Source organism: Odocoileus virginianus, chromosome 2, assembly GCF_023699985.2.
Source record: "Odocoileus virginianus isolate 20LAN1187 ecotype Illinois chromosome 2, Ovbor_1.2, whole genome shotgun sequence".
NCBI classification, from domain to species: domain Eukaryota; kingdom Metazoa; phylum Chordata; class Mammalia; order Artiodactyla; family Cervidae; genus Odocoileus; species Odocoileus virginianus.
In genome coordinates this window covers 99,248,325-99,308,077 of record NC_069675.1, presented here as the reverse complement: position 1 = coordinate 99,308,077, position 59,753 = coordinate 99,248,325, and the positions used below count along the sequence as shown (strand labels likewise).

Below are 59,753 nucleotides of genomic sequence, written 5' to 3'. Positions count from 1 at the left end.
GGGCACCGAGTGAGGCAGTGCATGCACGGGACCTTTTGAAGGAGGTCGCCATCATCTTCATCACCTCCACCATAGTTGGCCTCAGGTCAAACAACAGGGAGGGAACACAGCCCTCTATCAACAGGAACCTGGATTAAAGATTTACTGAGCATGGCCCCAGCCATCAGACCAAGACCCAGTTTTCCCCTCAGTCAGTCTCTCCGATCAGGAAGCTTCCATAAGCCTCTTATCCTTATCCATCAGAGGGCAGATGGAATGAAAACCACAGTCACAGAAAAGTAACCAAACTGATCACATGGACCACAGCCTTGTCTAACTCAATGAAACTATGAGCCATGCCTTGTAGGGCCACCCAAGACAGATGGGTCATGGTGGAGAGTTCTGATAGAACGTGGTCCACTGGAGAAGGGAATAGCAAACTACTTCAGGATTCTTGCCTTAAGAACCCCATGAACAGTATGAAAAGGCAAACAGAAAGCACACTGAAAGATAAAACTCCTCAGGTCAGGAGGTGCCCAGTACGCTACTGGAGATCAGTGAAGAAATAACTCCAGAAAGAATGGAGAGACGGAGCCAAAGCAAAAACAACACCCAGCTATGGACGTGACTGGTGATGGAAGTAAAGTCTGATGCTGTAAAGAGCAATATTGTATAGGAACCTGGAATGTTAGGTCCATGAATCAAGGTAAATTGGAAGTGGTCAAACAGGAGATGGCAAGAGTGAATGTCAACATTTTAGGAATCAGCAAACTAAAATGGACTGGAATGGGTGAATTTAACTCAGATGACCATTGTATCTACTACTGTGGGCAGGAATTGCTTAGAAGAAGTGAAGTAGCCCTCAGAGTCCACAAGAGTCTGAAATGCAGTACTTGGTGCAAAAATCTCAGAAACGGCAGAGTGATCTGTTTGTTTCCAAGGCAAACCATTCAATATCAGTAATCCAAGTCTGTGCCCCGAAGAGTAATGCTGAAGAAGCTGAAGTTGAACAGTTCTGTGAAGACCTACAAGACCTTCTAGAACTAATACCCAAAAAAGATGTTCTTTTCATTATAGGGGACTGGACTGCAAAAGTAGGAAGTGAAGAAACACCTGCAGTAACAGGCAAATTTGGCCTTGGAGTACAGAATGAAGCAGGGCAAAGGCCAATAGAGTTTTGCCAAGAGACGCACTGGTCATAGCAAACACCCTCTTCCAACAACACAGGAGAAGACTCTACACATAGACATCACCAGATGGTCAATACTGAAATCAGATTGTTTCTATTCTTTGCAGCCAAAGATGGAGAAGCTCTATTCGGTCAGCAAAAACAAGACCAAGAGTTGACTGTGGCTCAGATCATGAACTCCTTATTGCCAAATTCAGATTAAATTGAAGAAAGTAGGGGAAACCACCAGACCATTCAGGTATGACCTAAATCAAATCCCTTACGATTATACAGTGGAAGTGACAAATAGATTGAAGGGATTAGATCTGATAGACAGAATGCCTGAAGAACTATGAACGGAGATTCGTGACACTGTACAGGAGTCAGTGATCAAGACCATCCCCAAGAAAAAGAAATGCAAAAAAGGCAAAATGGTTGTCTGAGGAGGCCGTACAAATACTGAGAAGAAAAGAGAAGCTAAAGGCAAAGGAGAAAAGGAAAGATATTCCCATTTGAGTGCAGAGTTCCAAAGAATAGCCAGAAGAGGTAAGAAAGCCTTCCTCAGTGACCAATGCGGAGAAATAGAGGAAAACAATAGAATGGGAAAGACTAGAGATCTCTTCAAGAAAATTAGAGATACTAAGGGAACATTTCATGTAAAGATGGGCATAATAAAGAACAGAAATGGTGTGGACCCAACAGAAGCAGAAGATATTAAGAAGAGGTGGCAAGAATACCCAGAAGAACTATAGAAAAAAGATCCAGATAACCACGATGGTGTGATCACTCACTTAGAGCCGACGTCCTGGAGTGAGAAGTCAAGTGGGCCTTAGAAAGCATCACTATGAACAAAGCTAGCAGAGGTGATGGACTTCCAGCTGAGCTATTTCAAATCCTGAAAGAGGATGCTGTGAAAGTGCTGCACTCAATATGCCAGCAAATTTGGAAAACAGCAGTGGCCAGAGGACTGGAAAAGGTCAGTTTTCATTCCAATCCCAAAGAAAGGTAATGCCAAAGAATGTTCAAACTACCACACAATTGCACTCATCTCACACGCTAGCAAAGTAATGCTCAAAATTCTCAAAGCTAGGCTTCAACAGTACATAAACTGACAAGTTCCAGATGTTCAAGCTGGTTTTAGAAAAGGCAGAGGAACCAGAGATCAAATTGTCAACATCCATTGGATCATAGAAAAAGCAAGAGAATTTCAGAAAAACATATATTTCTGCTTCATTGACTACGCTAAAGCCTTTAACTCTGTGGGTCACAACAAACTGTGGAAAATTCTGAAAGAGATGGAAATATCAGACCACCTGACCTGCCTCCTGAGAAATCTGTATGCACCTCAGGAAGCAACAGTTAGAACTGGATATGGAACAACAGACTGTTTCCAAATTGGGAAAGGAGTACGTCAAGGCTGCATATTGTCACCCTGCTTATTTAACTTATATGCAGAGTACATCTTGTGAAATGCCAGGCTGGATGAAGCACAAGCTGGAATCCAGATTGCTGGGAGAAATATCAATAATCTCATATATGCAGATGACACCACCCTTATGGCAGAAAGAGAAAAGGAACTAAAGAGCCTCTTGATGAAAGTGAGAGAAGAGAGTAAAAAAGTTGGCTTCAAGCTCAACATTCAGAAAACTAAGATCATGGCATCTGGTCCCATCACTTCACAGCAAATACATGGGGAAACAGTGAGAGACTTTGTTTTGGGGGCTTCAAAATCACTGCAGATGGTGACTGCAGCCATGAAATCAAAAGACTCTTGCTCCTTGGAAGTAAAGCTATGACCAACCTAGACAGGATATTCAAAAGCAGAGACATTACTTTGCCAACAAAGGTCTGTCTACTCAAAGCTATGGTTTTTCCAGTAGTCATGTATGGATGTGAGAGTTGGACTATAAAGAGAGCTGAGCACTGAAGAATTGATGCTTTTAACTGTGGTGTTGGAGAAGACTCTTGAGAGTCCCTTGGATTGCATGGAGATCCAACCAGTCCATCCTAAAGGAAATCAGTCCTGAATATTAGTTGGAAGGACTGATGCTAAAACTGAAACTCCACCTGTTGCAAAGAACTGACTCACTAGAAAAGACCCTGATGTTGGGAAAGATTGAAGGCAGGAGGAGAAGGAGACAATAGAGGATGAGATGGTTGGATGGCATCACCGACTCGATGGACATGAGTTTGAGTAAGTTCTGGGAGTTGGTGATGGACAGGAAGGCCTGGCGGGCTACAGTCCATGGAGCTGCAAAGAGTCAGACACAACTGAGCGACTGAACTGAACTGATGCTGTACTTATGGAGATCATTTTGAAATGCATAGAAATTCCAAATCATTATGTTGTGTAATAGGAACTAATTGTGTTGGATGTCAATTATACGTCAAAAACAAAGAGGCTAATAGAAAAAGAGATCAGACTTGTGTTTGCCGAAGGAAGAGGGTGGAGGGAGGGGGGAGTTGGAGGAAGGCATTGAAAAGGTGCAGACTTCCAGTTCTAAGATAAATACTGGGGATCTGATGCACAACATAATAAATACAATTAACACGGCTTTATGTTATATATGAAAATTGTTACGAGTAAACCCTAATAGTTCTCATCACAAGCAACAATATTTTCTACTTCTTTAATATTGCATTTAAAAAATAAATAGATAAAAATAATATTGTATTTATATAAGATGATGGATGTTCAGGAAACTTACTGTGATGATCAGTTCATTATGCTACACATCTTGGACTTACACAGTGCTGTGTGTCAATTATATCTCCATAAAACTGGAAGAGAAAATAAAAAACACCCCAAAATAGATTCATAAAGAAATATGTAGATGCAAGTTATTAAAATATGGATGCAAATTCAAGAAAGATCAGGAACAAAAGGAAATGGCCTCTGGGGGCTGGGGAGCTTGGGGATGGAGAAAGTTTGGAGCAGAATCTATTATTGCTTCTTAACATTGTGAACCTGTTATAGGCATTTCCCTTATTTTTAAAAAATCGAACAAATAGCTAGGTGCAGGGGCCACTGCAGACACACCAGCTGTCGGAGAGCTTGTGTCCAGCCAGGGGGAGGAGAGAGAGCAAGGCTCGGGTGGGAGATGGGAGGCGAGAGGAGGGGTCACTGGCTGGAGTGGAGGGTCCCTGCAGATCTCGTGGAGGAGACAAGACAGGGAGTCATGTCGAGCCTGGGGTGCACCAGGAGACGGGATCGCAGCACAGATGAAGGCAACTGGGGGGTGCAGGGACCAGGGCCAGGCCTGTGAGCAGGCCCTGAGGCTCCTTGGAGGGTGGGCGCCTGTGCTTGTGCTGAAGCCACGTGGTCCAAGCGGGTGATTCCACCCACAGCGCTCCTGGAGGCAGGGACGGAGGAGGCAGACATCTGGGGGGCACCTAGCTTATGATGGGGGGGGGGGGTTGAGGCCACTGTGCTAGGTGGAGACTGCGGTGCTGGGGAGAGAGAGGGCTGGGGCTCCTTACCCTCCTTTCTTCACCAGGCCTCCGGACCTGGTACCTCCGAAAGCATCTGCCGCGCAGCTGGCCACAACCCCAGCCACCTAGTACATGAACCTTTATGCAACATCTTGTTGGGGACACGGTGTCAAAATGCGTGCCAGACTGCCCTCGGGGCTCGCATTCTGCAGGGGACAGGAAGCACTGTTCAGTGGTGTGGACAGGCCTTCCCTGGGGCAGTGCCCGATGCTCGCAGGCCTGGGGAGTCCGGGAGAACCCGGGGGGGGGCCGTGCCTAAGCCGGGCCTGGAGAACTAGTCGGAGGGGAGGGATGCTGGGGAAGGTGTGCGGGTTGGGGAGAGATGAAGGATTGCTGGGGGGCCACAGGGAGTTGGCTCTGGTGGGCTTCAGGCAGCAGGGGAGCCAAGGTGGGCAGGTGGGGCACGCAGGGGGCGCATTGGATCTGTGGGCCTGTGTTCAAAGCTTTTCCCTCTAAGGTGACCTGGCCGCACAGGTGCTGGGTGGCTTAGGGGTGCGGGGAGCAAGGAGAGAATGTTGTTTATTCGGCCGAGAAGGAAATGGTCCTGGGTATCGAGAATCTGGAGATAAGGTGCCAGGAGCCCCAGCCCGGGGAGATTGAATTGACCAGACCAGCTCAGGGCAAGGCTGGGGCCAGCCGCGGAGAGCACGGCCACAGAGCCCCAGGGCAGGGGCCCTGCAGGCTGGGCACAGAGGCAGAAAAGACCCGTGGGGTGCCCCCTTTGGTAAGGCAGGGCGGAAGGAAGTTTGAGGAAAGAGCCGGAGGGGTAGGGAGGTTGTAGCCTGGCCAGATGGGCTGCTTGCCAGCCGGGCTTGAGCAACATCACCTTTATTTTTCCTTAATTTCCCTTGAGTCAGGCTCTGCCCCACCTGAGTGCTTAGCATTTGGAACTTTGACCCAATTTGAGTCATTACCCCATGAGCGCACCCGGCTCCTCTCTCTCCTGGTGGCGTGGTGACCCTGCTCCTTCGGCCAATGGGGCCACACGGCCGTCCTCGGCCCTGACCTCAGGCTGGGCCTGCAGGGGTCCCGTGCTCTGTTCCCAGGCCTCGATCGCAGTGTCCAGCCCCATGGGTACTCTTGCACGTGCCCCCAGAAGATGTCTGGCCATCCCAGGCTTGGCGAGCACTGGAGACCCTCCCCCTGCCTCTCCCCACGGCCCCCGCCAGACCCATCAAAGCCCAAACTTCTCCTGGTAAGAAGTACCCGGTCACAAGAACTGGGAGATGTGGTTGTTGGAAAAGCAAATATCCTTATTTATCCATCACGAGCCTGTGGTAGAAAATACAACACGGTCGATTTTTTAAAAAGTGTTAAGAGGAAGTTCACATACAACATTAATAGTTTTAAAGTGTGTGATCCAGCGGTGCCTAGTCCATTCACGATCCTATGGAGCCATCTGAATTTTGTTCAGAACATTTTCATCGTGCCCTAAAAAGTCCAGGACCCAGCGAACAGTCACTCCCCACTCCCTCCTCCTCATCCCCCTGCCAACCACCAGTCTGGGTTCATCTCTACAGATTCCCCTCTTCTGGATACTTCTTATAACGGAATTATGTGATCTGGGCCTTTGCGTCTTGTTTCTTTAACTGATCACATTATTTTGAGGTCCATCCAGGAGGTGGCATGTATCAATACTTCATTCTTTTTTACGGCTGAACAACATTCCATAGTGTGAACAGACCACACTGTGTTTAATCATTCATCTGTTGATGGACATTGGGGTTCTTTCTACCTTTTGGCTATTGTGAACAGTGTTGCTATGAACGTTTGGGTGCGTGTACTTATTTTTGTATCTGTTTTCAATTCCTTTTGGTCTATACCCAGGAGTGGAATTGCAGGGTCATAGAATAATTCTATGTTTACATTTGGGGGAACTGGCAACTGCACCATTTTACATTCCCACGCAAAGCGTGAGGGTTCCAATTTCTCCACACCCTCACATCGCTTGTCATTTTCCTTTTTTTTTCGTTTGGTGTGAAGGGCTGTCTCATTGTAACTTTGATGTGTATGAGCGTCCTTGATGGCGAGTGGGGCTGAGCGTCTCTTTGTGTGTTTATTGGCGATGTGCATTTTGAGAAACGTCCATTTTGAAATTGAGTGTTGTTTGTTGCATCCTAAAGTTTCCTTATACATTCTGGATGCTGGATTCTTACCAGATATACAATTTGCAAACATCCCCCCCCTTCATCCTGTGGTTGCTTTTCCTCTCTCAATAGTGTTCTTTGATGCACAAAAGTTTAAAATTCAGATAAAGCCCAACTTACTTTTTTTAAATTTTGTTTCTTATGCTTCTGGAGTCATATCTAAGAGTCCATCACTGAATCCAAGTCAAGAAACCTCTGTTTTCCCCTAAGAGCATTTATTTACAAGCTCTTATATTTAGGTTCACAAAAATTAACTAAAAATGGATTTAACTTTTTTGTACATGGTATGAGGTAAAGGTGACAGTTGATTTTCATTCAACTCTTTAAAATTTTTTTTATTGAAATATAATTGATTTACAATGTGTTAGTTTCAGGTATCTTTAGGATTCAGTATATATATGTTAGATTCTTTTCTATTATAGGTTACTACAAGATATTGAGTCAAGTTCCCTGTGATATACAGTAAGTCCTTGTTGGTTCTGTTTTATATACAGTAGTATGTATATGTTAGTCTCAGACTTCTAATTTATCCCTCTCCCATCCTTTCCCCTTTGGTAACCATAAATTTATTTTCTATGTTTGTGAGTCTATTTCTGCTTTGTAAAGAAGTTCATCTGTATCATTTTTTTAGATTCCACATATAAGTGAGATCATATGATATTTGTCCTTCTCTGACTTACTTCACTGAGTATGATCACCTCTGGGTCCATCTACATTGCTGCAAATGGCACGATTTCATTCTCGTCCTGCGGCTCTCCCAGCCCCAGCTCGGCAAAGGCGAGGACCTGCCCATGGGATGCGGGTGGAAGGACCCTCTCCTCCTTCTCCAGTGGCAAAGGCGAGGACCTGCCCATGGGATGCGGGTGGAAGGACCCTCTCCTCCTTCCCCAGTGGCAAAGGCGAGGACCTGCCCATGGGAAGCGGGTGGAAGGACCCTCTCCTCCTTCCCCAGTGGCAAAGGCGAGGACCTGCCCATGGGAAGCTGGTGGAAGGACCCTCTCCTCCTTCTCCAGTGGCAAAGGCGAGGACCTGCCCATGGGAAGCGGGTGGAAGGACCCTCTCCTCCTTCCCCAGTGGCAAAGGCGAGGACCTGCCCATGGGATGCGGGTGGAAGGACCCTCTCCTCCTTCCCCAGTGGCCAGCACCCAGAGATGGAAGCTCGAGAGGAGAGAGCATCCAGGTCGTAGGCTGAGCCCGTGAGCCCCTGCTCAGGAGGCTGCTCCCCATCCAGCCTGGTTCCCTCGTCCCCCTCCCTCGGCTGGGGGTTGGGGGGGGACCAGCCCACGAAGCGTGAGCTGGGGGAGGGGGGCAGAGAGAGGGATGCCGTCTCCTCTGCCGCTCTCTGAGCTGGTGAGCTGGGCCGTGTTGGACTTCTGAATGAGGCCCATCGGCCTGAGGTTCCCGCTCCCCAGATGGACCTCCCCAGAAGATACGGGAGACAACTTCACTGAAGCTCCTCTTTACCCCCGAATGCTGGAATTCTCTGGGACCAGAAGCTTCCCTCCAGAGAGAATGACAGGGCCCAGCGAGTGTCCAGGTCTCCGGTCTGTTCAGCGGTCAGGCAGGTGAGGCAGGTGTTTGAGGAAAGCAGTCCGCAGGGGGGAGAGACGGCCCAGGGGGTGGGTGGGGGGAGAGAGGGGCAAGCAGGGGTCTACCACCCGCCCCCCTCACCGGGCTTGAGGGCCAGAGCGCGGGGCAGGGCTTGGCCCCGCGAGCAGGCAGAGCGGCCCACTGGGCCCCTCTGTGATCCGAGGTGTGGGCAAGACACTGCCCCCGAACTGTGGGGGGCAGCCGGCTTTGGGCATCCAGTCAACAAGTCTGGTTTGCGGTGGGACTGACCCGGCTGGCGGCCCTGGGCAGATCTGGGCGAACAGGTGAGCTGCTGAGGCTCCTCCCACCCCAGACAGACGGACAGGATTGGCCCTGGGGAAGGGGCTGGTCCTAAGTCCTCAGCTCTGGCTCTGAGCCTGAGGTCAGAGCTGCCTCCAGCTTCTGCTGTGCAGACCTCAGCCTCCCATCCCCGGCCTCTGCCTCCAGGCACCTGGCTTGCAGGTCCTCTCGGGAGCCATGGATCCCAGAGGTGAGTGGGGAGGGCCAAGGGCTCCACGAGCGGGGCTGTGGGCACCTCAGATCTGACCATCTGGCCCAGCGTGCCCAGCGGGGTTAGAGCCGGTGGTCCTGAACCGGGAGACGGGCGCAGAGAAGGCCTTGCATGTGTGGTGGGTGGTCGCCGGCAAGAATGGTGATGGCTCCCAGTGAAGTAGGTCTTCCCTGGCGGCTCAGACGGTAAAAAACCCACCTGCCACGCAGGAGACCGGGGTTCCATCCCTGGGTAGGAAAGATCCCCTAGAGAAGGAAATGGTACCCACTCCAGTATTCTTGCCTGGGGAATTCCATGGACAGAGGAGCCTGGATGTGCCCAGGGTGCTGGAGGGTGGAGGGCAGACCCTTGAGAGCAGCTGTCCTGATTCGACGGCCAGGTCTCCCCCAGGTAGAAGCACCCCCAGTAGCCGCATCTCTGGAACTCTCTCTCTTTCCTCCACTTGTCTGGGCCCTAGAGGAGGCAGCAGGTGGTCAGGACTTCCTTCTGCCGTGAAGACTGCCTGGTCAAAGCCCCTCCCTGGTCAAAGTCTCTCCCAGTGGCAGTGTGGGAAGTTGGAACCCAGGACATCTGGGGAGTGGGGGGTTGGTGGGGGTGGGGACAGAGCAGGAAGCAGGGAGGGAGGGAGGGAAGGAGGAACTGGTCAAGGGGCAAAGAGGCTGCGTCCTGGACGGCAGAACCCAGCCCACCCCGAACCCCATCCACCGTCAACCAAGGTCACCCGTGAGGCTGGGGGTGGAGAGGCAGAGGGGAGCGGACCAGAGCGGGCGGCGGAGGAGGAAAGGGCCGCGCGCCACTAGGGTGCTCCGCGCCTCCGGGGTCGGGGGTGGAGGCTCAGCCTGGCCCCCTCCCGCCCCACCTTGTGGCTTCCGGGCAACCACTCCTCTCCCTGGGGGAACCGCCTGCTCTCACCCCCACCCTCCCAGCCCCTGTGACTGCCCATGCAAAACCCAGGCTCTGCGGGCAAGTGGACTGCGGGCACCTGGACTCCTCAGGACCCCCGCACGGGGGCATTCGTGTGCCCCCCTCACAGAGCCCAGCTCAGCGCACGCCCGCAGTGCAAGGCGGGGTGGCGGGGCGCTGGTGCGCGGCCCGAGCTCCAGCCGGGGCAGGGAGCGGGGGGGGGGGGGGGGGGGGGGGGGGGGGGGGCACCCTGCGGCCGGGGGCCGCTCCTGGGGGTGGGCCAGGACACCAGGACCTGACTCCTCTGTGTGTGTGTCCCGGGCCGGCCCAGGCACTGTTCTTGCACCTCATCTGGGGCCCGTTAGCAATGAACCTGCCAAAGCGGCAGTCTGAGGCATGAATGGGAAAAGCGGCCCTGCGGTCCCCTTCTCCCAGGGATCAGCCAGGGCTGCGGTCAAATCCCAGCCCCTGGACTCTCCCCTTACGTGACCGGTGGAGAAAGGTAAGGAGGAACCCGGGGGGCTCTGGGCTTTCCAAACACCTAGGAAGTCTCGCCTGCCCTCCCGGGCACCCGCCAACCCAGAGCAGGAGGAGGCGGCCCTGGTAGGAAGCTGGGAGGGTGGGAGAGGCGACCGGCACCAACCTGGATCTCTCGCTCTGCGCCCTCCTGGCTCCAGGGACGGGAGTGGGGGGACCGGCCGTAGCGGGTGCCTGCCACCACCCACCACCGGCGAGGAGGCGGCGGAGGGAGACGGACGCCCGCCGTCCTTCAGGGGGTCATGGGAGCAGGACCCAGCCCTCTGCCTGCCCACGGGAGCCCCTGGGTGCCGGGGGGCGCACATCTCTCGGAAGACCAGGGTGCACGGCAGGCTCTTTTTTCTGACAGTTGACACAGAAGTTCTCTTTCATTGACGGAGGGAGGCAGATTGACTTGGCTCGGGCTGGGTCTCAGGGCAGGGCTCCCGGAAGAAATGCTTTCCCCAAACAGGCTGGGAAGGACATGCTGGGTGTTCCCGGCTCAACTGGTTCAAGTTTGAACTGGTTCCCTAAAACCGCGTGTCCTCTGAGTCTGCTCTTCATGACCAAAGCAGAGAGGCGCTTGTGAGGGCGGTGCGTGGGAGCCAGGGGCCCGGGGCTCTTGGCCTTTCCCAGCCAACAGAAACTGACCAGAGGCCGGACAGCAGAGACTGGCCAGAGGCCAGAGGGGCAGTTTAGGCAAGGTTTTACTGGGGCTCTGCCACAGCAGAGGGCAGGGAGAAGTAACAGGTTCCTCTGCTTGCTCGCTTACTGGGGGGGGCAGGCTTGTTCCTTATGCGGGGTGAGAGTAGGGCTTGTCCAGGCAGGGGGCTGCAGCGGTGCTCTGCCCACCCCTCAGGTGCTATTGTGAGCGGGCACATGCGGGCCACCCTGCTTTTGTTCTCAATCCCCTGCTTCTGTTCCTGGCTTTTCCCACGTGATAACTAAGGGTTGGGTGGTGGTGTTTTTTTTTTTATCTTTTGTCCAGAATTTACCCCAACTGTACATGCATGGAGTTATTTTTAGTGCCATAGAGTTTCTTTGTGTTTTGTTGCTGGGGGAGAGGTGTGTCCAGGTGCAAGTATTGCCGAAAAGGGTCCAGAGTCCCAGCCTGTCTCACGTCCCACTGAGAGACTCCACCCTTATCTTTAAGGGGTAGGGCACTGACGGTCTCTTCTGAAACTTCTTCCTGCGTGTCTTCCCTGAGGCCCTGGGTTTCCCTAGAGGTGTAGAGGTCCCTTGCTGACTGTTCCAAGGACAGTAGGGACCTGAACCACCCTCCACGGGAATGGGTTGAACTCCTTGAGTCATCATGAGCCTTACTTCAAACTTTGGAGTCTAGTAGACACAAACTTAATCAAAAGGTTAAACAAACAAGGGCTAGAAAGAAGAACAACAATAGTCACTAAAGGGCCTAGACAGGGAAGGAATCAGGTGAACTTTGAGAGGGCTCCCTTGACGGTTGACCAGTCAGTGAATGACGTCACCCCTGCCATGAAGTCATTCTGCTTGGGTGTATATTTTTGTTTATATCAGGATTAAAATTGAACATGTTTTTCTACTTTTAGAATGGGAGATCTGGCCCTGTTAGTTCCAGTCTCCTTCTTGGACTGAAAGGTCACAGGTGTTTGACGCTTGGGAAGACGAGGGAGCACTAGAGGAAATATGGCACGAATCGACGTTGACTGAAAAGAGAAGGGTCATGGAAACATGGAAACCTCCTGACGGAAAGCTTCTTATACCTTGCAGGGTCCAGGAGAGCAAACAAGCAGAGCAGTTTTCATTTCCCCACCTGTACTGAGTAACAGGGTTGGCGACTGATTGTCTGCTGAGGCCAAATGGCTTTCCCAGTGTTGGTTTCTCCCTGGTATGGGCCTCAGAGCTGTTTTCTTCGCCTCCCAATCTGCCCTGCTGTTCCCTTGGATAAATTGAGAATTTTCATTTTGCTGCACATGGCTTAGGCCTAAAATAGCCTGTTTTCAATCTGGAGATAGCTGTCTACTTCCAGGGTTTATAACACATCTCAGATATTTGACTTGTTTTGAGAGTTGTGCCTTCATTTGGGAGAACTTGTAACCCAGGTCTCAAGGAAATTAAGGACTTCAGTGGTATTCTGATCTGAGGCCTCCATGGTGGGATTACATATTAATATGCTGTCTACATAGTGTAGAATAGCCTCTTCTTTTAGGTGTGTTTCCCTCAGTTCTCTTCCTAGGGCCTGGGCAAACAAGTGTGGCTGCCTTGAAAACCCTGAGGCTGTGCTGTCCAGGTATATTGTTGCATTGGACTCCACTGGGGGTTAGTTCACTCAAAGGCAAACAGATCCTGAGAGGAGGCAGAAATGGGACTCAGACGAGGGCACTCCTGAGGGCAAGCACAGCAAACCGCTTGGCTTCTCCAGGAATCTGGACTAACACAAGGACTGGCCACGAGGGGACTCACAGGGACCCCCACCTTGGGTGCAGTTCTAAGGCCCTGTGTTATTCGACATTCCCCCATTGACTCCACAACTGGCAGAATTAGGATACTGCGTGGGGTTTTCCTGGTGGCTCAGACAGAGAAGAATCTGCCTGCGATGCAGGAGACCCCAGTTCAATACCTGGGTTGGGAAGACCCCCTGGAGAAGGGAGTGGCTACCCACTCCAGCATTCTTGCCTGGAGAATTCCATGGACAGAGGAGCCTGGCGGGCTACCGTCCGCGGAGTCGCAGAGTCAGACGCAACTGAGAGACTAACACTTGTTCACTGTGGAGACTGATCCGGGGTACTAGGAGGCCATGTTTTAAGAATTTATCTGTGAAGGGTTGCAAACTTTCTTTGCTCCCAACTTTATGTCTTGTTAGGATAAGTGGCTTCTGGCTTAAGGTTAATTTTTACAGGTTGGATATTTATAGACTTCCCGAGGATTCTTTCACCCCAAACTTCAGGGCATAGGACCTTGCTCTTCCGAGTGATCTTTCTCATTCAGAGTCAAGGACAGCGGCTGCCTGGGGCCTCCTAATTGTCACACGGCTGACAGCGAGCCATATTATGGCCTCTGCCCAGTAGTGGCGAGAACTTTCCTGGGGGCTCAGACGGCAAAGTGTCTGCCTACAATGTGGGAGACCCAGGTTCGATCCCTGGGTCGGGAAGATCCTCTGGAAAAGGAAATGGCAACCCACTCCAGTGCTCTTGCCTGGAGAATCCCGTGGACGGAGGAGCCTGGTGGGCTACAGTCGATGGGGTCGCAGAGAGCCGGACACGACTGAGCGAGTAAACTTCCCAGTAGTGGGGCAGGAAACTCAGGCACAGCTACAAAGGTGTGTGTTCAACTGGCAAGTGAGAGGCCGGGGGAAGTAACAGCTTCAAGGTTTTCCATCAACAGCCGTTACTGTGCAGGTTTTAGAGGAAAGAGGTCCAGAGGGAGAAATCAGGACAGAGTAAGTGGCTCCCGTATCGATTTAAAAGTCAGTCTTCTTACCCGCCACGTCAAGGACTACCCAGGGCTTCTTGATGGAGATAGATAGCTCACTGAGGGGCAGTCACCAGAATCCCCAAGCAGCCTTAGTCATCCAGCACAGCTGTCTCGGGAGTGGGAGCCCCCTTCCCCTTTGGGACTGGGGATAGTTCCACCTCCAGTGACCTTATGCAGACTGGGCATGGACCAGGGGCTTCTTTTTGACACTTTTGGCCCAGTGGCTGGTTGACTTATATTTGAAGCATTCCCCCCTGCTGGTTTTACCTCCAGGAGGATGGTTAAACTTCTGTGGCCCCTTTGGGTTGTCCTGAAGTTTGCAAGGCATAGCTAACAGCCATGGTCATCAGTTTAGCTTGAGCCCTGGCCAGCCTGTTTGCACATCAGTTTCTCTCTTCCTCCTCGGTTTGATCTGGATTATTAAATACCCCAGAGGTCTCCTCTAGGAGTTGGGGCATCGGGGTCTGTGGGCCGAATTGTAACTTTTGGAGTTTCTGCCTGCTATGAGGGGCAGAATGGCTGATTAAATGTTGTCCCAGCAGGGACTGACCCTCAGGAATGGATGGATCGAGGTCAGTAGGTTTTTTTGGAAACCACAAGCCATCCCTGAAAGAGGGCTGGATTTTCTTTTTTCTTCTTGGGTTGCTCCTTTAACCTGTTCAGAGTTAACTGGCTTCTAGATACACTTGCTCACCCCTTCTAACACACGCTGCAGTGTGCCCCCTGGCTTCTTGTTCCCTCCTGGGAATTGTAACAGCCTCGGGATTCCCGATTTGAGACTGCGTCTCCGCCCATAACAAATCGTTCGGGTCGGTGCCTGGTCCGTGTGCCCGTGGGCTGCTGCCCAGATTCTCTGTTTTCTCTCGAGGGCACAACAAGTAGATAAGACTATCTGGACACTCTTCCAAGTTAAAGGCCAGAGTTAGGGCCTGTTTCTTCTGACTTAGAAGAGGATCCTTCCATGTTGATTAACCTGCAACTAAGAGCGCTTCTAGAAATGAAACCCACCCTGGAGACATTTACTGGGAGGCTATTGCCAGAAGAGCGTCGGGGTGTCCTCTGAATCCCCTTCTTACCTAATGAGACCTGGGGCATCGCCTGCTCTCCTTGGGTTCCCTAGTGGTTCAGACAGTAAAGAGTCTGCCCTCAACGCGGGAGGCCCGGGCTCTATTCCTGGGTCAGGAGGATCCCCTGGAGAAGGAAATGGCAACCTGCTCCAGTACCCTTGCCTGGAAAAGCCCATGGATGGAGGAGCCTGGCGGGCTACAGTCCATGGGGTCCCAAAGAGTCGGACACAATAGAGTGACTAACACTTTCACTTTCTTTCACTCCTGGTTTAGGCATTTAGTCCTAAACAGGGACTCCACTGGTCTCATGCAAGCCAGGCAGGCGGTCACCCTGGCCTGGATCTGAGCCCTGACATTGCCGTGAGTTCTACATGACTTTGGGCAAAGCTGTTCCTTCTATGCAAAGTTCCTCCCTGGTTGGGGCTCCTGTAGTGAATTCCTGTGGGACGATGACGCCCACACTCTCCTCTGCAGAGTCCTCTGTTTCCTCCCCTCCCCTGAGCACTAAGAAAAGAGGAGCACTGTTTCCAAGGAGGAAGTTCAGGGTGGCCTAGGAGACACCCGAGGCCCTTTGAATTGTTGTCGTTGTTCAGTCACTAAGTCGTTTCTGACTTCTTGATCCCATGGATGGCAGCCTGCCAGGCCTCCCTGTCCCTCACCACCTCCTGGAGCTTGCTCAAACTCTTTTCCATCGAGTCGGTGATGCCATCCAACCATCTCATCCTCTGTCGTCCCCTTCTCCTCTTGTCCTCAATCTTGCCTAGCATCGAGGTCTTTTCCAATGAGTCGGCTCCAAAGTATTGGAGCATCAGTCCTTCCAATGAACATTCAGGATTGCTTTCCTTTAGGATTGACTGGTTTGATCTTGCTTTGAATATTTGAAATTAAAAATCCCTGGCTTAAGTCACTTCCTTGGTTAGTGGTTGATAAAGTGTTCTCTGTTCATTTCACTCGGCCTGTCAGCAGCAGCCCCGGGACCTTTGGATGTGGTTTGGCGGTGTCAGGGCACACAGATTTCAAGAGGCTGTCAGGGAGTGCAGCCTTCTCGACCCCTCCCTGCTCATCCCCACACCCTCTCCCTTCGCGACCCCTCCCTGCTCATCCCCACACCCTCTCCCTTCACGACCCCTCCCTGCTCATCCCCACACCCTCTCCCTTCGAGACCCCTCCCTGCTCATCCCCACACCCTCTCCCTTCGAGACCCCTCCCTGCTCATCCCCACACCCTCTCCCTTCGCGACCCCTCCCTGCTCATCCCCACACCCTCTCCCTTCGAGACCCCTCCCTGCTCATCCCCACACCCTCTCCCTTCGCGACCCCTCCCTGCTCATCCCCACACCCTCTCCCTTCGCGACCCCTCCCTGCTCATCCGCACACCCTCTCCCTTCGCGACCCCTCCCTGCTCATCCCCACACCCTCTCCCTTCGAGACCCCTCCCTGCTCATCCCCACACCCTCTCCCTTCGAGACCCCTCCCTGCTCATCCCCACACCCTCTCCCTTCGCGACCCCTCCCTGCTCATCCCCACACCCTCTCCCTTCGAGACCCCTCCCTGCTCATCCCCACACCCTCTCCCTTCGCGACCCCTCCCTGCTCATCCCCACACCCTCTCCCTTCGCGACCCCTCCCTGCTCATCCGCACACCCTCTCCCTTCGCGACCCCTCCCTGCTCATCCCCACACCCTCTCCCTTCGCGACCCCTCCCTGCTCATCCCCACACCCTCTCCCTTCGCGACCCCTCCCTGCTCATCCCCACACCCTCTCCCTTCGAGACCCCTCCCTGCTCACCCCCACACCCTCTCCCTTCGCGACCCCTCCCTGCTCATCCCCACACCCTCTCCCTTCGAGACCCCTCCCTGCTCACCCCACACCCTCTCCCTTCGCGACCCCTCCCTGCTCACTCCCCACACCCTCTCCCTTCGAGACCCCTCCCTGCTCACCCCCACACCCTCTCCCTTCGCGACCCCTCCCTGCTCATCCCCACACCCTCTCCCTTCGAGACCCCTCCCTGCTCACCCCCACACCCTCTCCCTTCGCGACCCCTCCCTGCTCACCCCCACACCCTCTCCCTTCGCGACCCCTCCCTGCTCATCCCCACACCCTCTCCCTTCGCGACCCCTTCCCTGCTCCATCCCCACACTCTCTCCCTCCCTGGACCTGTGACCCAGGACACACACCGTGGCACCTTGCTTGTCGTGCCCAAGTGCCATGTCCAGTCCAACCCTGGGGCCTGGCGGCCCAGCTTCCAGTCTCCCTGGATCCTCCAACGCGAGGAGTTTTCCATGATCTCTTTCATCATCCTGTCTCTCCCTCCTCTCTCTGGTCCAGCTCACCTCGCTGCTCCTGCCCTCCTGGGGCTCACTTACCATCCTGAGCCGCTATCCCTACGCCTTTGCGGGGGTACAGGAGAGCTCCTTGCACTTTGCCTCCAAACAGTCTTTTGAGGTTCACCTGTGCAGCCCGCTCCATTTCAGAGGTGGGTGAGGAGTCAAGGGGCTCAGAAGTCAGCTGGGAAGCGCCGGGAACCCAGACCAGCCTCAAGATCTGAGCCACGGGGCAGCTGCTATACGCGGTGTGGTCCAAGAAGACTCCATCCAGATGTGTGTGCCGAACGCCATCGAGCGAGGGGGCGAGAGGAGAGTCAGGACACGTGTACTGATGCCCCCCGCCATCCCACATGGGGCTGGGGGAGCTGCCAACGGGGGTCCTCAGGTGGGGGTGTGGCTTTGCTGCGTGGAGCCCACCGTCAGCCCACCCGGGCCGAGCGGAGTTAAGTACATTATGCAGCTATCACCACCGTCTCCAGAACGTTTCATCTTCCCAAGTGGAAACTCTGTGCTCCATCCCAGCCCCAGCCCCTGACCCCCACCACCTACTTTCTGTCTCTAAGGATTTGACTCCTCTAGGGACCTCAGAGAAGTGGAAAACTACAGCATTTGCCCATGGTGACTGGCTTACTCCCCTTGGCATGATGCCCTTGAAGTCCATCCATGTTGTGTCTCATGAAAGGCAAAGTGTTAGATGCTCAGTCATGTCCGACTCTTTGCCACCCCACACTATAGCCCATCAGGCTCCTCTGTCCATGGAATTTTCCAGGCAAGAATACTGGAGTGGGTTGCCATTTCCATCTCCAGGGCATCTTCCCAACCCTGGGATTGAACCTGGGTCCCCTGCATTGCGGGCAGATTCTTTACCCTCTGAGGCACCAGGGAAGGCCCTGTTGCATCTCATGACTAGCCTTTTTAAGGCTGACTCACACTCCACAGTAATGATGCCCCACAATTTCTTTATCCATCATCCATCAATGGATGTTGGGGTGCTTCTTCTTTTTGGCTCTTGTGAATAATTCTGCTGTGAACACCGGCGTCCAAATATATGTTTGAGTCTCTACTTTTACCTCTTTTTGGGTATATGCCCCTGAGCAGAATTGCTGGATGATAAAGAATGATGTTTGACTTTTTTGAAGAACTGCCGTACCTTTTCCCTCGTGGCCAGGAATACATCTTGAAGTTGGAGCTGACACAGTGTGACGGTGAGCTGAATTCAGGGAAAGGAAGTGTTAACGATGCCTCGGCGTTTTTTTGCTTTGTCTTAGGGCCGCCAACCAGGGCTCGTACTTGGCGCCAGCAGTGATAGCTCCAAGTCTTAACCACTGGATGGTTGGGGAATTTCCAGCCTCAGATTTTTTTTTTATGTTTACTTATTTATTTTTGGCTGTGTTGAGTCTTAGTTGTGACACACAGGGTCTTCCTTGTGGCCTGCAGGACCTTTTGTTGTGGTGCGCAGGCTTCTCTCTAGTTGGGACTCATGGGTTTCACTGCCCTGTAGCATGTGGGGTCTTGTGCTTCCCTGGGGCTCAGTGGTAAAGAATCTTCCTGCCAATGCAGGAGACGTGGGTTTAATCCCTCGATCGGGAAGACCTCTTGCAGAAGGAAATGGCAATGCACTCCAGTATTCTTGCCTGGGAAATCCCATGGACAGAGGAGCCTGGAGGGCTACGGTCCATGGGGTTGCAGGAGAGTCAGACACAACTTAGCGACTAAGCAGCAATGATGTCCTCTGGGACCTTAGTTCTGCAGCCATGGATTGAACCCCGTCCCCTGCATCGGAAAGTGGATTCTTAACCCCTAGACCACCAGGGAAGTCTCAGCCTCGGACCTTTAGGTGCATGGTGATGCCCTATCCTCAGACAGGAAGAGGGCCCCCTTGGAGGTGTGGTCGTGGTGACCTACATCCTGTTTGGCCATGATAAAACTGATGTGCCCTCCGTGGGGATGACCATTCCAGTTTCCTGGCCTGCAGGTCCACAAGAGGTGAAGGCTGCAGATGTGACCAGAGGGTCAGCAGCATAGATACGGTATCTGATGCCCCAGTTCAAGCTAGGAGCCCCCGGGTGGTGAGTGCGGGTGCAGGAGGGGGCCCAGGACCACGCCTGGAGCCTCCAGTTCTCATGCTACATCAGGAGGAAGAGCCAAGGGAGATAGCCCGAAGAGTTCAACTGCTGCTGCCGCGCTAACTGAGACAAGCACAGAGACCGCGGATTCGGGTGCTGAGACGCTTGGGGGCTCCGCGCAGGGAAGCTGCAGCGAGGCGCAGGGTGAGAGGCTGGCTAGTGAGGGTTAAGAAGGCTCTGGAGAAGGGTTGGAGGGCTCAGGTATAGAGGATTTTCTTTTCCAAGATTTTCTCTAAAGGGATGCTCGGACAAAAAGGGAGGGGCGCTGGAGGCAGACAAGTCGCAAGAACGTGAGTGATGCACAGACGTCACTTTCTGCCGCACTCCTGCTTTGGTCACGGCCATTGTTCTGCTCACCTGGTCCCGCACACACCTTATCGCCAGGGCACGGCCAATAGCCCATTGCTCGCCCGGTGGGTGAGAACTGGAGTCTCAAACAATCTCTATCTGCCCGCCCTTCCTATCATGAGGTTGAATGCCTTTCAACATGCACTGTCATCTCACACACTTTGCCCTTAAGAAAAATTCAACAATTGTTCATAGGAGGTATTATTAAGGGACTTAAGGTTTTTCTGTGACATGAGTTGTAAACATTTTTTCCCTGTTTTGGTTTCTTTTGACTTTGTCTGTAGTTCTTTTTAACCATGCATAGCACTTTGTTGGGTCATATTTATTTGCCTCCATTTAGGACTATTAAGAAAATCTTTTGTCAAACTTAGGCTTTTCTCCTCTCCAAGATTTAAAAAGAGACATGTTATTCTGGTTTATTTACATATTTATTTAATGTCATATTATACATTTGGAGAAGGAGATGGCAACCCACTCCAGTATTCTTGCCTGGAGAATCCCACAGACAAGGAAGCCTGGCCGGCTGCAGTCCATAGGGTTGCAAGGAGTTGGACACGGCTGAGCGACTAACACATTGTACATTACCTGGTTCAAAGTAAAAATGATTCTTCAGGAGATAAACTGCGTGTCAAGCCCACTGGTCACTGCCAATACTGCTGCCCCGCTCTTTATTCACAACCTTTTTATTTACTTCTGCTGCTGCCTTTTGGGTTTTTTAAAAAATGTAAATGTAAATGAATATGATTATATGTCCTTTCCACCCTCTTTTCTCACACAATGGGTAGAATATTACTTGTACTGTTCTGTACTTTGCTTGAAACATGACTCTTAAATTCCAACAGCATTTTTTTTTAATGGATGTATAGTACGCGTTATTGGACTCACCAAAGTCAATTTAATCAGCACACCCCCGCCAACCCTGCCACAGATGAACCCTTGGGTTGTTACCGGTCTTTTGCTCTCACATACAAAGCCTACCAGTCATTCTACTTGTGTGTAGCTTCCTCTGCCCTGCAGATGCTCCGCAGTGAATCTGCAAGGTCCGATGCTGAGTCTGCCTCTGGGTAGATACTGTCCGATCGTCCTTCGTTTTGGGTTCTAGCCTCTTCTACTCTCTACAGAGGTGTTTCTCTCTAACCACCCCCCCCCCACTCCCCAACTGTGACACTGTGAAGGGAAATCTTTTAGAAGACCTTACTGAGTCAGGTTAAGCTTTGGAAGGCCACAATCATTGATGTCCAAGGTTTGTTTGCACCCCAAGGATCAGTTTCTGCCCTCTTAGGGGTGATATGCCTCCTCGCCCGCTCTGGCTCGTTCCCCGCCTTAAGAAACCTCCACCCCAAGGCGTGGGCAGGCGCGGTCCACACAGTCCACTCCCTCCCTCCGCAGAGCATTGCTGGCCTTATCACCATCTGATGGTGAGAAACGAGATCTCCCTGTGGATTCATTGTTTTTATTTTTAAAACAGCTTCAGGAGTAATTGACATATAATTGAGGGTTCGATCCCTGCGTCGGGAAGATCCCCCGGAGAAGGAAATGGCAACCCACTCCAGCATTCTTGCCTGGAGAATTCTGTAGACAGAAGAACCTGGTGGGCTACAGTCCATGGGGTCCCAAAGAGTCGGACATGACTTAGCGACTAAAAGCCAGCAACAACAAGCTACACGGATTCAAAGTGTGCTGTTGGATAAATGTTAACATTTGTGTACCTCCATGAAGCTATCACCACAGTCAGGATAACAAATCTGTCACCCTCAAAGCTTCCTCTTGCCCTTGTGTGACCCACCCCACCTTCCCCACCCCTGCCACAGAAGGCAGACACCCCTTTCTGTCCCTATAGACTACTGTGCATTTTCCAGAATTTCATATAAAGGAAACTACATAATGACTCCTTTTCATCTGGCCTCTCATTATTTTGCAAATCCTCAAGGCAGATCTGTGTATCCAATTCATTCTTTCTGCTATGGTGCGGGCACACCTCAATTTGCTTATCCTTTCCTCTGTTGATGGACATTTGAATTCTTAGCTATGACAAATAAACCTGCTATACCAGTCCTGCGAATCTTCATGTGGACACTCTTTCATTTCTCCTGAAAAGGCTGGGTTATCTGGTAGGAAATGCCTAACTGTTTTTCAGAGTGGTTATGTAATACTACAACCCCCCCACACAAGCATATGAGAATTTCTTAAAAAAATTGGTTTTAAATTTATTTATGTTTAATTGAAGGATAATTGCTTTCCAGTATTGTGTCGGTTCCTGCCACACGCCAACACGAATCAACCACAGGTATACGCTTGCCCCCTCCCTCTTGAACCTCTCTCCCATCTCCTACCCTCTAGGTTATCACAGAGAGTTTCGGTTGCTTCATATCCTCACCATCGTTTGGTATTATTGACCTTTTACATTCTAATGGATATATAACAGTATCTTACTGTGGTGTTATTTTATACTTGAAAATGATTTCTTTTTAATTTTAATTAATTTATTTTTTGGCCTCACCACATGGTTGGTGGGATCTTAGTTCCCCGATAGGGATTGAACCAGCACCCTTGGCAGTGAAAGTGCAGAGTCCCAGCCACTGGGCCATCAGGGAATTTTCTTTTACTGTGATTTTAATGGACATTTCTCTGATGATGAATGAGGAACATTTTTCATAAACTTTTTTTTGCCATCTCTATATCTTCTTTAATGAAGTCAAGTGTGTTCAGATCATACATATATGTATTGGGTTGGCCAAAGGTTTTTCTGTAAGATTTTACTGCAAAACCTGAATTTAAAAAAAAACCTGAATGAGCTTTCTGGCTAACCCTATATATAGAATTGATGCCTTCAAACTGTGGTACTGGAGAAGACTCCTGAGAGTCTCTTGGACTGCAAGGAGATCAAAACCATCAATCTTAAGGGAAATCAACCCTGAATACTCATTGGAAGGACTGATGCTGAAGTTGAAACTCCAGTGTTTTGGTCATCTGATGTGAAAAGCTGGCTCATTAGAAAAGTCCTCAATCCTGGGAAAGATTGAGGGCAGAAGGAAGAGGGTGTCAGAGGATGAGATGGCTGGATGGCACCACCAAGGCAATGGACATGAACTTGGGAAAACTTTGGGAGATGGTGAGGGACAGGGAGGCCTGGTGTGCTGCAGTCCTTGGGGTCACAAAGAGTTGGACATGACTCGGGGACTGAACAGCAACAATATAAATAATATGTGTGTGTTTTCATACAATTGGGTTTTATACGCAGCTCCTTTATCAGATATATGACTTGGAAATAATTTTTTCCTGGCTGATTTGTCTTTTTTAGTCTCCTAACTGTCGTTAACAGAGCAGAAGTTACTCATTTTGATTAAATCCAATTTATGAATTTCTCTTTTCTGGATATGGCTTTTGGTGTTGTATCTAAGAAAGCCTTACCTAATCCAAGGCCATAAAAGTTGTATTGTTTTTTTCTAAATGTTTTATAGTTTCAGCCCTTATAGCTTTGTCTATGATCCATTGCAGTTAATGTTTGTATGTGGAATGAAGTTCATTATTTCTGTGTACAGATTGCCAATCTGTACACAGAAAATAAAGTCTGTCACTGCTTCCACTTTTTCCCCTCCTTTTTGCCATGAGGTGGTGGGACCACATGCCAAGATCTTAGTTTTTTGAATGTTGAGTTTCAAGCTAGTTTCCACTCTCCTCTATCATCCTCATCAAGAGGCTTTTTAGCTTCTCTTTGCTTTCTGCCATTAGAGTGGTATGATCTGCATATCTGAGGTTGTTGATAATAACAATTGATTTTTGTATATTGACCTTGTATCCTGCAGTTTTGCTAAACTCACCTGCTCACTTGTTAGTTCTAACAGGTTTTTTTTTTTTAAATAGATTCCATCAGATTTTCTACAGAGATGAACATGTAGTATGGGAATAAGGACAGATCTGCTTTTTCCTGTCCAATCTGGATGCATTTCTTTTCTTTTTCTTTTTTTAAAAGCAGCTTTATAGAGGTAAAGTAGACATGTAACAAACTACACATTAATTTAGAAAGTATAGAATTTAACAACTTTTGATGTGTACACCTGCAAAACCCATCATGACAATTATGAAAATTAATGTAACTCTCACCCCCAAAGAGCCCTGTGCCCATTTGCAACTTCTCTCTGCCTTGCTCTCCCCACCACCACCCCCAGGCAACCGCTGTTCTGGTTTCTGGCACTACAGATAGATTTGCATTTCCTAGAATCACATGTAAGTGGAATCTTCCAGGAAGTACTTGCTTCTATCTGGATTTTTCCACGCAACATGATTTGTTTTAAACTATGACTGTAAGCTGAATTAATATAGTCCTCTCAGACACACAAGACGGAACAGAAGACTCTCAAGTACAACAAAATGTTCCTATCCACTTGATAATCTTGTCCATCCATTAAATCAAACCCAAATTGGGCATATCAAGTTCCCTTAAGCATTTAAAATGTGGGACACATAAAGTTTATACAAAATTATATAATACAGTGTTACCAAATTCATTGTAAACTTGTATAAGCTCAAGTTTTTGTTTTATTTTTAATTTTCATTTTTTTATTGACATATAGTTGATTTACAATATTGTGCTGCTTCAGGTGTATAGGAAAGTGATTCGGTATTTTATATATATACATATATATATATTCTTTTTCAGATTCCTTTTCCTTATCGGTTATTATATAATATTGAGTAAATGTCTCTGTGCTATACAACCAGTTCTTGTTGGTTATCTATCTTATATATAATAGTGTATATATGTTAATCCCAAACTCCTAATTTATCCCTCTCTCCCCTTTTTCCTTTTGATAACCATCAGCTTGTTTTCTGTCTGTGGATCTATTTCTACTCATTTGTACCTTTTTTTTTTAAGATTCCACATATAAGTGATACCGTATGATATTTGTCTTTTTCTGTCCAGCTTACTTCACTTAGTATGATAATCTCTAGGTATCCACGTTTCGGCAAGTGGCATTACTTCACTCCTTTTTATGGTTGAGTAACGCTCCACTGTATATATTGATTTTTACACACCACACCTTCTTTTTCCACTCATCTCTTGATGGTCATTTAGGTTGCTTCCGTGTCTTGGCTATATGTGTGTGACTAGAATTTTCATCTTCATACCATTTTCATCTTCATACCTAGTCAAAGGAAACAGAGGTGTCTATCCTTGACCAAATGCAGTTCTTTGGTGAATGTTTCTGGACTGCACCCAATGTACATAGTTTTCTTAGTCCAACACTTGGGAGCCCCCCAGGCCGCTGCAACATGAGACTTGGGCCTCTGAGCCCCAGCAGTGTGGTGGCCATGAGTGGGGGCTTATTCAGGATGCTGTCGTTCAGTCACACAGTTGTGCCCGACTCTTTGCAACCCCATGGACTGCAGCACGCCAGCGTGGGGCTTGCTAAACCCACAGCCTCCAGCCAAGGTTTTATCAGCACACGTGAGGCAACTTCCTTCAAACGTGCAGTTCCCTGGAGTGCAGCGTCCTTGCAGGGTCTCCCAGGCCTGACTGTTTCTGTTGCAGGTAACCCTGGTGCGCGCTCCTACTGCACCGGGGGGTTCGGGTGTTTAGGAGGCTGGGAATCCCCTCGGCAAGCTGGACGCGCGACCTTTGTCCCTCACAGTCCTGGGTCTCGTCACACACCCTGCTGGTCAGTGCATGCCATTGCACCCCCTTCTCCGGAGTGTGCCAGTGGTCCTGGCCCCCTGGGGGCTGCCAATGAGCAGGGGCGCCCGGGCAGGTGCCCAGGGGCTGCAGGGCGAGGCTCAGTGGAATTACGGCTCCAGGAGAGGGTCCAGCCCACCTTCCCTGCGAGCGGGAAGGAGGGAGAGGCCGTCCCCGGCCAGTGCCCGACTTCGGCCTCGACAGGCACCGGGTGACCCAGGCCTCCTCTTCACAGAGATCCGGGGGAAGAGCACCAAGTCCTGGCTGGGTCTGATCCTGCTCTTCGCCGTGCTTCTGGGCTTCTACAGGTAAGGAGGAGGGGACGGCCCGGGCCCTGCGGAGGTGGGGACGTATGACCCGAGTGACCAGAGCAGCTGTGATGACGTCAGAATTCCCACTGTGCTGATGTCGTCGGGGCAGGGCTGAGACGCCGGCTCCCCGCCAGCACCTTGCCCTGCTGCCAGGGGATTTACAGGTGTTACTATAACTGGGTGACGGGCTCATCCGGGAGGTGAGTGTAAGCGTGACTGTGGATGGGGAGGGCTTCAGAAGGCAGTGCTTACGGCTTTTTAGAAACACCAATTACATCCACATACGGGGCTCACAGGGCTTCCCCGGTGGCACTCATGGTATAGAACCTGCCTCCCAAAGCAGGAGACGTGAGAAGTGCAGTTTCGACCCCTGGGTTGGGAAGATCCGCTGGAGGAGGGCATGGCAAGCCACTCCAGTACTCTTGCCTGGAGAACCCCATGGGCAGAGGAGCCTGGAGGGCTGCAGTCCACGTGGTCACAAAGAGCCGGACAAGACTGAGTGACTGAGCACACAGGCGTGCACGGGGCTCGCATCGCAATTTGCACAGATTTATGGAGAAGAGACGACACCGTTTCACTGCATTGTAATACGCTCTGTTATGTTTTAAAACAAACCTGGCAGCTGCCAAACTGTATTCCCTTCAAAGAAGCTAGTCGTACTCTCTCAGTTCTCCAGCTCTTATTCCACAAGAGGGTGCAATTAACCCTAGACTCAGCTGTGCAGTGGGTGCCAGATGTTTATTTACTATTTCAGACTGCAGACTGCATATGTATTGAGTTGTTAGTTGTTAGAGCTATACGCTTTGTCACTGATGACTTTTGCAAAGAAATGTGTTAGAAAGAGCCTCCATTTGTGGGGTATGTATTCTGTGTGATGCTTGAGGGGAACACATGGTGGGTGTTCTAGACTCTCTCCCCAACCTGTAAGATAATCATTATTGTTGTTGTTTATTCAGTCATGCCCAACGCCTTTGTGACCCCATGGACTGTAGCCCACCAGCCTCCCTATTCCATGGGATTTCCCAGGCAAGAATATTGCAGTGGGTTGCCATTCCCTTCTCCAGGGGATCTTCCTGACCCAGGGATCAAACCCGAGTCTCCTGCATTGGCAGGCGGATTCTTTACCACTTAGCCACCAAGAAAGCCCAAGACAGGCATTACTATTCCCATTTTATACCCCAGGAAAGGAGGCTCCAGAGGTGAAGGAATGAGACCAAGGTCATAAGGTAAGAAGTGGCAAGGCCAGGGTGCCAGCCCCTCCCCCAGATTCCAAGCCAGGGTCTCCAGGTCCCTCAGGGAAAGTGTCCTCTAGGATGAGCATCCCGTCTCAGGGCTGATGGCCTCGGCATTGCAGGCTTTGGAAAACGGAGCGCACACGCAGTGGGACACGCCCACACGTTCGCCTCTGTGAGCGTTTGCTGAGCACCTGCTTTGAGCCTGGTGGTTTGGAGGGCACTGGGATGCCAGTGTCCGTGGGACGGCTCCCCGTTCTGAAGGATGTCAGGTCTGTTAGGAGCAGTAGACAGGTGCCAGGCAGTTACGGGTGACCAGCTGCCACAGGAGTGAGTACAGGATTTCCTGGCGCGCCTGGGAGGGAGCCCACTCCTCCTTGGTCTGCCAGCATTGGACTTACTGGGGCTTCCTGGAGCAAGTCTTGTCTGAGCAACAAAACAAGCTCATCACATACACATCTGGTGCAGGGTCAGGAACAGTGTGACATTCCTTGCGTGCGGGCTGTTGGCATGCACAGGGCCTCTCCTGAATTGCTGCAGCGCCCCCCTGGGCACCCATCTCCGTCTCAGAGCTGCCTCTGTCATGCTGTGGATCTCGGGGCCGTGCTGGTCCCACATCACGACTGGCAGGTGACCAAGTCTCCATCTGATCTTCCTTCAGCAGGAGCGCTCAGTTCTCTGCAAGCAGCCTGTCCCTATATCTGATTCTTAGAACAAGCACTCAGTTCAGTCGCTCAGTCGTGTCCGACTCTCTGTGACCCCACAAACTGCAGCATGCCAGGCCTCCCTGTCCATCACCAACTCCTGGAGTTCACCCAAACTCATGTCCATTGAGTCGGGGATGCCATCCAATCATCTCATCCTCTGTCGTCCCCTTCTCCTTCTGCCTTCAATCTTTCCCAACATCAGGGTCTTTTCAAATGAGTCAGCTGTTGCATCAGGTGGCCAAAACATTGGAGTTTCAGCTTCAACATCAGTCCTTCAAACGAATATTCAGGACTGATTTCCTTTCAGATGGACTGGTTGGATCTTCTTGCAGTCCAAGGGACTCTCAAGAGTCTTCTCCAACACCACAGTTCAAAAGCATCAATTCTTCAGCACTCAGCTTTCTTTATAGTCCAACTCACATCCATATATGACTACTGGGAAAACCATAGCCTTGACTAGATGGACCTTTGTTGGCAAAGTAATGTCTCTGCTTTTTAATATGCTGTTTAGGTTGGTCATAACTTTTCTTCCAAGGAATAAGCGTCTTTTAATTTCATGGCTGCAATCACCATCTGCAATGATTTTGAAGCCCCCAAAAATAAAGTCAGCCACTATTTCCCCATCGAGAACAAGTGCTGGAATTGCATAAAAATAGTCTTCCTTATAACACAAGGACCCCAGGGAGATGATTCTGGGAGAGCCATGTGGCACATTCCGGGTCATGCCTTCAAGAGTCTGGAGACACCCATGGCCATGTCTTGCAGCTTCCCGCTGTGACTCAGGTCTGAAACAGTTCATTCCCACTGGACTCCCCCTATTACCATAAAGTGCCCAGGTCTGGCAGCCTGTTGAGTCTGGGGTCTGACCTCCCTTCTTGTTTGTTGTTTTTGGCCAAACTGCGCAGCACACAGGATCTTTTTTCCCCAACAAGGGATTGAACTCAAGTCCTTTTAGTGTAAGCTCCGAGTCCTAACCACTGGACTGCCACAGAAGTCCCTGACTGCTCCTCTTTATCTTTATGCAGCCTTTTTGGATTCTTCATCTAGCAGCCTCCTCTTCTATATTATTTGTGTTTGTTTTCAGTCGTGTCTGACTCTTTGCGACCCATAGACTGTAGACTGTCCGGCTCTTCTGTCCGTGGGATTTCCCAGGCAAGAGTAGTAGAGTGGGTTGCCATTTCCTCCTCCAGGGGAGGGATCACACCCAAGTCTCCTGTGTCTCCTGCATTGCAGGCGGATTCTTTGCCTGCTGAGTCATCAGAGAAGCTCATCTTGTGTTTAGATTTCATTTCATCTTCTCCCACCCCCTCATTTTTGGCAGGTTTTATCTTGTCTTTTATTTTTAAAAAAGAAAAAACAAACCTGATAAACATTGACATCCAAAAGAGTCATCTTGAACTGTGGTGTTGGAGAAGACTCTTGAGAGTCCCTTGGACTGCAAGGAGATCAAACCAGTCCATCCTAAAAGAAATCAGTCCTGACTATTCATTGGAAGGACTGATGCTGAAACTGAAACTCCAATACTTTGGCCACCTGATTCGAAGAACTGACTCACTAGAAAAGACCCTGATGCTGGGAAAGATTGAGGGCAGGAGGAGAAGGGGCTGACAGAGGATGAGATGGTTGGATGGCATCACCAATTCAATGGACATGAGTTTGAGTAAACTCCAAGAATTGGTGATGGACGGGAGGCCTGACATGCTGCAGTCCATGGGGTCGCAGAGTCGGACACAACTGAGTGACTGAACTGATGCTGATTGACTGAAAAGAGTCATCTGACTTCTGAAATAAGTTTTCTGCTAGAGCAAAGTTTTTAAAAGATTGGACTTTGCCTCAGAGATTCCTTTCATAATTTTTTATGGATGTAGAATTTTCACATTTTTTGTTTGCATATAATTTAAAATTCAATCCTGGTTTGAATATGAACACTTTCCAGCAAGCTTCAAAAGCTCCCAGGGATATCCCTGGCCCTCCGGTGGTTAAGACTCCAGACTTCCAATGTGACGGGCGCAGGTTCAATCCCTGGTTAAGGAACTAAGGTCCCCACATGCTGCGTGGCGCTCTATGTGGCAGGATTGCTGTAAAACAGAAAGGAGGCTGGCTCTAAACTTTAGGGTGTATGCAGATCACTTAGAGAACCTGTTAAAAATGGAGATTGCTACACATACACACCCCCGCCACACACACACACACACACACACACACCCCTCCTAACTGCTCAGGTCTGGATTCAGGAAGTCTGGATTTGCCTCTAAAAACAATTCCCCAGATGAATCTAATGCTGGGGTCCCCTATCCACAGAGAGCAAGGCCATGAGCACTTACAAGCTATTCAGTTCAGTTCAGTCACTCAGTTGTGTTCAACTCTTTGCAACCCCATGGACTGCAGCACACCAGGCTTCCCTGTCTATCACCAACTCCCGGAGCTTGCTCAAACTCAAGTCTATCGAGTCGGTGATGCCATCCAACCATCTCATCCTGTCGTCCCCTTCTCCTCCCACCTTCAATCTTTCCCAGCATCAGGGTCTTTTCAAATGAGTCAGTTCTTTGCATCAGGTGGCCAAAGTATTGGAGCTTCAGCTTCAGCATCATTCCTTCCAAAGAATATTCAGGACTGATTTCCTTTAGGATGGACTGGTTTGGTCTCCTTGCAGTCCAAGGGACTCTCAAAATTCTTCTCTAACACCACAGTTCAAAAGCATCCATTCTTCAGCGCTTAGCTTTCTTTATGGTCCAACTCTCACATCCATACCCAACTACTGGAAAAAACCATAGCTTTGAGTAGACAGACCTTCGTTAGCAAAGTAATGTCTCTGCTTTTGAATATGCTGTCTAGGTTTGTCACAGCTTTTCTTCCAAGGAGCAAGCATCTTTTAATTTCATGGCTGCAGTCACCATCTGCAGTGATTTTAGAGCCCAAGAAAAAGTCTCTCACTGTTTCCATTGTTTCCCCATCAATTTGCCATGAAGTGATGGGGCCAGATGCCATGATCTTCATTTTATGAATGTTGAGTTTTAAGCCAGCTTTTTCACTCTTCTCTTTCACTTTCATCAAGAGGCTCTTTATTTCTTCGCTTTCTGCCATAAGGGAGGTGTCATCTGCATATCTGAGGTTGTTGATATTTTTCAAGTTATTAGTTAGGGTGATGACATGGGGTTAAAATAGGGTGGAATGGGGGAAGGGAGGATTAGGGCACCACCAGGGGGATCTGCCTGTGCACCCCATTCTCTCCTTCCACCCCTGTGAGATGTCCCACTGGCTCCGCTCGGGCCCCACATCTACTTTCTCAGGAGCCAGAGACCAAACGGTCAGAATGCTGTGTTGAAGTCTCAGCCTTGAAACCACCCTGTCTTCTCTCCTCTGTCTGGTGAGGACTCAACTCCACATTCTTTTGTCCCCCCAGCAACGTGTTCAGCCTGATCCCCAGAAGACAGACAGAAGACTCTCAAAGGTAATGGATGGGTCTTTGGAGTCAAGGTGGTTCCTTCTAGAAAGATCTAGAACAGAAATAAAAATAGAATGTGCAGTGAATTGGAGGTCCTTATAATGAAAGAGGCACTCAGTTCCTGGCTGATTCCGAGTTCCTCTCTCTACCATGTTTTCTCAAACCTAAAAAACTACAAAGACAGAATCCTGTTTTCTGTTGGAGAGGACCCCTTTATGGCTGGCAGCAGCTCCAGGCCTGGGTTTGGGGATGAATAGTGACCAGCATTCAGTTCAGTTCAGTTCAGTTCAGTTGCTCAGTCATGTGCGACTCTTTGCAACCCCATGGACTGCAGCACGCCAGGCCTCCCTGTCCATCACCAACTGCCGGAGTCTACCCAAACCCATGTCCATTGAGTCGGTGATGCCATCCAACCATCTCATCCTCTGTCATCCCCTTCTCCTCCTGCCCTCAATCTTTCCCAGCATCAGGGTCTTTTCAAATGTGTCAGTTCTTCGAATCAGGCGGCCAAAGTATTGGAGTTTCAGTTTCAGCATCAGTTCTTCCAATGAATAGTCAGGACTGATTTCTTTTAAGATGGACTGGTTTGATCTCCTTGCAGTCCAAGGGACTCTCAAGAGTCTTCTCCAACGCCACAGTTCAAAAGCATCAGTTCTTTGGTGCTCAGCTTTCTTTATAGTCCAGTGACCAGTGTTGATTCCATGTAAAGCCATCCCCAGCGGCCAGTCCGTGACAGAGTGCCCTCTGACCCCATTAGCACCCAGAAGGGAAAAGGCTCATTTTTCCTCCCAGAGCTAATTCTTCCGCGGTCGTCAGTCTCTGGCTGACCGACCACAGATAAGGTGAGCTCTCCTGACCAGCCTCCTGAAGGAGCCCGCAAGGCAGGACCTCGAAGTCAAGTCCGGCCCAGCTTCCTGCCCTGTTCAGGCCTTGGGGCCCAGCAAATCCTTGCTGGGTAGAAGGGTGGATGAATGGGTTGAGCTGACCGGGCTTTTATGTCTTAGCAGCCCTGAGGCCCACCACCTGCAGGGCCAACGGGAGAGCCTGCCTTTGAGGTAATGACTTTCACCTCCTTTTTATCCACAAAAGTTGGCATTCCTGAGCCTTGCCAGCAGCTGGAGACTGCTTGGTCTTCTGGACTGGGACGGCCAGGCCCCTCCCAGCTTCATTGGTGGGGAGGGGACAGGCCTGGTGGAGAGGGCGGGGCTGGTGAAGAGGGCGGGACTCGTGTGAGGGGCGGGGCTGGCAGAAAGGGGCGGGGCTAGCAGGAGGGCCGGGCTGTGGGAAGTGGACGCAATCCTGGTCTTTGCCGAGTTAGCCCCCTCCCCTCTTAAAGGGGCGCTGAGTTAGCAAGGCGCTCGTTTTTCCTGAGGTGACTGGGAGCCTGTCCCCTCAGCAGCCAGGATGAAAACGGCGTGGTTCTGCAGAGGATGCTGTTGGAGAAGAAGGAGTCCAGGTAGGGCGGCCGCTGGGCTCCCAGGGCTGAGGGGGCCTTGCCAGAGCCTCCCTTCCGATCGCAGGGCCGGCCTGGGCGTCCATGGCTCCTCCCCTCGGGAGCGGGGCTCTCCCCAGGCTGGTTGTCACCGTCGGCTGTGGCATCGCTTGGGGCAGACTGGGCACCAGGCGCCCAGACGCGGCCGGCCGTCCTGTCCGAGGTGTCTTCGCCCAGCTTCCCGCCCCCGGTCGCCTCACCTGGCCACACGGCCGAGCTCGGCAGCCACGGGGAGCTCTCCTCCGTAGGGGCTGTAACGGGGTGGCCCTCAGGACCCCGGCCGGGCCGCAGAGCAGTGCTTCTCCCAGTGCCATCAGCTCTGAGCGCCCTGTTTTCCTCCCTCAGTGAAGGTGACGGCCGCCTGGACACCTGCAGGGTACCCGAAGTCCCCAGGTACTGGAGACCGCGTCTTTGGGCCTGTTTCCAAGCAAGTCAGCTTGCTGTCTCCCCGCTCCACTGTCCCCCTCACACCCCTTCGAGGCTGATTGTGAGATTTATCAGGAGGGAAGGAGCAAGGGAAGCGGGAAGGAGGGTACCGAGGGGCAGAAGAGGATGGCAGCTGGGGGAGCAGGCGTCAGATGGTGAGGTCACGGGTGAGCCCCCTGTGACCTCGGTCTCGGCTGTCCCAGCTCAGCGGTCTTACCCGGGGTAGGCTAGCTGTAGCTTCTAAGCTCTCAGCTCTGTTGAAAACTGACAGGGTTGCCAGGGAGGGCACAGAGGGTGAAGGAGTCAGCAGGAGAGTGGAGGGGGGCGATGAGGTGGCTCCAGGCGGGATGCTGCCGGTGGACAGGGTGGGAGAGGCCACCCTGTGCTTCCCACTCCTGAATAGAGCAGGACACGAAGACCTTCTTCATAACAAGTTAGACCACAAGGAGGACTTACAAACCACAGGAGGGTCTCTAACCTCAGCCGAGCATGAGACGGGGAAGAACCTCCTAGCCCATCGTCGCATTTCTACCCCATCAGTTTATCTGTCGCTTTATCGCTGGGGAAGCCCCTGGCATCCCTGGGCTGGGGGAGGGGGTGGGAAGTAGCTGGATGAAGGAAGATGGGAGGATGGAAAGAAGGAATTCCCTGTGGCTGAGTGCCGCCTCCTGGCAGAGCTGCCCACTGAACCAGGAAGAGGCTCCTAGCAGCTCTGGCATTGGTGATGTGAGTGTCTGCTCACACGCATGTCTTGTCCACAGGTTGCTTTACCCCAAGGCCCAGCTGCTCAAGCCCTCGTAAGTAGACGAGTTTCTGCCATGGCTGCGACTGGTGGGTTCCCTGCCACCACCTACCCTGTGGTTGCCTTTCTCTCGCTTCACTCCCTGGTTCCTGTCTTTCTTTTTGCCCTTTTGCTTTCCTTTCTGTCTGTGCTATGGGAGGCTGGGCTAGTTTTCAGTGGGTTTGGTACACGTTGAAGGGCCGATGGAAGATGCCTCTAATTTGTGGTCACCAGGAGCTGTGCAGAAGTCCACCCCAGGCATGGAAACGTCTTTGTTTCTTCTCGGGGAAGGAAGCTGGGGTCTGGACTGGGTTCTGCCTGAGGCCTTTCCATGGGTGTGAATGTCTGAGGGCTGATGGTCCCAACTTGCCCCCATATGCCAGTGCCTGTCTCCTAATCCGGGTCTCCTTGCCTGTGCCCACACCTCCTGCTTCCACTGCCCGAGAGAGAGTACTGGCAACCTGTCAGTGAGGCACTGGATCCCCGAGCTTTGGGACAGGAAGTCGCCCAGAGACCACTCCGATCAGCCCCGTTTTGTGGGCAGGGAAACAGGCTCAGAGAAGTGAAGGAGGTTGCTTGAGGCCCCTCAGCTGCAGAGGGACAGGTCAGGACACAAGCTGAGTGGCGTCTGTCACATCCTGCCACGTCCCTGCCAGGGGACCTGGAGGTGCTCACTGTCATTTCTGAAACCCACATGCACACCTCCTTGAATTTCCAGAGCTGCCAGCCATGTGTGGCCTTCAACACTTGAAACAGGACCACTCTAGAATGAGTTGTGCTGTCAGTGTGAGGTGCACCGTGGATGCCAAACACTTTGTACATGAAAAGTGTGCTAGGAGCTTGGGATTAACATAGACACACTACTGTGTATAAAACAGATAAACAACAAGGACCCACTGAATAGCCCAGGGACTCTACTCAATATCTTGTAATATCCTATATGGGAAAAGAACTTGAAAAAGGATATATGTGTATAGATGTGTAACTGAACCACTTTGTTGTACACTTGAAACTAACAGAGCATTGTCAGTTGACTATACTTCAATAAATACATCAATTACATACTGAAATGATAATATTTTGGATACATTGAGTTGAACCAAGTCTATCATATTAACAGTCATTTTGCCTGGTTCCTTTTACTTTTCTGTGACTCCCAGACAATTTTTAGTGGCACACATTTCCAGGGGTCAGCACACATCTGGAGGGGCAGGTTGGCATGAACTTTTTTGGTGGGTCCTGGCAGGGTGATGAACGAGTGAATGAACACTCGTGAAATAAGAGTCGGGGGAGGTCAGAGGGATCCGTGCCGGCTGGAGAATGGAGAAGGGGCAGAGATCACAGGACACAAAGAGCCCCTGTGAGGGGAGGGGCTTGAAACTCAGCTCTGTCTCTGAAAGCAAACCTCGTTCTGTCTACTCACAGCAAGCGTGTGGGTTATCCACACCAGGTGATTCTGACACTCCCTGCAGTCAGCACAGACACCGCAGGTGGACGGTCAGCCCCGCAGCCTGCCCCCACTCAGACCCTTGTCGCAGTTTCCAGGTTGTCATCTGTGCTTCTGACTGACGGGCTGTAAATCATTTCTCACCACCCGCTCCTTGGGTGTGATGGTTTGCTGGGATGCTCCCAGAACTCAAGAAGACAGTTTACTTACTAGATCCTTGGCTTGTTCTAAAGGATGCAGCTCAGGGAGAGTCAGATGAAGAGGTAAACAGGGCAGGATGGGGAAGGGACAGAGCGCCCAAGCACCTCCCTCCCAGTACCTCCTTGTGTTCACCAACCCGGAAGCACTCCGAACCCCACAGTGAAGGGATGTTTATGGAGGCTTCATCTCCCTGGCGTGATTGATTGTTAACTTGACCTTCAGCCCCACTGCCTTCCCAGGAGGAAGGGATGTGAGGCAGAAAGTTCTAAGTTCCAAGTTTCTAATCCTGGCTTGGTCTTTCTGGTGACCAGCCCTCATCCTGAACTACCCGCAAGCCCACCCAGAGTCACCTCATCAGAACAAAAGATGCTCCTACAATCCAGGACCTCCCAAGGGCCCTAGAAGCCGAGTGCTGTGCCAGAGGCCAAATGTCTATTTCTTGCTACGGCAAAGCTCCCGCGTGCTGCGGGAGGGCTTAGCGCTTGCCCGCCCTCGAGACTGTGCTCCTCCTGCAAACAGACGGCCTCATAGAAGGATGTCTCAGGGGATCTAGCCCATGGCTGGGACTCAGGAGGTACTCTGAGTGAGGGCAGTGAAGGGTGGAAGTGTTGAGTGCTGGGTGCTGAGCTTATGCCGCCAAAAGCACTGGGCTGGGAGTCCCGAGTCCTGTCTGCTCCGAGCTGCAGCTCACGGACTGTGCAGCTTTGGACAAATCCTCCTCTGTGGCCCACATCCCTGTGACCTGCTCTCACGAGCTGTGACTCCTCTCCCCAGGAGAGTGGACGTGCTGGTCATGACCCCCTGGTTTGCTCCCATCATCTGGGACGGGACCTTCGACTCTGCCATCTTGGATGCGCAATTCAGAGACACCACCATTGGGCTGACTGTGTTTGCCATTAAAAAGTAAGTGATGGACGCTCACCCAGGGTGAGCCAGGGAGCCGGCCTGAGCTGCAGGGTAGCACTTCTCTCTGTTTTCCAGGACAAGGTGCTCAGCTCACAGGGTGGGTGGGGGGTTCAGAGGCATGGGTGACTTTGGGTGTAGGTGAATGTGGGTTGGGTTGTGCAGGGGTCACTAGGCAGTCATATATATCTATATATATGCACCGTGACGTGTGTACGTGTGAGCTAAGTCACTTCGGTTGTGCCCGACTCTTTCTGACCCTCTGGATGGTAGCCTGCCAGGCTCCTCTGTCCAGGGGATTCTCCAGGCAAGAATACTGGAGTGGGTTGCCATTTCCTCCTCCAGGAGATCTTCCTGACCCAGGGATCAAACCCCTGTCTCTTATTTGTCCTGCATCGGCAGGCAGGTTCTTTACCACTGGTGCTGCCTGGGAACGCCTGCTCAAAATAGCAGTCCCACAGCTGAGAGTCATCACCCCAGAGGTCACTGTCAACCTTTTAGAGATGGGCAGCTCACTTCACCACTTCCAGTACCAGCCACTGTGCCAGGGGCTCAACCCCACCACAACGCAGACCCTGGTGCCCCACTGCCCCAGTCTGTCACCCTGGGAGGCCAGCTGCGTGCAGCTATCTTCTCCCATCTTGTAGGTCAGCTTTTCATTCCGTTGATCATTTCTCTTGCTCTGCAGAAGCTTTCCAGTTTGATGTATCGGCACTCGTTGATTTTTTGTTACTTGTGGTTCAGGTGTCACGTCCAATAAGTCACTGCAAAGATCAAGGTGCAAGAGCTTCCCCACTGTTTTCTACTAAGTATCTTATGGTCTTGGTCTTACACGTCAGTCTTCAATCCATTTCAAGTTAATCTTTCTGAGTAGTGTAAAACAGGGGTCTGTTTTCATTCTTCTGTGTGTCAATATTCGATTTTCCCATGTGCTGCAACTAAGATCCAGTATGAGGTGGTGAATATCCTGTGTGCTGCATCTAAGACCTGGAGCAACCATATACATACATATTTTTAAAAAGATTGTGTGAGTGTAAAAAAAATACGTCAGATGACAATATGAGCTCTAAAAAATAACTGAGTTTGGGCAAGGGGATAGAGAGTAATCTGTTTTCATGTTTATTTGCTCCTTTTTATTTATTTTTATTTATTTTTTACTTGAAGGATAATTGCTTTACAGAATTTTGTTGTTTTCTGTCAAACCTCAACATGAATCAGCCGTAGGTATACATCTATCCCTTCCCTTTTGAACCTCCCTCCCATCTCCCTCCCCTCGCCACCCCTCTAGGTTGACACAGAGCCCCTGTTTGAGTTTCCTGAGCCATACAGCAAATTCCCATTGGCTCTCTGTTTTCCGTATAGTAATGTAAGTTTCCAGGTTACTCTTTTCACACATCTCACCCTCTCCTCCCCTCTCCCCATGTCCATAAGTCTATTTTCTATGTCTGTTTCTCCACTGCTGTCCTGTAAATAAATTCTTCAGTACCATTTTTCTAGATTCTGTATATATGCGTTAGAACACGATATTTATCTTTCTCTTTCTGACTTGCTTCACTCTGTAGAATAGGCTCTAGGTTCCTCCACCTCATTAGAACTGACTCAAATGCATTCCTTTTTATGGCTGAGTAATATTCCACCGCTGCTCCTTTTTACTGAGCTACAATTTGCACATGGTCAGACGGGCATGTTAAGGGCACAGCCTGCTGGAGTTTTACCTTTGTGCTGGTGTAAGTGCCAGCAGAACGAGGCCGGGGGCGCGTCCAGTCTGGGCATTAGTCAGAGGATGGAATGCCCCTCCAGGTGAACACTGCAGGGGACGGATTCCAGGCAGAAGAAGGTGCAGAGGCCTGGAGGAGGATGCATGGCATGTGTCAGGAACATCAAGGAGCTGGCCTGCCCCACAGAGGATGGAGGAGAGAGAAGAAGACAAGTCAGAGCGGATCTTGTAGGGCCTGCTAGACCATTGCAGGATCTTGAATTGCCTTTTTTTTTTTAAGACAAGAAACCATTTATTTAATTTATTTTTTAAAAGCCCAATGGTATTTTTTGAAAAATATTTATTTGTTTGGCTGTGTCAGGTCCTAGTTGTGGCACTCAGGCTCCTTGCTTTGGTGGGTGGGCTTCAGAGTGCTTGGGCTGACTGGCGTGTGGAATCTTAGCTCCCCGGGCAGGGATCAAACCCGTGGGCCCTTCATTGAAAGGAGGATTTCTAACCACTGGACCACCAGGGAAGTCTCAGAAGCCATTTATTTATGTAGCTCTTAGCCCCTGCCCCGGTTTTGCCCTTCCCCTCGCCACTCTCCCCATTGGAAGCACGTTTGTTGAATCTGTGAGTCTGCCTCTGTTGCGTTATATTCATCTGTTTGCTTTATTTATACTGAACACCACAGGGAAGGTTGTTGTTCTTCAGTTGCTAAGTCTTGCCCAGTTCTTTGTGACCCCATGGACTGCAGCACACCAGGCTTCCCTGTCCTTCACTGTCTCCTAGAGATTGCTCAAACTCACGTCCATTGAGTCAGTGATGCCCTTCTCCTCCTGCCTTTAGTCGTTCCTAGCATCAGGGTCTTTTCCAATGACTCTGCTCTTTGTATCAGGTGGCCAAAGTATTGGAGCTTCAGCATCAGTCCTTGCAATGAATATTCAGAGTTGATTTCCCTTAGGATTGATTGGTTTGATCTCCTTGCTGTCCAAGGAACTCTCAAGAATCTTCTCCAGCACCACAATTTGAAAGCATCAGTTCTTCTTTGGTGCTGAGCCTTCTTTATGATCCAATTTTACAGCCAATATTTTACAATACCTTTAAAAGGAGTATAATCTATATAAATTTGGAATGACTATTGTGTACTCCTGAAACTAATATAATATTGTAAATCAACTATATCTCAATTAAAAAAAAAAGACAAGAAGCCATTGGATGGTCCTGAGCTGGGAGACATCCGCCATTTGGATACTATCAATCATTTGAATTTTTGCCAAACTTGTGGATTAATCAAATATCTTATGGTTGTGAATATTTGCTCAACACCAAGTAATCTGAACCCCTCCTCTCACTAGCCAGTCAGGGTCTGGTACTGTTATGTTTAGCTAGTGGAATGGCTATGGTTTTGTTTCTGATTTTTAATTTTGGTAAAATGCACATAGGGCTTCCCAGGTGATGCAGTGATAGAGAATCCAGTTATCAATGGAGCCTCAAGAGCAGGAGCCTCAAGAGACTTGGGTTCGATCCCTGGGTTGGGAAGATCCCTTAGAAGAGGAAATGGCAACCCACTCCAGTGTTCTCACCTGGAAAATTCCATGGACAGAGAAGCCTGGTGGGCTACAGTCCATGGGGTTGCAAAGAGTCAAGACACAACTGAGCACACACAACTCACATAATAACTCACAAAATGCACATAATATAAAGTTTACCATGTTAACTATTTTTAAGTGTACAGTTTAGCAGTGTTACAGACTCAAGATGTGGTACGACCATCACCACTGTCCCTCCCCAGAACGGTTCTCACCTTGCAAAACTAAAATTTCTGTGCCCATTAAACACTGGCTCCAGGTTCCCCATTTCCCCAGTGTCTGGCAACTGCCATTCTATTTCTGTGTCTAAGACGTTGCCTATTCTAGGTACCTCATCTAAATGGAATCGTAGAGTACTTGACTTTTTGTGGTTGGTTTATTTCACTTAGTGTAACATCCTCAAGGTATGGCTAAGGTTTCATAAACTGTTTTTGCCCAAGTGGATTCTTCTGCCGGCTGTTTGATTCTGTTAACTCCCACCCTCTCTTTCCTGTTGGATTTAGATACGTGGTCTTCCTTCGGCTCTTCCTGGAGACGGCGGAGAAGTACTTCATGGTGGGACACAAAGTCACCTACTACGTCTTCACCGACCGGCCGGCGGACATGCCGCAGATCGCCCTCCAGGCCGGGAGGCAGGTGGTGGTCCTCCAGGTGGGGAGCTACAAACGCTGGCAGGACATCTCCATGCACCGGATGGAGATGATCAGCAATTTCTCCCGGCAGCGCTTCCTGCGCGAGGTGGATTACCTGGTGTGCCTGGACGTGGACATGAAGTTCAGCGACCACGTGGGCGTGGAGATCCTGGCGCCGCTCTTCGGGACCCTGCACCCTGGTTTCTACGCAGCCGACCGCCAGTCCTTCACCTATGAGCGCCGGCCCTTGTCCCGAGCCTACATCCCGAGAGACGAGGGCGACTTTTACTACGCGGGAGGCTTTTTCGGGGGGTCGGTCCCTGAGGTTTACCGGCTCACCACGGCCTGTCACCAGGCCATGACGGCCGACCAGGCCCGGGGCATCGAGGCCGTGTGGCATGACGAGAGCCACCTGAACCGGTACCTGCTGTCGCACAAGCCCAGCAAGGTGCTGTCCCCCGAGTACCTGTGGGACGAGCGGATGCTGCAGAGACCGCCCTTCCTCCGGAAGCTGCGCTACGTGGCCGTGCCCAAGAACCACGCAGAGATTCGGAACCGATGAGAATGCACTTGCCGGGGAAGGCCGCGCGTGTCAGGCCGCAGCGCATGTCAGCAGTTCTACCGTCTCGGTAAGGGATTGGCCAAAGGTTTGCTGGCGCGGGTGATGCCATCGCCTTATTTCCTCTTCTGGAGGGAACTCCACTCAGCGGACAAAGCCAGCCCTGCAGTCCTCATTCCCGCCTCATCCCGCCTTCTCTTTCAACGTGACTCGTCCCCCAAAGGCTTGACAAGGTCAGCTTCCTGGGACGCTTCCTCTGGTTCTCTCTTCTTCCAGCCGTTGACGGGAATTGCACCTCCCTCTGACGAAACAACAACAGAAACGACTGTATTTGCATAAAGCGCTAAGGGTATTCCTTTGGCTGTGCCTGCCTTTCTGCCTACCTTGCCCATTGGTCTTGCCCATTATAATGTGAGATCCTGAGCGTGGAGGTCAAGATGTCTTCATCTTTCTGTCCATCAGCACGTACCTCAGTGCCTGATGCCCAGGGACTTTCCAAACTGTTCACATTTAAATTTAAGGAAGGGACTTCCTTGGTACCCATCCAGTGGTTAAGAGGCTGCCTGCCAATGCTACGGACACAAGTTGGATCCCTGATCCAGAAGCTAAGATCCCTCCCACATGTTTGTGGGGCTACGACTACTGAGCTGGCACTCTAGAGCCAGCTAGAGCCAGCTCTAGAGCTAACAAGAGAAGCCACCTAAAGGAGTAGCCCCTACTTGCTGCAACTGGAGAAAGACCCAAAGACCACGTGCTGCAAGGAAGAGTCTGTGTGCCACAAGGAAGACCCAGTGCAGTCAAAAATAAATCAATAAGTTAAAAAAAATTAAGTTAAAAATTAAATTAAAAGTGAATGCATAAATTTAAGGAACTCTTTGTTTTGCAGTTTCTTTACCCCCCCCCCCAACTTTATTTAAAATTTTTATTTTGTTTGGGGTATAGCAGATTAACGATGTTGTAGTTTCAGGTGAAAAGGAAGGGACTCGGCGGTACACACACAGGTATCCGTTCACCCCCAGACCCTCCTCCCATCCAGGCTGCCACACAACCCTTGAGCAGAGCAACTCTTCTTTTTTTTTTTTAACTAATTTTTTTTTGGCGGGGGGGGGGGTGGGGGGCAGTGCTGTACTTCGCTGCTTGCAGGATCTTAGCTCCCCATCAGGGCTTGACTCCAATTCCTTGGCAGTGCGAGTTTGGAGTCCTAACTTCGGGACCACCGGGGAATTCCCTAAATGTCAGGGACTCCTGAAAGCCTAGTTCACACCATGTTGTCTGACAGTGAGAGAGGGCCAGCCTGAAAACACCTCCAGGTTTGGTGTGCTTGTGTTGGTAGCTTGTCGCTTTGGGCTGTCTGTCTTTTTCTTACTGATCTGTGGGTGTCTGTTAGTATTTTGGATGTTAGCACTTTTAGTAGACACATGTTAAAAATAGCTTCTTCCAATGCTTAGGTTGCCATTTCAACTCTTTTAATGTAGGTAAATTTGAGAAATCATCCCCTGCTTTGCAATCATCCAAATAGCCTTCTAGTTATTCTCCAAAAGCTTTCATGTTCTTGCCTCACACTTAGGTCTTTGAAAGGGAAAGTGAAAGTCACTCAGTGTCTGACTCTTTGCGAACCCGTGATGGATTCTCCAGGCCAGAATGCTGGCGTGGGTGGCCTTTCCCTTCTCCAGGGGATCTTCCCAACCCAGGGATCGAACCCAGGTCTCCCGCATTTTGCAGGCGGATTCTTTACCAGCTGGGCCACCGGGGAAGACCTAAGATTAAAGACGTAGGTCCTTAATCCACTGGAATTAACTTGTGTGTGATCTTAATGTAAGGGCCCATTTTAACTTTTCTTCCTCTGGGTAATCGTTATCTGAACACCACTTACTGAAAAGTTCTCTTCCCTGCTGATTCGCGTATCATTAGTCACATGATATCAAGTGTGCGTATGTGCCTGGGTGTTTGGGGGGCTCTCTAGTCTGTGTGTCATTGGTCTGTTTGCCTGTCCTTATGTCAAAAACACATCATCTTAGCCACTCTAGGTTTATAGGTAGATGTTGGTATGTGATTGGGCAAGTCTTCCCACCTGGTTTCTCAAGAATATCTTGGCTGCTCTTGGCCTGTTGCATTACCATCTAAATTTTAAACTCTTGTCAAATTGTACAAAGGAGCCTTCTGGGTTTTTTTAAAAATCAGAATTATGTTGAAGTTATTTGATATCTTTTCAATAATTGGGATATCCCAAACTAAGAACAAATCTCTCCATTAATTTAGGTCTTCTTTAATATCTTTCAATGATTTTGTAGGTCTCCCCCATAAATGTCTTCCAAATCTTTTTTTAAAGATTTAAAAATCTTTAAAGACTTCAAGGTTTTTAAAATCTGTTTTTCTCAACATTTTATTTTGAAAAATTTTAAGCAAACAAAAAATTGTAAGAAATTGTACAGTGAATATTCACATACCTATCGCCTAAATACTACCATTAACATTTTGCTGTGTACTGTGATTGTACCACTCACATATGTCATCCATCTGTCTATTCATGCCTCATCCACCCATCCACTCAGGAAGATACATTTCCTGTTTCTTCATGTGTCTACTCATTCTTCATTGTCTCCTAGACATTGTGATCATTTATTGTGGAGTGAGTTTCTTTTAGAGTCCTTAGCAAAAGGTTAACTCTTTTGTTGTAGGAGGTAGGAACTTGGGTGTCTCCAAATTTCCGGCTCTCTCCTCTGTGGTGGGTGGGCCGCAGCTCAATTCTTTGATTACTCTTCTAGAGTCAGCTTGGTGGCGTGACGTCTACCCTACACATGACCTGCTCACAGATCAGCCAAAGACGCAGGCTGAGGTTACACACGGAATTCAGGGCTCCTTCTTTCTGGCTCTCTCATTTCTGGCATTTTCCCTTATAGTTTCCAGCTGCTGTGATCACCCCAGATTTGTCTCCTTGTTCTTCAAACAAGTAAGATGTGAATTTTTTTCTTTATTGAGTTTTAGCTGTATTTTGCTGGTGGGCTTGTGGCTTCGGACTAACAGCTGTAAGTAGAGGAATCTCTCTGACTGTTATCTCTTTTTCCAAGTGAAGATTTTCCTTCCAGATCTTCACTTTTCATCACTTTTTAAAGGCTTCAGGTACTTTTGTAAAAATGTATATTTTGGCCAAAGTTTATAGTTGTCATGTCCAAGAAGGTGAGTTGTCTATGAACTACTCATCCACTACTAAAAGCAGAACCTCCTAATTTTCTTGTATATATATTGCCCATGATTAGTAAGTTTCATTTCTAGGCATTTAATGGTTTTTATGGCTATGGTGAATGGTAAGTGGTTTTATTCCTATTGGTGAATGGTTTTATTCATATTGCCAGGATCAGCAAGCTTTTTCTCTGAAGGGCCAAATAGTGCATGTTTTAGGGCTTATGGGCCATTCAGCCGCTGTCATAACTAACTCTGCACTTAGTGCAAAGGCATCCATAAGTACATAAATAAATGAGAGCCACTGTGTTCAGATTAAAATTTATTTCTAAAACCAGGCAGTGGGATACATTTAGTCCACACGCCATAATTTGCTGGTCCCTGCTATCACATTTGTCAATTAGTTATTACTGGTGTGCAGTGTGTGAGAAAGCTACCCATGATTATACGGTGTCTATATCATGCACCCAGTTATATTATTTGAATTTTTTATGAGTCTTAGCAGGCTTTCTTCTAATTGATTCTCTTGAATTTTCTAGGCGATCATCACATCAGTGGTTAATAATAATAAAAATAATAATACTTTTATTTATTTCTTCTAGTAGTCCTGCTGACTTTCTCTTTTCACTCCTTTCTGACGCCTGGCCAGCTCTCAGGGTCATGATAAACAGGAAGACCAGCTGCCCCATCTGGATCTTGGTGCTCCGAGACCGGCTCATTTAGAGCTCGTGGCCCATGAGCTTCTTCTTACTGCCTCTTCTTGGTTTCCTCCGTTTGGCAACAAGCTGGTAGAAGTGTGTCCTCTGGTCGGCTGTCCCGCAGATGTCCTCCGGCAGGACTGCTGGGGTCTGTGCAGCCCCAAGCCACTCTTCCTTGGAGTCCACACACCTCTCTGCACAGGACATCCACCCAAGTGGTCTGTACCATCTCTGGGTGGTCCCGCAGCGTTGCCTCCACCAAGACCTCCCTAGGCAGCAGCACCTCCTGTGGGGTGACCACATCATCACTCCACGGGAAAGCGCTTGGTGTCCTGGGCCACCTCTCGAAGCTTCTGTGTCCAGGCTTCACATCTCTGACCAGGCTGGTTTTATTTCCTCCTTTGACCCAAAGGTATTCAGAAGAGTAATTTCCCCCCATTTTGAGGGGTGTGGTTTGGTTTCACTGTGGTCCTTCACTTGTTCATTTCTGGATTTGCTGCATTTTATTCCAAGCGCGTGTTCAGCACCATTAGTCTTCACGCTGGTTGGTTTCCTAGCAGGTGTGTACACACAACAGCGTGTCTCTGAGATCAGAATCATGTAAGGAGCTCTATGTTCACTTTGGTGACATCTCCCACCAGCCAGTTGGTAATAAACAGATTGAACTATTTGTTCATTGTCCCTGACCTGTTGATTCTGGTGTGTGTGTGTGTGTGTGTGTGTAAGCCTAAGTTTACTTACACTAAGCCGACTTATCTCTAAGTTACTATTATACTTGCTGTTATTCTTTATTTTACTCCCCGCAAGTGTTTATTTTTCTTTTGCTCCTCCTTTTTCCTTTTCCTAGTTCTTACAGGACGTCCAGAGCAACACCAAACAGTGACTGTTGAAGAAATACTCCCCAGGGCTTCCCTGGTGGTTCAGTGGCAAAGAATCTGCCTGCCAACGGGAGACTCGGGTTCGATCCCTGACCCGGGAAGATCCCATGGGCAGCAGAGCGACTAAGCCCATGTGCCACAAGTACTGAGCCCACGTGCCTCGGCCCCTGAAGCCCGCGCGCACAGAGCCCGCCGCGCACATAGAGCCCACGCACATAGAACCCGCCGCGCGTAGGGCCCGCGCGCACAGAGCCCACCGCGCACATACAGCCCGCGCGCACGGAGCCCGCGCGCACGGAGCCCGCCGCGCACATACAGCCCGCCGCACGTAGGGCCCGCGCGCACAGAGCCCACCGCGCACATACAGCCCGCGCGCACGGAGCCCGCGCGCACAGAGCCCACCGCGCACATACAGCCCGCGCGCACGGAGCCCGCGCGCACGGAGCCCGCCGCGCACATACAGCCCGCCGCACGTAGGGCCCGCGCGCACAGAGCCCACCGCGCACATACAGCCCGCGCGCACGGAGCCCGCGCGCACGGAGCCCGCCGCGCACATACAGCCCGCCGCACGTAGGGCCCGCGCGCACAGAGCCCACCGCGCACATACAGCCCGCGCGCACGGAGCCCGCGCGCACAGAGCCCACCGCGCACATACAGCCCGCGCGCACGGAGCCCGCGCGCACGGAGCCCGCCGCGCACATACAGCCCGCCGCACGTAGGGCCCGCGCGCACAGAGCCCACGCTCCACGAGAAGTCACAGCAATGAGAGGCCCGCGCATCGCAACTAGAGAGTAATCCCCGACCAACACGAGTAAAGAAAAGCCCGCGCAGCAACAGGGTCCTAGCACAGCCATAAATAGACAAACTCTAAAAAGGGGAAGACGCCCTGTCCTTCAGGTACCCCCTCTGCTTTGCTGCTGCTTGAACAACAGCGAGGTTGTTCCATCAGCTTGGGAAGCTAGACCTCTGAGGTCGAGGTGTCGGCTGGGTGCTTGGTTCCCTCTGAGGCCACCAAGCGAGTTCTGCTCCATTCCTCTCCCTGGCTTCTAGTGTTTTGCTGCTGATCTTGGGGTTCCTTGGATTGCAGATGTTGAACCGCCCCCCCCCCCCCCAACTTTTGCCTTCGTCCTTGCGTGGTATCCTCACTGTGTGCATGTCCGTCCCTTCTCAAGCATGAAAGAATTCAGGGACTACAGCACAGAAGAGTCTTTTATCAAAAAAGCTCAATGGGGACTTCCCTGGTGGTCCAGTGGCGAAGACTCCATGAGCCCAATGCAAGGGTCCTGGGTTCGATCCCTGGTCAGGGAACTAGATCCTGCGTGCTGTAATGAAGATCAAAGATCCTGTGTGCCACCGCTAAAACCTAGGGCAGCCAGATAAATAAATTACTTTAAAAAATAGCTTGATGTACAAATCCTCTCTTGAGATTTAAAAAAAAAAATCTGAGCTTCACCATTTCCTTCATTTTTAGTGTGGTTTCCTTTTCCCTCTTTCTTTCCATTATTCTGGTACCTTGAAGTGGGCTTCTTAGGTGGCACAAGGGTAAAGAATCCACCCACCAATGTAGGAGACACGTGTTTGATCCCTGGGTCAAGAAGATCTCCAGGAGAAAGAAATGGCAACCCACTCTAGTATTCTTGCCTGGTAAATCCCATGGTCAGAGGAGCCTGGCAGGTTACAGTCCACGGGGTCACAAATAAGTCAGACACAACTTAGCAATTAAACAACATACCTTGAAGTACATTGTCCCAAGGGTCTATCATGCTCTGATGTGCAAAATGTACCTTCCTGTGGACTTAAATAAAACTGTGATTCAAAGCAACCTCCTCAGGCTGCTTTCAATCAGACTGTCACCCACAAGACTTTGCTGTAGGGAAATTCTGGGACTTCCCTGCTGGGGTGCAGGTGAGGGGGGCATCCTTCTCATATTTCTTACTGTAACTGGGGTGTTAGTGGTGATTCATCATAGGAACCAGTTTGTTATTGTTTCAAGGTAACTTCTCTGCGGGGGTCCAGCCTCCGCTGGTCCAGGGAACCCTTGGGATGAGCGGCGTCGGCGAATGCGCACACACACACACACACACACACAGACACACACACAGTTGCAGTGGAAAAACTTCTTCTCTACTTTATTTTTTCTCTAACACCTTATATATCTTTTTTTTACTGGGGCCAAGGTATGAATTATTGTTTTCAGATCTTTCCAGATGACGTGCCCCTTAGATCAACAAAACAAGTCAGGGGATATTTTCCAAGACAGAATTTCCCAGGGTACAAAATCTTCCGTCCCTAGTGGCGCGTGACAAGGATTGTTTTGGACCTCTTAGCCCACTCTGTTTTCAGGTTTAAACGTTCTTCTTGCTTCACTGCTTCACTTGAATGGACAAACGTCAGCTACAAAGAAACACATAGCTACAGGGAAAAAAATATCTTAACAGTTTTACAGTATAATCAATCACTTAACCACTATAGTTTCTATTATAATTTTACCTACTATGAAAACTTAACTTTTATATTATACACATACTACAATATCTTGCTTACTATTTAATCTACAAGCCATAATTCATTCTATTTTCACACAGCCGTCTATGATACCTATAGCACTAACACTACTTCCTAGTGTACTCCCAGGCACACCATGGGCAGGGGAAAGGGAGTAGCAGCAGCGTCGCAGCTGCCTTAACCCTTACTCCACAATATGAGAATTTTGGCATTGTGTGGTTATTAAACTTACAACTAAATCTAATGGTGTTTGCGTGTCCAGGGATGGGATTCACAATCACATTTATAAGCAGTTTTAACTTCTAATCTATTTCCATATTCCCTAATATACCTCCTATATATAAAATCCCACATATCTATAAATGGCCTAAATCTAAATACCTCCCGCATACCAGGTTATTCATATGGTTCCCATCTCCCTGGGGGCAGAGTAAACCTAACTCTTCTGGGAAGCCCCCAGACGTTTACACCCTAGAGATGTCCCTGGGACCTTCCCCGAGGTCTACCAGGAATAGCGAAAAATCACCAAGAATTCCAAGAAAGAGTATTAGCACAGACAAGACACATATAGCAAGAATAGGGAGTGTCCCGGAGCCTACTGGACTCGGATTCCCCTGGGTTCATGGCCTCCTTGGGTCCATGACCTTTACCCAGAGCCTTGTCATGGGTGGGGCGTTCGCTTGTCCTCTTCTTGGCTCCCGACACTTCTCTTTATTAAATTTAGAATTCCTTAACTGTAGGTTCCCCCCGCCCAACCTAGTAACGGATTTTGAGTTTTGTCAAGTTGTTTTGTAATTTACTGTGATATATAATTTCTCTCTCTCTCTCATATCATTAATATAAGTGAATTCCAAAGATTATTTCTGAATTTAATTGTCCTCACAAACCTGAAGTAAATTGTACTTGGCCATGGTATATTATTTCAGCATACTGATTTATTATTCATATCATATTCCCCAGTAAGACTGACTTGTGGTCCCCTTTTGGAATCGTCCCAGTAAAATTGTTATTGTGATCTATGTAGTCTAAAAGTGAAAGTGTTAGTCGCTAAGTCGTGTCTGACTCTTTGTGACCCCAGGGACTGTAGCCCGCCAGACTCCACTGTCCAAAGATTCTCCAGGTAAGAATACTGGAGTGGGTTGCCATTCCCTTCTCCAGGGGGTCTTCCCGACCCAGGGATCAAAGCCAGGTCTCCCGCATCGCAGGCAGATTCTTCACTGTCTGAGCCACCAGGAAAGCCCCAGACAGTCTAGTAGACTGACCTGAGAACCCTTCATTATTTTTTAGGCTCAGAGATATCTGAATAATCTTGGACTTTGCATTTGCTTGTATGATGTATGGTGGTAAATATTTGATGAGCTTTTCTATTTCCTTCTAGGTCACAATTCCTTCTGTTGTAATTTATTCAAGTTTTCCACCTCAAGTCAATTTCGATCATTTATATTTTCTTGGAAAACCTTTCATGTGGTTTTGATTTTATTCTTATCTGTTCCTTTAACTTCATTTTTATTTATATTTTTTTTAGCACCCTTCTTGAGTAGGGTGCTTGGTTACCAGGGTCATTTATTTTGAATGATACTTGTTTCTAAGAAAAGCATATGGTTTCAACTTTCCATTTGAGGAGAGCATAAATTCTGCCTCTGGGACCTTTATAGCCAGGGTCTGCATTGTCACTCATTTCGAAAGAGAACATTTCATGCAAAAATGAGCACAAAAAAGGACAGACACGGCAAGGACCTAACAGAAGGAGAAGAGTAAGAAGGGGTGGCAAGAACACACAAAACTATAAAAAATAGGTCTTAGTGACCCGGATAGCCATAATAGTGTGGTCACTCACGTAGAGCCAGACATCCTGGAGTGTGAAGTCAAGTGGGCCTTAGGAAGCATTGCTGCAAACAAAGATAGACGAGATGATGGAATTCCAGCTGAGCTATTTAAACTCCTAAAAGATGATGCTGTTAAAGTGCTGCATCTATATGCCAGCAAATAAAATGTCAGTTTTCATTCCAACCCCAAAGAAGGGCAATGCCAAAGAATGTTCAAAACACCATACACTTTGAAATAGTCTGATTTTTTTTCCCATTGTAATTTAAAGTTATTTAGAAGACTCATTAAAAATTTGTGAGTTAAGCAGCGAGTCTTGTTGCCTGTCACTGCTCTTTAGTTCTTTGTTTCCAGATATACTGTTGCCGTTTACTCCTGTCCGACTCTTTGTGACCCCACGGACTGTAGCCCACCAGGCTCCTCTGTCCATAGGATTCTCCAGGCAAGAACACTGGAGTAGGTTACCATTTCCTGCTCCAGGGGATCTTTCCAACCCAGGGATCGAACCCACGTCTCCTGCTTGGCAGGGGATTCTCTATCACTCAGACAGCGGGGAACCCCTTCTGGATTCATAGTTTTACAGTAAAAACGAAATGAGCAGCACAGTTCTCACTCTGGAGTGCCGACATGTCGTTCAGTTTGTGTGGGTAATGAAACCCAGAGTGGTTTTCCCTGCGCTCGCACATGGCACCCCACAGTGTGGTGACTGACGTCAGACAGAGGCTGCCCCTGAGCGAGGTGCCAGCGACTGCCTGGAAAAGCGGCCGGAGGGAGATGTGGGGGTGATGGACATGTTCTCATCCTATTACAGGTGGTTAAAGCATATGCTGCAATTGCCAAACACATTTGGTGTGTTTAGTGTATATAAGTTATATAGTAATTAAAATACGGAAACAATTCCTGTTTGTCAGTTAGAGCATCCCACATATTTGGATTCCATTTGGTTCCCTGGACTTCATAACAAAGTGCTACCAATTGGGTGCCTTAAAACAATGGAGAAGGAAATGGCAACCCACTCCAGCATTCTTGCCTGGGAAATTCCATGGACAGAGGAGCCTGGTGAGCTAAAGTCCATGGGATCACAAGAGTCGGACTCGACTTAGTGACTTAGCCACCACCAAAACAACAGAAATTTGTCCTCACAGTTCTGAAGGGTAAAGTCTGGAAGTCATGGAGTCAGCAGGACTGTGCAAATACAGACACAGTCACTTACGCAGCGTGTGAGCCAGGATCACTGATCCCTGATCGCATCGTGTGTTCCCCACATTGTCCAGCACCATTAGGAGCCACCGGCCAACCTCATTATGCTTGATAGTTTGACAGAAATGTCCCAGAGGATCAAATGCATGATCATACAGAACTTGCCTCTTACACTGATATGACTGGGGCCCCAGTGGGCTGTTCTGTACATCATGCTTGCCCATCACCATGCCAGAGCTTCTTCACTATTGGAAATGGAATCATCAGAGCATTTCCACTGACTCAGATTCAGGAACCTTACCTGAAATCCCAGAGCGAATCCGTAAACTCGCCCTTAAGATTCTCTTCCTCTAGAGACACCCAAGTAGAAAGTGTGTATTAACTTGGGTTCTCTAGACAAACAAGCCCAGTAAGATATGCATATTTATGGACAGAGGTTCATTCTTAGGAATCAGGTGATGTGATTTTAGAGGCTGGCAGGTCCAAAATCTGCAGGTGGGCCAGCGGGCTGGAGACCGAGAAGAGCTGACGCTGCAGCTTGAGTCTGAAGGCATTCTGGGTGCACAGCTCCCGCCTCCTAGGGGGGCGTCTGTCTGCTTTCTCAACGGCCTTAAGCCGCCCGGATGCGGCCCACCCCCATTCTGGAGGGTGGTCTTCACTGATGAAGCCTGGAACACGACAGGGACGAGGTAACGTGCTCAGTGAAGGAAAGAGTGAGAGAGTGAAGCCACAGAGGAAGGAGTCTACCCTAAAGGAGCCTTTACTGGGGGTGAGGACCGGCAAGGCGGGGGCGGTCACAGCACCAGGCCTGGACGGTGGCATGGAGGCCTTCCAGCTGGCCTTCCAGCACTGAGCCCCCTTCACCTGCGCTGCGCTGACCTCCTGGACCTTCTTCATACGATGCTGCCTGTTCCTGGAGGCAGGGCTGCAAGGAGGGGCCCTCGTGGAGGAGCTTCCTGGACCCTGTGCCCTGCGGGACCGCCTGCTCGTGTCTGACTCTGTGCGACCCCGTGGACTGTGGCCCGCCAGGCTCCTCCGTCCGTGAGATTCTCCAGGCAAGAACACTGGAGTGGGCTGCCATTCCCTCCTCCGGGACATCTTCCCCACCCGTGGACCGACTGCCTCCCTTAAACGTCACCTGCATTGTCCGGCAGTTCTTGACCACTGGCGCCACCTGCAGGTGGCTCTTGCATTCCAGGCACGGAGCAAGAGCCCCAACATCATTTCTCGGGTGGTTCTCCCAGCAACCCATCAGGCTGGCCCAGTGACTTCCCCACTTCACAGACAGGGCAACTGAGGCTCAGAGCCTTGCCTGGGGCACCAGCTACAAAGAGACTGAGCTGGAGTCAGGACTCCGCCTCCGCGACCTGGATCGTTCCTACCGCGGTCCCACACTGGGGGCCTCCTGGCGCTCCGGGGTCCTGGCTTCCCTGGGGGCCACACCCTCCTGGCCTTGAGCTTCCTGTGAAATCGGGGGTCAGAGCCACGCCTCTGCCTGAGGCTGGCAGTGACCGCTGGGGAATGGCCACCAGCCCCGGGCACTGAGGGCTCTCCCAGTACCCGGACCAGCCCATCCCCACCAGAGAACGAGGTTCCCTCTCTGGGCACCAGGACCAACAGCTCAGGGAACAGCAGAGCCCGGAGGTCCCTCCTGTAGCATCTGGATGCAGCTTGAATGTCAGGTGCATTCACCTGTTAGACCCCCCGAGGGGTCTAACAGTCACTGGGGTCAAATCCTCCCTAGGTCATTCTGCAGGGCACACGGGGGGAAGTCTCTCTCTAAGCCTCAGTTTCCTCATCAGTGAAATGGGGGCAGTAATCCTTCTGCCCACCTCTGGGCTGGGGCCAGTCCTGCCTCTCGCGGCCTCAGTGACCCACGGGCCCATGAGGGCCTGGGTATGAGAATGCGTGAGTCCAGCCCAGCCTGGTCGCGGTCCCGGGTCTCCATCTTGGGTGACTGCGGCGGGACTGCTCTGAGGCGCGCGCGCCGCGGGCCTGCCTGGCAGCCGGGCCTCGTGTCGAGGCCGGGCGCGCACACCGGCCCGAGGGCCGCGCGTGCACCGGCCGCCTCCCCGCCGCGCCTGCGCAACGCCAACGGCTCTCCGCCCAGCTGGTCCAGCCAACGGTTCTGCGACCCCCGCGTCTCCCGAGCCCTGGGATCACCCCGGCCCAGCCAGGCCGGCCGCAGGGTGCTGGCGCGGTGGGTTGCCAACGTCGGGAGAGGAAAGTCGCCGAATAACCACCCCCCACCCCTCTGTCCTGGCAGCCAGACTTCTTCCCGGGGTCCAGCTCGGCGCATGGCCAGCCCGGGGACCCGGAGCGGCAGTGGACGTCTATTCCTCGTCTACGCCCTGTCCTGACCCCCGGTCTTCCTGGAAGGACCCATGGAGGAGGGGGCCCACCACCCTTATGGGTGAGGGTTGAGAGGCAGTTCCCGTTATTAGGGAGCCTTCTGGGCGCTCAGTGATTTCACCCCACCTTGGAAATGAACAGCGGCCCCATCACTCAAGGTCATTCAGCTCTAAGTGACCAAGGCCGGCTGTGATGGGCCGTTGTTCTTCACCTCCACCGAGCCCGCGCTGACCATCAGAGGCCTCGTCCTGTGTTGGACTCCCCCAGCCAGGCCACCGCCTGAGACCAAGCACTGTGAGTGCCTTCATCTCTCAACCTTTATCCCCTCAAAGCCTTCCAAGGTCAGAGTCACTGACTCCATCCTCAGTGGAGGAAACTGAGGCTCTGGGAGTCGCCACAGGAGCTGGCCTGTCGCAGGGCCGGGACGTGGTCCTGCTATAGGTTGGAATCCAGGTCGTTCTGACCCCCAGATCGGTTCCAGCACAGAGCCTTGGAGATGGCTCTGAACCAGGTTGGTGGCGAGTCTGTCATTTGGGGGGGGAGGGGAGGGGGTGCTGCAGGCAGCGGGCTCTGAGCGGGGGCTTGGAAGGGTCCCCGGGGGAGGAAGGCAGCGGGGAGGCTGGGGTGGGGCGAGGGGTGCTCCCCGAGGAGGGAGGGTGGACCAGACCGCACAGGGCTCTGAGTGTGGGGGGCCAGGGGTCGAGGTCACCGCAGGTTGTGTGGGGGACAGGACATGAGGCGCTGTCCTGTCAGATCCGTAGCACCCTAGATTGGAGAGAGCATGGAGGCCACATTAACTATGCCCCCCAAGCATGGGTCTCCGATAACCTGCCAGGAGGAGGAGGCCGCCTCAGTTTCCCCCTGTGCACAGTGGGGGCTTGGTGGTCGTCTGCCTCATCTCAGGGTGGGGCCCGCTGCCCGGAGGGTCTGCAGGTGGCCTCTCGTCAAGGCGGCCATTCAGCAGAGGTCTGTACCCAGGGACGTGTGAGTGAGGGGGCTGAGGCATCGCCCTCCCAGTCGGCGCGAAGCTCTTGTCCGTGTTGTGTTCTCACATCCAGGCTGACACGGATGATGCAGCATCGTCCACCTGCCGGATGGAGAGCCTCAGCGAGGGGCTGGGCTGCGGTCCCCGAGACCCAGCGCTCGTGTGCCCGGGGCTCCACGGACGTGCGGGCAGCTGGAGGCCCCGCGGAGGCCCGAGGTCCCGGGGGACGACGGGGTCGACTCCCAGAACCCACGGATGGCGAGGGCAGCAGATGCCCTGGACTCTGCAGGGCACCCCATGCACTGGGGGCCTCTTGGCCACTTCTGTGGTGTGGAGGGGGAGACTGGTCGCTGGAAGGAAGAGCTGGGAAAAGCTGTTTGGGGAGGGGGGTGGCATATTCACCTTGTTTTCCTGGACATCAGGGGACTCGGGGCCACAGCTCCCATTGTCGTGACATGCTGCAGGGTGGAGGAGCTGGCACGTGCTCACGCAGCGCAGGGCAGCGTCCCCACCGCTGAGGTCTGCGCCTGCCTGAGCTGGGCCCGGCCGGGGGTGGGAGCTGTCCCTGGTCCTGGAGTCTGTGCTGGGGGGACCTGGACTGATGGAGGGGCCAGCTCCGCGGTGGTCACACCTGCTGGGTGAGTGGTGCTCTCAGGTGTCCATGGCACACCTAGGGACCATGTGACCTGCACCCGGGAAGCTGCGGGGGAGGTGCACAGAGGACAGGGCCTGGGTGGTGGACAGGGCGTCGTGCTGGTGGGCAGCGCTCCTCGGGAAGTCAGCTGGAGCTGGCCTGGTGGGCGGGCTCCAGGGCTGGGCTGGCTCTGCCTCTGGCAGCTGTGCCCAAAGTGATGCCCGAGCCAGTGGAGATAGGCGTGGCTTAGCTCTGGACCGGCAGCCAGAGCGCGCTCTGACCCTGGAGCCGGTCCAAAGGTGAGAAGGTGCTCGAGGCTGTGACTGGGCCTCCGGAGGTCAGGTCCGCCTGTTGAGCAGCAGGTGTCATCTTGGCAGCAGAAGTTCAAGGTGAGCGCGCTCCGGTGGTCTGGACCGTCTTTTTGGGAACAGGGTGCCCCGCTGGCCTTGGTCTCTTCAGTCTTTACGGCTCGGCTTCCCAGCTGGGTGTAGACCCTGGCAGGGCCCCCTGTGACTGACCAGTGCAGGGGGCGATGAGAAGGTGATGCTGGCAACCTTGAGCCCCTTCGGCTTCATTTGGGGGAGGGTTGAGCTGGCTCCATGCCTGACCTCAGCCCTCTGGTGAAGGTCAGCATCTCCAGGACAAAGTCATGGTGGGCGGTGGGGCCAGTGGCCCTGAACGCAGTGGTGTTGTCAGAGGTCTTCGCCTCTGGTGGGGTGGGGCAGAGGAGGGTCCGCCGTGCTCCGGAGGGGGCCGCAAGCCAGGGCGAGGGGCGTGCAGGGAGACCGGAAGCGGGTTCATGGCTGTCAGCGGCGGGGATTGAGGTATAACTGCTTAGTGGGTGCAGAGCTCCTGTTATCATGATGAAGATGCTCTTGAACTAGGGAGTGGTGATGTTACACAGTCCAGAGGATGTAGTTGACAGAGTGCCCCACTTAAAACTGTTGAAAGATGAAATTATATTGAATCTAAAATTTAGAATATTTAATTTTTAAAAATCTATAACATGTAACAGAAATAAGGTGTTCTCACAGGTGAGCTTCCCTTGTGGCTCAGCTGGTAAAGAATCCCCCTGCAATGCAGGAGATCTGGGTTCGATCCCTGGGGTTGGGAAGATCCCCTGGAGAAGGGAACAACTACCCACTCCAGTATTCTGGCCTGGAGAATTCCACGGACTGTATAGTCCATGGGGTCGCAAAGAGTCGGACACGACTGAGCGACTTCCACTTTCACAGGTGAGGTGGAGGAGGTCTCTGGGGTTGCAGCCGGGAGTAGCCTGAGCTTAGGGACAGGTGCTGAGGGTGGACAGATGGCTGGCTCGGCCTGTGGAAGAGGCCTGGGAGCTGGTGCCTCTTACGAGGCTGGAACATGGCTGTGTCAGGCAACTGTGCTGGAGCTGGTTCTAGAATTGGCTCTAGTTCTGAGATTGATTCCAGTTCTGGCGCTGATACCAGATTCAGTGCAAGAACTAGCGACTGAAATGGCTTTAGCTCTGGAGCCAGTCCCTTTGAGCTGGAGCTGGCCCTAGTTTGGAGCTGGTCCCATATCCAGCTCTGGAGCTGGGGCCCGAGCGGGCACTTGTCTATGGATGGGGCATGTCCTAGCACTTCAGGGGGCTCTGCCCTGGAGCTGACTCTAGAGCCCGCTCTAGCTCCACAGCTGGTGCAAGATGTTGTGCTGGAGAGGCCCTGGCTCTGCCCCGCCCCCAGCGGCCGTGGCTGAGATGCTGCCTCCGGGGGTGGGCTCTCCGAGGGCAGGGCTGGGGTGGGCAGGGACCACTCACAGCACAGAAGGCTCGAGTGAACGCTTCCTCATGTGTAACATAACACCTACCTCTTAGGCCTGTGCACTGGCTCAATAGAATTAACTTGCTTGCCTCGTACCAGGCAGTGTTCTAGAGGCCTGGGAACACCGAGGTGAACAAGCCTGGAGCCGACTGGGGCCGGGGTCAGATGAGTTCAGGGCCCGGGCAGGTGTCCCAGCTCAGGTGGGAGCCGCAGGTCCCGCAGGCGTCCCTGTCCAGCCGCTCAGGACCGACCGGGCGGTGGCTGTGGTGGAGGGGATGTGAGGTCTTGGTTGGAGTGCCCGTGCTGCTCATCACCCCCGCATACCTGTTCCCTTCACTGTCCTCAGCCTTGCCCTCCATAAAATGGGCCTGTGACGGTGTCTGTTCCTAGGTTCCGCCTCCAAGGAACCTTGATCTTTTCAGACAGAAGGTAACTCGCCATTCTCTCTCTTCCTGGTGGTAACTCAGAGGACTGGGCTCGAGTTTACTGGGGGAACCAGACGGTGCTCCCAGGGGATTGGCTAGAGTCCCCCTGCTGCTGCTCAGTGGCTGAGCTGGGCCAGAAGTCCTGGGCTCACAGGTCAAGCTGCTCCTCCAGGTGCTTGGAAAAGGCAGCCTGAAGTCCAGGGGACTGTCCAGCAAGGCTCAGCCCTGCCAGCGGTCAGCAGCAGGGGCGATCTTTACAGGTCAGCGCTCAGAGGTCTTCCTCCCTTCCCTCTTATTTTCTACCCCAGTAACACTTTGTTCCTTGGGTGGATGGTCATCACGTGTCCTCTCCTCAGTGGAGGGAGCTGGGATGTTTCCAGTCTTTTGCTCTGACGAGGAAGGTGCAGGAAATAATAGGTACATGTGCCAAATGTAGAGGTGTTTCTATGGGGCGAACCCCCTGAACTGGGCCTGCTGAGTCAGAGGGTAAATGCATCTGTAATTTTGACAGATGTGACCTAGCTGTCTCCATCAGAAAGAAACCTGTATTCCCATCAAAGACAAATAAAAGTTCCTATTTCCACACAGCCCCAGAGTATATTTCCAAATTCTGGTTTTTTGTGTCATTACTAAGACTGAGCACGTTTTCTTGTGTTTAAAACTACATTCATTTGTTTTGTGAAGGTCTGATGATGACTTTTGTGCTCTGTCTGGCTGCTTTTCTTGATTTCTAGGGACTCTTGGGCTGTGCGGTGCAGCTTGTGGGATCTTAGTTCCCTAACCGGGGATTGAACCCGGGGCCCTCAGCAGTAAAGGCGCAGAGTCCTACCCAGTGGACCCCCAGAGACTTCCCTGGGTTCTCTTTATATGAAGGTGTGAGCCACTCTGACATGAGAACATTTATTCCAGGTGATTATTTTTCATTTTTACTTTATGTGCTTTCCTCTCATGTATAGTGAAGATGTACATTCTCCCTCAATTTATTGATTTAACACAAACTATAAAATACCTTAGCAAGTATCTCATCATGGAAACTAGTCCAGTTTGGAAAAGCATGTAAAAATACAAAAGCCAAGGACAGTCAGGACAATCTTGAAGAACACAGAAGACTTCACCAGCAGGCATCCAGACTTCCTGTGAAGCTCCAGGACTTGGGGCAGTGGGGCGGGGCCAGGCACACAGCCAAGGAAAGGATGGGGTCCAGCCCAGACCCGCACAGGGTGACGGTCACGACTCTGACCAGCCTGCTGAGGGGATCCAGACCGAAAGAGCAGACCCTGCATCCTCCCACGTAAGTGCAGTCCAGCACAGGCACACGGGCATCGCACTTGTAACTGAGAGGCACTGCAGAGCAGGGGGGGACGCTCTCAGCGAACGGTCCAGGCCCACCTGTTACTCATTTGGGAAAAAAAATCCATCCTGACTCCCACCTCACGCTGTAAGCAAAGATCAACTCCAGGAGGATATTAGATCTGAGTGTGAGAGTTTTAAAACAACATTTCTAGGAGATTACAGAAGAATATTTTCATGAACTTGGAGTAAGCAAAGACTTCTTAGAACACAGTTCACTATACAAGTAGAGAAAATGTGATAAACTGGGTCTTTTAAAATGAACTTCTCCTCACCAAAATGACATTATGATCATACATATTTATTTGAAAAAAAGTCTCTGACGTCTGTAATAAATCCCTTTATTTTGAAAAAGATGGATAACCCATAAGAAAATAGGCAAAAATTAGAGTAGGCATTTCACAACAAAGATAAATGGGAACAAACATGCCTAGATAGCCCACCTGTTATTAGGAACATGCAAAATAAAACCACAGTAAGACACCACTACACAGGCACCAGATTCACTGAAATAAGAAACCCTGACGGCACCAAGTGGAGGTGAGGGTGTGGAGCCACTGGAATGCTTACCCTCAGCTGTCGGGGCGAGCAGGTAAAACTGCTGCAGAAAACCCGTCCGTCCCACCTCCTAAGGATGGACACAGAGACACCGCGACCCGGCCGCCCCGCTCGCTGGCAAACACCAAACACAGGTGTAAACGCGCATTCACCAGAAGACACGTTCCAGCATGTTCCGAGCCACATAAGTTGACATACTGTGAAATCAGAACCCACACAGGCATGTCTAGTGGAATAGATTTTTAAAAAAGAGCAGGATACAAATATATGTTCGTGAAGTAAAAAGGTCTTTTGTGAGTGGACCACATCTTGCTACATAAAAGCTGCCAGTCCTTAAAGGACAGATACCGGAGGAGCTCACTCAGATGCAGGACGGAGCGGTCAGGTTCACGGGTCCAGGAGCAGGACACAGGGTCTGCGTGGAAGGTGGGCGTTGCTGAGAGCGCTGGGAGAGAGCTCTCCAGGAGGGAGCCGGGGGGACACTGAGGCCAGGGACTCACGCGTGTCACAGCCAGCCTGGCTGGGACCTGACCTTTGACCTGATGAAGCCACCCGGAACATCGGCCAGAAACCATGACAACCTATCTCCTCACTGGCCCCTCACCGTAAAACAATTTGTGATTCCTCAAGGCCAGATGAAAACCTACCAACCAC

At 51.0% G+C, this 59,753-nt stretch overlaps 1 protein-coding gene across 1 annotated transcript; it reads left to right on the top strand.

Annotated features, from left to right (window-relative positions):
- Window positions 1-8,298: 8,298 nt before the first annotated feature.
- Window positions 8,299-41,590, top strand: ABO (ABO, alpha 1-3-N-acetylgalactosaminyltransferase and alpha 1-3-galactosyltransferase). Its single transcript, XM_070472861.1, has 14 exons — window positions 8,299-8,351; window positions 8,505-8,660; window positions 8,790-8,866; window positions 8,936-9,028; window positions 9,814-9,970; window positions 10,282-10,292; window positions 25,535-25,607; window positions 30,953-31,000; window positions 31,999-32,049; window positions 32,391-32,450; window positions 32,832-32,879; window positions 33,674-33,709; window positions 36,116-36,244; window positions 40,036-41,590. Exons 1-14 carry the CDS (start codon window positions 8,299-8,301, stop codon window positions 40,724-40,726), a joined length of 1,683 nt encoding a protein of 560 aa, XP_070328962.1. The 3' UTR covers window positions 40,727-41,590.
- Window positions 41,591-59,753: the final 18,163 nt, after the last annotated feature.

Bases quoted from the DNA above. Each gene is read 5' to 3' on its own strand.
- ABO (XM_070472861.1), top strand. From the start codon at position 8,299: ATGACAGGGCCCAGCGAGTGTCCAGGTCTCCGGTCTGTTCAGCGGTCA. The intron at 32,451-32,831 runs GTAGGGCGGCCG...TTCCTCCCTCAG, and splicing joins TTGGAGAAGAAGGAGTCCAG to TGAAGGTGACGGCCGCCTGG. The intron at 36,245-40,035 runs GTAAGTGATGGA...TGTTGGATTTAG, and splicing joins ACTGTGTTTGCCATTAAAAA to ATACGTGGTCTTCCTTCGGC.